This window comes from Bidens hawaiensis, unplaced genomic scaffold, assembly GCF_021521415.1.
Source record: "Bidens hawaiensis isolate Kalapana, Puna unplaced genomic scaffold, B.hawaiensis_p1.1 tig00000657_1, whole genome shotgun sequence".
Classification (NCBI taxonomy): domain Eukaryota; kingdom Viridiplantae; phylum Streptophyta; class Magnoliopsida; order Asterales; family Asteraceae; genus Bidens; species Bidens hawaiensis.
In genome coordinates this window covers 880,904-952,992 of record NW_027491039.1, presented here as the reverse complement: position 1 = coordinate 952,992, position 72,089 = coordinate 880,904, and the positions used below count along the sequence as shown (strand labels likewise).

At 38.2% G+C, this 72,089-nt stretch overlaps 1 protein-coding gene across 1 annotated transcript; it reads left to right on the top strand.

The window, feature by feature from the left end:
- The first annotated feature begins 41,569 nt into the window (after positions 1–41,569).
- LOC143530426 (alanine--tRNA ligase, chloroplastic/mitochondrial-like) lies at positions 41,570–51,321 on the top strand. Its single transcript, XM_077025973.1, has 11 exons — positions 41,570–41,875; positions 41,943–42,121; positions 42,192–42,270; positions 42,762–42,896; positions 42,967–43,116; positions 43,191–43,301; positions 43,383–44,282; positions 44,939–45,211; positions 49,883–50,092; positions 50,171–50,328; positions 50,875–51,321. The coding sequence occupies exons 1-11, from the start codon at positions 41,570–41,572 to the stop codon at positions 51,209–51,211; spliced, it is 2,838 nt and encodes a 945-aa protein (XP_076882088.1). The 3' UTR covers positions 51,212–51,321.
- Positions 51,322–72,089: the final 20,768 nt, after the last annotated feature.

Below are 72,089 nucleotides of genomic sequence, written 5' to 3'. Positions count from 1 at the left end.
ATGTCTAGTGCGGCGCCCTAGGAAAGAATATTCTGTTTGCTCTTAAATATGTGCTAAGGACGTGTGGATTGATATATCCTAGTATTCCTTAAATAGGGAGCCAGCCATTACTTCTAGAAAACCCTTCATGATTACAAAACATATTCAAAATAAACACAAGTGTCAAATCAGGTCTGGTAATCCACGAGTGTGCTCAAAGAATTCCTTGGAGCAGAATTTACTTAGAATAAGAAAATATTCTACTCCGGTGGACTTCATTCTTCTTGATTGGCCCCAATTTTGCTCCGATATATCCCACGAGCAAACAAGTTCTTCTTTGATTTCTTCAATCTTCACTAAGGATTATTATGAGCAAATGCAGTATTCTCGGGTACTAAAGCTTTACTTGAGATTGAAATATGCTCGGAGTTTTACTTAGAATAATTCACTGACTCCTCACAAGCATCCTTGAGATCTTCCTTTATTATATCCTTGCTCGACCCACCAAAACACTTGTTATCTTGGTTTAAGCTCAGATAATCAAGTGTTTGCTCATATACAAACTGTGCTTGATTGAAGAACATCCTTGCTCGACGAAGTGTAGCTTGCTCGAATCTTTAAACACTTAGAAAAATTCTAGAAGATAGCCTTACTCACATAAGGTATCATGCTCGAGTTAATAAATGTCATGCTCGGAGATCCAAATCTTGCTAGAGTTTCATACTTAGCTAATTCAGAGGAGGTTGAGAATATTCCAATCTTCCTTGTCAAACTTTTGATCCAACATCATGCGCCGCATAACCTTGAATATATACACTTACACGCTGCATAAGTTCCTTAACGTTTCTCTGTATAAGTCTTATGCGCCATATAAGTCTCTTATACGTCGTGTATCTTATACGGTACATACTTATACGCTGGTGTACTAATTTGTCATATTTTGGTAATATGTGGGAGAGCAAGTAAAGGAAGCAGGGTGTTGAACAATAAAGAAAAAGTTAAGCTTGGGGCATAACGTAATCATACCAAAGAGCTTCATGGTCATGAAAGGTGTTAGACCTATTTTAAAGCCGAAAGGAAATATTAAAATGTCAAATCATTTGAGGAAGTTCGGAAGGCATAACATTTAAATGTCTTTTGACCTTGATGATTGATTGATCTTTTGAAAGAGAAGAGTTTGAATACCAAGTCTACCCTAAGCAATATCCAAGGGGGAGTTTGTTAGTAGATGAATGTCTATTGCTTAGACACCAAGACCAAGCAACATCCAAGGGGAAGTGCATAAAATGGCTATTGCTTAGATCTTGTAGATCGTGTATTAAAATAGAAGTGATTGGAATGTATTTTGATGTTTTGAATGTATAAGTTTTCCGGAGTATAAGCTTTCCGAAGTATAAGATTTCTGGAGTATAAGTACCTATACGTCGGATAAGTTCAAGCTTCCCTATAAATAGGGGTCTTGACATATGCATTCATACCTTCTGGTCCAGTAAGTACAAGTATACTTGTCATATTATGTTGTACTTCACTACTATTGCTTGAAATAAGAGAAAGAGAAGAAGAATTAAAGAGATCTTATTGTGTTTTTCACCTTGATTATGGATTCCGTACATATCATTGAGAGTAGATATCATTCTTACATGTTCATACGCATCGATCCTAACGTTCCTTAACGTCCCTTCAACTTTGTCGTGTTTGTTTAACTAAAATCAAGTCATTTGTATAGACTAACCTCGTTTTGCATGTTTCTGAATCTGGGTATGATTTGTTTCCATTAATTTTTTACAACTTATGAAGTGATCGTTAATTTCAACCTACAATTATTGCTAGTGTAATCAGCATTAAACAGTTACTTCATAATGAACAACAAACTTCATAAATGGTTAAAATCAGTTACACTAAACACTGCCACAAACTCTTACTGGTTCGACACCTTACTTGCTATAACTAGCTTAAGCCGAATAGGAACACTGATTCAATATTATTTTGACCAGCCCTTCACTGATCAGATTTTAGCGCCGTTTCCGGGGTGTTCGTGCGCTTAGTTTTTTTGGTGTGATTTAATTTTTATGTTTTAGTTTAATTTTGTTTTTCCCTTTTACGCGGGGTGTGTTGATCGTCTAGGTGACATGTGCTAGCACCTCGTTTTTCAGGAAGAGCCACCAGGTTGGGGGTGGGGGCAAGTTAACAGAAATGGTCAAATGTCAGGACCGTGAGTCGGGTGAAACCTTAGGAAAGGTTGACAAGAACACACCAACTCTGTAACCCAAAGGCCTATTGAATATCCCAGTGGAATCAGGATATCTAACAAATGGGAACGAAGGAGTGAAAATAACAAACACGAAACGATAATAGATAGTCAATAATAGCACATTCAAAGACAAAGATTCACTGTATTAAATGAGTCATTAATGAAATAGTGAAAAGAATGTCTAGGGTTTCGTGTATGACAGCGGCGCGGCAGCTGTAAGAGGAAACAAATAGAATATTCTTTTAGAATTTTTCTCGTATTTCGTGCGTGCCAACGTTATCCCCTCTGCTAAATGGAAACCTAGGACCCTATTTATAGAACCTGACATTTCTTTTAGAAGTTCCTAATCATTACATAATGAAAGACAAAATAAATACAAGTGTTGAGTCCTCGAGCAAGGAAACAATCTTGCTTGAGCAGACTCACTATGCTAGATATGCTCGATGAATATCCTCGAGCATACTTTACTTAGAATATCTTCAGTGAAGATATTCTCCTCCAGCAGGCTTCATTCCTCTTGACCAATCCTTGCTTTGCTCGAACTGGTCCATCGAGCAAGCTCATTCTTCTTGACGTCTTCAGTCTTGTCCTTAGACTTATTCAGCAATCTTTAGCATGCTCGGATGTAAATTTTGCTCATGGAACTGAACTGTGCTCGAAGTCCTTGCTTTGATCACATGACATCTTCTTATTGCATCTATGCTTGTCCCCATGTGCTCGATCATCCTGTGCTCGTAACACTTGGTCAAAACTTGTATGATCAAGCTGTTTGCTCGATTGGCAATCCATGCTCGATAGAAGAATACTCTTGCTCGATAAAGTGCAGCTTGCTCGAAGCCTTAACACTTAGAAGAATCAACCATTTAAGGTTCTGAAGACCTTGCTCGAAGTAGTAAAACCATGCTTGATCTTCTAGGCTTATCAAAAATCCGACCCAACAATCTCCCCCTAGATTGGAACAAGCTCAGATGCACCAAAACATACCTGCATAGAGTTACACATGTATCAGACATCAAAGATATATCATTCAAGAATATGTCATTTCATTACATAAATAGGAATTCTGCCTCTTGGGCATTAAACATTAAAGTTTTTACATCAAATACAAAACACAATTACAAAGATAAACAGAAATAAAGTTAATCGTCATTGAGCTCCATTCTACTATCTCCTCCTCCTGCTCCTTGTATCAGATTTTTCTTTCATTTTCTTGACAAGAGCTGCCTTTTGATTAATCATATCAAGCTCCACAACATCAGAGGAGTCAAATGGAAATTTTGCATCGATTAAGTCTTGGAGATCTTGAGGGTGCATGAATTGAAGATCCCCATCATGTCTAATTACAGCATTAGGTATACCCGATGCATTCCTCAAAGAAATTGAATCATTGTGCTGGTTGTACGAGATGAAGGTAATTCTTCAATTAATCTGTACCACCGAATTTGGTTCGCTCATCTCCTCCCTCATAGCTAAGCACTCTTTCAAAGTCTTCCTTTTGCTGTGTGAGCTGCTTGCTTGGGATTTCCTTCTGTCGGCATCGAATAGAGAGAGTTCAAGGGTGTGAACTTCATTAATTCTTTTTCTCCTTCTCTCCTTCTCAGCTTGGCTGTGTATTTCTCTCCTCCTTTGATTCAAAAATGGGAAGCCCTTTTCTGCTTATTCTTTAATGAATTTGGAGAGATTGTTTCTTTGTTGCCCTGCCATCTGACTTCTGTTTTGATTGTCATGAAGATCCAGTGTAGCCATCTTCTTTAATTGTTCTTTGAAAATTGTCTCAGATCATCTCTAAAGATGATAACAATTTCTTCTCTGTCTTCTGTAACCACCCTCAAGATCTTTGATCTTTTATCATAGTAGAGATGTGTAAGCAGATTTAGATTTCGTGTTGGTTCTGGCCTCACAATCTTAGACCTTGGGGTTCGGCTCGAGCTTCCTTGAGTATTTGTCTTTATTTTATGTAGCCCAGCTTCCTCATACCATTGTCTGATTGTATCATCAGTCTGTACTACTAATCTTGACATTTTGGCTCCCTTTTTGTGCAAGGCACTCGTCATTTCAGCTCTAACTTCTTCCTCTGCTCTCTGCTTGGCCTCTTGCAGTCTTCTTTGGGTTTCCAGATACAGTTTCTGCTCTCTATTATATATGTCTATTAAGTCTTCATGAGGCATGTTTTGAAACTGCTCTTCTGTCATTCCTTTCTCCATTACAATCTTCTTCAATGTTTGTACCCTTTGAGGGTCTTCAAACCAATTTTTTACATCCTCTTCTTTCTTCTTAGCCTCATCTCTCTCCTTCTGCAATCTCATCCTTAAATCCTGTTCTCTCACATATTCTTCTTGACTTTTCTGATCTTTGTGAGAGTATTTTATCAGTTTAATTTTTCTTTTTAGTTCTTCAAGAGAAAGATTTATCAAGAACTCATAGCTGTAGCCATATAATTGAAGAAACTTTATGTCATTATGTTTTTCCTTTAATGATTCATATTTTGTTTCATCACTAGCTTTCTTTTCAGTTCTTCTTCTGCTGCTATTAGATACTTTCAACACCTTTTCTCCTTCTTCCTTCTTCTTAGTTGCCCTTTTCACATAATCTGAGATGTCATCCACAAGAGCATCTTTGTAAATTCTGTCGATTGTGTCAAATGATTGCAAGTTCAGGAATGCAGGCTTGTGACCAGCCTTAATCAAAGACTCTCTTTTTAACTTCATCATTCTCCACCCTTCAGCTTCTTTGGCTATGTCTTCTCTGGACAGTCTTTGAAGGTATTTCAAGTCATATTCGAGGCTTCTTAAGTATTCTCTGTCTTCATTTTCTTTCTCAACATCTTTCATTTCTCCTTCACTTTCATCATTTATATCAATTGTTTCTTCAAGGTTGTGGAGTGCCCCAATCATTGGCTCTTCCATCTTCATCGATTTAGTCCCTTTTCTTTCTACAAGCTTCTCCAATCTTTTCTTGTACACCATCACCTTTACTGATTTTTTCCTTTTAGACTTAGGTGTTTCAATCTCAGTTGTTTCTTTTCTTTTTGGTGGTTCTTTTGTTTTAGGTTCTGGTTCAGACTGTTCAAAGGATTCAGAAGATTCAGATGGTTGAGATGGGATGGGTGTGGTAGGTTGTGTTACTTGAATTTCTGGTTCTTTGTCAACCATTTCCTCAACTACAGGTTCATCAGTCTTGGGTTTTTCATTCTCTTCAACTACTTCATGAATAATAGGTTCATTTACTTCAGCAAGCTCTTCAACTCTCGGTTCTCTTTCTTTGCTCATATTAATAAAATCTTTTTGTGCCTTTCTTGCCACCATTACTATTTCAGGATGATGTCTTTCTGGCTTGTTTAGAATGTCTATCAGATCCTTCATAATGACCAGTTTTACCATTGTACTTGCAAAGACTTCAATAGTTTCATCTTCTTCATGACTAACTGGACCTAATTCGAATTCTTGTTCATTATCAGTTTCCATCTCTGGATTGGCAGGTTCAGTTTTAGATTGTTCAGGTTCAGTTACTACTGGCTTTTTAGGCTCAGTTATCATTGGCTCTTCAGTTTGTGTATGCTCTTGTTCATCATCATTCACTTTTGCATTTAGAGCATCCAGTGTGGCATTGATTGCCTCATCTGCCTCCTTTGTCAGTCTCTCATCCTCCTCATCCTTTTCTTTCATTTTGATCAATGTTTCAATGACTTCTTGAGGAATTTCCTCCTCATTTTCATGAGTCAAAGACTCCAAATCTTCATTCAACAATCTTATGGCAGTCTTTACTGATTCAACTTCTGCCACATCAGGATCAATTACATTTTCTTTGTGAAGTATATCATCACTAGATTGAGCTTTGTGTAGGGACTTGGGATGTAAATCATCATCTATAAAAGCAATCCCTTTCCTTTTTTGTTTCCTTTTCAACTTGTCTTCCTTAGTTTCATCTTCACTGTCCTTCTCCCCCTCATCATCAAAATCTCCATCTTCATATGCTTGATTTTTGTCATGTTTAGTGCATCTGATGGTCCAACATCCACAGCCTCTCGATCAGAGCTGGCATATAAGTCTCCAATCACCTTTAATCCTTCTGCACCATCATGTTTTGCTTTATCAAGTTTCTCCCCCTATTTTGCTGCATCTGAGGTCTTCTCAACCTCAGATTGCCCCTCTAGGGTTCGGATTTTCAATAATGCTTCATTTAATGTAGCCTCCAAGGCTTTGTTCCTGGATTCCAAAACAGCATTCTTCTCCTTTAGCATAATATTTTCGAATTCAAGCTTGGCATTTTCATAGACAATGTCAATAGATTCGGGCTTGAAGGTGGGGTTTCTTAAGTTGGCTTCAGGGCAGGTTCAGAAAAGGGTTCTGACTCAGCAAGTTCTAAAGACGGGACATTATAAGGCTCAGGTTTTGTGGGAAGTGTTTGTGTTGGCTGGGTAGTGGCAGTGCATGTGTTTCTTGTAATGGAGAGGATGGTGGGGTTTGAAGAGGTATTTCTTAAGCAGGTTGAGCAGATTGGGAAACAAGTATGGTAATGATAGGTACAGTAAGTGGTGATGTTGGTGGTGAAGGAATATATGTATCATGAATAGGTTCAGTGTCTGATAAGGTTGGTTCAGTTGTAGCAGGTTAGGAAGGAGCATTGTCATTGACATTGTTTTGATCAAAAATTGACAATAGTGATTTTACAACCAAATTAGTAAAATGGGACTAGGTGCTTGTAAATATTGTTTGAACTCAAAGATTTGTTGTGAGGAAGAAACCTGCTATCCTTAGGATAACAAGAAAAAAAACCCTGGGTGGTGAAAACTATCACTACCGGTTTATTAATAATAATGATGATTACAAGCATAGAGCTAAAACTTGATCGTGGTTACAGAGAATGCGAGTACTAGTAAGTTCTCGAGTGCTAGAGTGTGTGTTATGATCAATGTTTAGAGTTCTATTTATAATAAACAAAGCCTAACAACTATTGCCTATAATTTAGGAAACTAAGGAATCAGTCGAACTAGCCGTTAACCCTCTAATCAGCACGTTTCCTTTCTTGCCACGCTTTATTAACTGAAAGTGCGAGTTTTTGGGGAATTTATGCAACTATCTTTTTTTTTTTTTGGGTAAAGGGTTTTACCCGGTTAAATTCATTCCACACAACCAACAAAGAACAAGTAATATGACAAAGTGCCATATTAGTTCTCATGTATGACATGCCATACAAGAGTAAACAAAACCAAAACCACCAAACAATGGTAAACACTGCTAAAGCCTACACAAGAACCAAAGAAACAAACATAACAAAAACAAATCAACCATTATCATCAATTTGGTGTGAAACTCCTCTCGGAAAGTGCCAATCTTCGAGAACCCGATTGACCCGTTCAGAATTCTTGAACTTTAGAGTCATTAGCTTTAGGCGAGTACCCTTAATGATTTCATCAGCAACAATCTCTGGAGTCTTCAAAGAGTTCCTGAAAAGCCGGTTATTTCGTTCCTTCCAAATAACGTAAACCGAAGCCCCAAGTAACAGCCGATTAATAACATTATCAATAGAGTTGGACATTCCAAATTGAGACACATATTGAAGAATATCCGCCCAACCATTCATGCACCCCTGAAACTTACCTTTCATTTTGACAATACTCCAAACCTCAGAAGAGAACTTACACTCAAAGAAGAGATGATTACGAGAATCCGGCTCTCCATTACATAAAAGGCAGCAATACAGGTTATGATTTGGATACCCACCAATATTCCACCCCATTATACGATTATGCGTGGTCAATCTATCATGAAGCACAATCCACAACATAAAGGAGTGTTTTGGAACACATTGAGAGAACCAAACAACATGCATCCAAGAAACCTTATCAGCCGGTATTCGAAGAAGTTGCCATATTCCTGAAGCCGAGAAATTCATTGAATTCCCATTCTCATCCATTACCACGATCTTGTCCCTCTTTTCCGGATAAATACTCACCCCCTTTAAGTTCAAAAGAATTGGGAATCTCGAAATCCAATCAGGCGGCCATCCCCAGTTATTGTGATGAACAACATCACTGACACAGGTGTTTAATGTCAAACCAGCCCCATGTATTGCTCTCGGGTTAATATAATCACTTAAAGGACATAAATCATCCCATTTATCATACCAAACTGAAGTAGATCTCCCATTACCGATTTCATGCCATATAAAATGTCTAATACGGGGACGAAACTGAAGAATTTTCCTCCACCCCCAAGTACAAGAGTTAGGAATCTGCAAGCTCCAAAAATTTCGCCCCTTAATTTTATACTCATGCATCCATTTAACCCACAACGAATTACGATCATTGATTAAACTCCAAATATGATAAACCAGAAGAGAGTTATTGACATCCCGGATACGCCGGATACCCAAACCACCTTCACCTTTCGGCTGACAAACAACATCCCAAGAAACTTTATGCTTTCCCTTTTTGTGTCCAAAGTCCCAAAGGAAATTTTTAATCCGTTTTTCAAGATCAGCAATAAGTCTAGAAGGAAGTGAGAAAACAGCAGACCAGTAAATATATAAGGACGACAGAACAGACCTGACCAGCTGAAGTTTACCCGCAAAAGATAAAGTTTTATTCTTCCAATCTCCAATCCGATTATCCATACGATCCAGCAACCTCTTACAATCACGGTAATTTAGCCTCGTAGAAATAAGAGGAACTCCCAAGTATTTAACCGGGAGCCTACCTTCAACGAAGGGCATAATATTCAAAATCCCACTTTTAACGCGATCCGAAACATTACAGAAAAACGCGGTACTTTTCGGGACACTAGGAGTAAGCCCGGACATATCTTTGAAATCATTCAGAGCCCCCATAATAATTTTAGCAGAATCCACATCGCCTCGAGCAAACATGAACAAATCATCCGCAAAGCAAATATTGATAATATTTAATTTATCACAATGACGATGAAAACGAAACGAGCGTTCAATACGAACCTTCCGATGCAGAATTAAAGTGAGGACTTGCATAACCAGCGTGAAAATATAAGGAGACATCGGATCACCCTGTCTTAGACCTCTTTTACCACTAAAGAACCCGTGTAAGTTCCCATTTATGGATATCGAAAAGGAAGAAGTGGTTATGCACTCCATTATCCAACAAATCATCCTGTCATGGAAACCATACCCAAAAAGAATATCACGAATGAAGTCCCAACTGACCGTATCATAAGCTTTCTGGATATCAACTTTAAAAGCACATCTAGGCGGACCATTATTAGTGTGATAATTATGCATTAATTCTTGGGTCAAAAGAATGTTATCAGAAATCCTACGCCCAGGAACAAACGCAGATTGATTGATATCAATTAACGACTCCAAACCCTTCATCATACGAACCGAGATAATCTTGGTAATGCATTTATATAAAGTGTTGCAGCACGAGATGGGACGAAAATCATTAGGAGTCAAAATGGTGGTCACTTTGGGAATAAGGGCAATAATAGTGTGGTTAACCTGTTTAAGGAGACTTCCTTTTCTGAAAAATTCATGAACCGCCAAACAAACATCTTTCCCAACAATATCCCAAGAACTTTTGAAGAAAGCCGAGGAAAAACCATCAGGCCCCGGCGCTTTGGAATTCCCAATCGAGAAAAAAGCATCCTTGATTTCCAAATCGGATATAGGTCTAACCATAAGCTCCGCCTGAGAGGCCGAAAGCTTAGTAGTAAAAATCTGATTATCCGGTTTTCTCAATGGTTGCAAATCTGAACCAAAGATGTTCATAAAATGATTAACAAACACCGAAGGAACATCCGACCCCTCAAATAATCGGCCCTGAACATCACTTATAGTATCAATACGGCCTCTATGGTTTCGCGTTTTCAAAGAATTGTGAAAGTACGCAGTGTTAGAGTCACCAAGCTTTAACCAATCGACTTTAGCTTTTTGTTTTAGGAAATCTTCCTCATCTTTAGTTGCCTCATGATAAGCCTTAAGATAACTACTCTGCTCCCGAATCAACTCCAAATTAGTAGGGTCAATGTCAAGACGGGTTTGACAAGCATCAAGAAGGGTTCTTAGATCATTAACTTTCTTGTGGAGATTGCCTTGTCGGTGCAACAAAGAACGGATTGGATGTTTTAAGTTTTGGAGTTTCTTTACCACGCGAACATGTAATAACCATTCACCTCAATTTTCCAGCCGTTAGCAATAATATCATTATAACCCGGTTTACCAATTGAGAAATTAGGGAATTTAAACGGTTTAGGCTTACCTTTAATAAGAGAGGGGAATTTCAATAAACATGGAGAATGGTCTGAAATCCGGTATGGAAGGAACACCGCCGTTGAATCATTAAAAATATCCATGAATTTAGAGTTTCCCACCACCCTATCAAGCTTTTTGAAAAGACCCATACCCGTTCTCGGTTTATTGTTCCAAGTGAATTGGAGCCCGACCCCATTTATATCCTCAACTTCAAATTTTCTTAACACAAGCACGAAAATCAAGCATCCTAGTGGATATTTTGGAAGAACCATGTAAGCTGTCTTCCAAATTAAGAGCACAATTAAAATCTCCAAGTAAAGCCCAAGGTTTACCACGAGTGAATTGTTTATGAACTGCAAGATTATGCCATAACTCCCTTCTTTTCAAATAACAATTTTCAGCATACACGAAAGAACAATACATCGCCTTATTATCCAACTTAAACTTTAACTGAACGTGAAGAACCTGGTTCGAATAATCAATAACCATTAGATCAACCAAATCCATATTCCACCCCACAATAATCCGAGTACCTTTATCACAAACACTACCATTGCTAGTCCAATCCCAAGTGTTACAAATCTTCTTACAAACATCAAAAACCGAATTTAATTGTACGTGAGACTCAAGAATAGCACACACCTGAATATTATTATCTTGGATTACCTTACGAACCTCTTTTTGTTTAAGAGGGCGGTTCAACCCTCTTATATTCCATGTAGCAATAGTACCCATTAAACACCCAATTCACCGGGTGTGCTTGCACCCTCAGAACCAATATCCACTTTCATACTGTTAGCCACATCCGTAAAAAGCTCCTCCACATCATCCTCATCTTCATCACTTTCTGGTTCATCCACCAAACTACCAAACCGGTTACTAGTTTGGACATAATGCTTTTCCTTTGACTCAACCCCCACAGCCATAGTGGTTGTAGGTTTACCCACGGGATGATTAGTGTCTTGTCTTTGAGAAGATGGTTTATTTACAGGTTGTGTCACAGCAGGTTTAGCTACCGGTCGATAGACAAGCTTATGTTTCTTGACTTGCGTAATAACTTTTTTCTTTCCCTTCACCCTCTGGAAACCATCATCATTAGTGATTTTCATTGGTTCTTCATTTAACTTTTTATCATGAACTTGTTTCGGGCATTGAGTGTTCGAATGGCCAAACACTTCACATAAGGAACATCTGGGGGGCTCCCAGTCATATTCAATCTTAATCTCCGAGATCTTGTTTGTCTCCCCCCACGTATCCGGAACAGCAACAACCAGCTTCCTTTTAATGTCCTGATTTGCATGAAGTTCAACTTGAACTCTAGCAAAACTACTTCTTCCCCACGATTCCTTACACATATTGGCAGTGTAAGAATCAACACTTATCGGATCCCCAATTCTTGAAGCGAGCAAACTTAGACCCTCCTCAGTAAAGGCACCCAGAGGAATATTCTGTAATCTGACCCAAACCGGAACAGACCGTATATCCTCCTTTTCCAAATCTGACTCCATAGTCCAAATATTAAGAATAATGGGGATGTTCCTAATCATCCAAGGACCATCCTCAATCAGCTGCATCATCCCAACTTCCGTATGAAACTTGAAAAAAAAAAACCCTTTCGCATTCATCATAAGTCTAGTAAGCCCGTATTTGTTCCAATTTTTCTTAGCAAAATACTCAACAACCGGAAAAGAAAGTCTGTTACCCAAAAAATAACCAAACAAAGTATTAGTAAACCTATCGTTAACTTTCTTGGCAGATTCAACTGGGATAACCACATCAACTCCTTCCATTGTTGACTCCACATTTAATTTTCTTAATGTTACCTTAGTTGTGTTGTTTTCAAGTTGGACAATACTCACATACGAAGGCTTAGAATTTTCCATATGTTTCCCCATTCCTTCATCCCTTTGAATATTTAAAGACTCAGATCCAAAAACCTTGTTATCATCCGAAACAAAGGCTGAAAAACCTCCATCTTGTTGAATAGTTAACGAATCAGATCCAAGAACCTTGTTATCATTAGAAGCCACGGCTGAACAACCACCATCTTTGTTGATTACATCATTTAAAGGAACATTGAATGTTGTGTTTGCAGCAAACGAAACAGTTTTCAGAGCCCCCCTACGAGGAAGAACCCCATCAATGTTCGTGACTCGATTGGCTGAAAACCCTTGCTTGATACGATCAACAAATCCATTACCACCCTTCTGCTCCATGCAAAACCCTAGAACGAAAATAACACCCAAGAACAAGAACCAAGAACGGCTGTTTGAAAACCCTAATCTTGAACAAGAACCAAGATCGGCTGTTAGAAACCCTAATCAACAAATAACACACGGCTGCTGAATTAGATCAAGAAGAAACCAAGAAACGGCTGCTGAAACCAAGAAGAAATCTAATCAACTAAGCAATCAGCCAAGGATTAGATCAAGATCATGCAGCAAAAAACCAAGAAACGGCGCCAAGATCCTCACAAACCCTAATCGGCTTTCTCCTTTCTCTCTTGAACGGCCAAGAACTTAATAATCCTAATCTTGATTAACCACAAGATCCTCAATCAGTTAATAGGATTGTATCGATCTAACTAAACTATATCAAATAGCCGTGATCAATAACAAACCTACTAAGCAATCAGATGCAAGGATTAGATCAAGATCATGCAGCAATAATCCAAGAAAACGGCCAATGAACCCACAAACCCTAATCGGTTTCTCTCTCTAGCGCCGGGGTTTGAAACACAACCATAATCCACTTGCTTTATGCAACTATCTTTGACCTGATAAACAATGAAAGTAGCAGACAATGGGTTAGTTATATAACATAATTAGGATCCCTGTTACCTTAGAGGCTACCGCATCCTAGACTTGTTCTGAATATAACGTTTGTTGAGGATACTGAAAATCCATGCCCTAACAATTGTCCCCAAATTTAACAGTTGTAGATATGGTTTACAGCTATAAAATTTTTGAAATTTCAATTTTAAATCATGTGTGGTGGATCTTTGATGCAGGTGTTAGCCATTTTGGTGATTCGCCAAACCCTAGGTCGTCCATATAACTACCCAGATAAATAACATTTCTACCCATCCTTCTTTTTATCCAGGTAACCTCTTTCTTCTTTCTTTTCTTTATCTTCGTGAAATCATGACTCCGAAGCTCCATGATTCTGGTATTGAGGATTTCGTTTCCCAAAATCTTCTTGCCAACCCCGTGAATGAGATATGCACGTTCAACAATAACGATATTGCGAGCTTACAATCCTGAGGCTGCTTCCCTCCGGGAACTGTTTTCCGACTTGGATTTGATTTCCGTTTTTGCCATTCAAGATCGGCTTCACTTACCCCTATCCAGCTTTTACCACGGAGTTTTTTATCAGAACTGGGCTTAGTTTTGTCCAAACCATGCCAATGGTTTGGAGGACCTTGTTTGTCTTGGAGAAACTAATTGTTGATCATGCTCTGGATCTTACCCTTTCTGAGCTTGCCTCCGTTTATGACCTTCGTAGTCACGGATCCTCACGATACCTTCTCAAAACCAAATCTGGTCGAAACCCACTAGTTTTGAAAAACACCCAAAACAATGACCAATGGAAGAAGCAATTCTTCTTTGTTAGGAGAGACTCGCTTCAGAACCCTAAAAACCTCCCATATCTTTGGGTGACCAAAAGTAGGATATGTTGCCTTGAAACTGTATGTTGTTATTCTTGTGACTGATACGCTTTTATCTGGTCTTATTGTAGCCTTGAAGTTCTTCGAAATCGCTCCTCCTGGAAAAGAAACTGAGAGCAAGCTAAATTCTTTCTACCTCATAGACGAAGAAGAGAGAACTTTTTTTTTTCAGTCTGGTCTCCAAGAATCAACTTCGTCTGCGAGCTCTGTTATGTCTAGTAAGGAACATTGAAATGTTAGTGTAAATATTCTAAGGATTAGGGATACTAACATGTATACTCGTAGGTAAATTTGCTTCAGCCTTTGCTTTGGACGACATTGACAGCATGGTCTCTACTCGTAGCACCAAGAAGATAGAAGCCGCTCCTGTTCGCCAGCCTAAACCTGAAGTCAGTCGTGCTAAGGCTTCGAAAAAGAGTCCGACATGTGATCTTGAATTCAATCAAGTATGCTTTCGTGTTTTACCCTTGTATCCTGTAGATAACATATGCTGAGGCTACTTTGATTTGTGCAGGGGATAGGATTGCTATCCTCCAAATTCAACGATCTCCATCATGAGCTTCTTAAGGCCAACGCTCGTATTGCCGAGATGTCGAAGACTGCTAATGCCAAAAACAGCCTTCTTGATAAGAAGACGAAAGAGATCGAGGACTTGAAGCAGGAACTCTCGTTGGCCAAGAAGGTGCTCGTTCATCAAGAGGCGGATCATCTGGTGCAGATCCGAGAGGTTACTGAGGGGGCGAAGAGGTCTGCTGCTATTTCCATCTTCCAGTCTCGGCTCAAGATGGCTAAAGAGGCCAAAGATACTGGTGTTGATACTTCCTTTTGGAATGTAGCTGGTTGGGAGAGGGTCTTGGATGAGCTTAATGGTGAGGATGTGGAGGATGCTGGTCCTAGCGGTGTGGAGAAGGTTGTGGAGGAGGCAGTGGATGTGGCGATCAAGGATGCGGTGAAGGCGGTTGGTGACGAGGTGCAATTGGGCGATGATAACGGCAAAGAAAAGGCTTGAGCCCGATTTTTTAAGGTTTACGTGTTTTTTTGTGGTTTGATGTTGGGTTGTAATGGTTGTTTGAACAATTTACTTTTTCTTTCGTGAAAAATATTATGCTTAGGATATTAGGATACATGGGTGGAGGGATCTTGACTTTCCAAGACGAAACCCATGTCATCTTTACTTTTGAACATCTGGCAATACTTGGGTGGAGGGATCTTGGCTTTTCAAGACGAAACCCAGTGTTGCCTTTTCACTTTCCTACACTTATGATTAGTAATAATATAATCTTTCGGCTTTAAGCATTGTGTTCAGTAACTTATAAGTTTTAGTTGGAATGTTACATGTCTTTAATTTTTGAAATAAGTTGTTGTTTCTTGAGTGTTTTGAGAATTATAGTTTCAGAAAAAGTATCTTTTAAGACTTTGTATTAAGATATCCTGAGGATCATATATCCTAAACATAAAATACTTTTATGTTTTTAGAAAACATAATCAAAAAGACTTATTAGGAATTGATAAAAAAAATATCTTTAGGATAATATATCCTTTATGCCTTGTGTGAGTTATCACAATCAAACCAGAAGATTATACCTTGAAATATAAATTGAGTGATAAAACCAAGTGTTAGGAGTACCTTCATGGAGATCATTTATATATCTAGTTAGCTTACATATGATGTCCCCAATTGTTGAGTTTCTTGAAGTATCATGTTTCTGGAATTTTGCTAAGTCAAAAACAACCTTGTAACATTTCTCCATTTAGTGATTGTCTAATCTTCAATCTGTCAAAACAAAGTTAGATAATCCTGGCGATAAAGCCCATTTACTGGTGATAAAGCCTTTGCACTGGCGACTAGGCATTTACTTGAGAGACATGAAAATGTCTAAGCTTGAGATAATACTTGGGAAAGTCCCAAACGTACGGGCATGTAAATGCCAAAACTTGAGATAACATGAAAATGTTATAAACCTTAGATAACATGAAAATGTTATAAACCGTATGTGTGACACGTCTGCCACTTATCTTAAGGATTCGATATATAGCCAACAACAAACGGATTATCAGCTGGTCTGGTCCATCTGCCTCGAACTATATTCGAATCATCGTGTGCTCCAGGAATTCGTTGGAAAGGTGAAAACCTTTAAACCTTTGAAGATATCCAAGATATCTTATTCGTGCGCTCCAGGCGTTCGTTGGAAAGGTGAAGACCTTTAAACCTTAGAAGATATCAGGGATATCTTATTCGTGTGTGAGGTGATCAGCCTCTGACTGTTGTGAAGATAACGTATCCTTGGGATAACTGCAAAACACTAAACTCTTGATGAGGGGTGGGTGTTAGCCTGGCTAACACCCCTTCGATGCTTAAGTCAGTAAACTTGATAATAAAAAGTTTAATTATGTAATAATAGGTGAGGGGACATACCTTTATCCTAAATTATTGAGGACACGAACATACCAATCAAGGATACTCGCAAAAATATGCCTTAAGATGAATAGCATTCCAAGATCTTGGTATAGGAGCACCTTCCATAGTGATTAACCTGTAGGCCCCTTTTCTTGCTTCTGAATCGATCAAGTAAGGACCTTTCCACTTTGGAGCTAGCTTTCCATCTGCTGGGTTAGTGGTATTCTGAAATGCCTTTCTTAACACCATATCTCCTACTTGGAATCTTCGAATCCGAATATTCTTGTTGTAGGACTTGGCTATCCTTTGTTGGTATGCTACCATTCTGATCTTGGCGAGATCTCTGAGTTCATCAATGGTATCTAGGTCTTCAGTAAGGCTTTGGTTGTTGGACTCAGTATCTTGGATGCTAGTTCTTGCTGTGGGGATCACCATCTCTGTAGGGATAACAGCTTCGGCCCCAAACACCAAGGAGAAAGGTGTTTGTCCCGTTGCATTTTTTGAAGTGGTTCTATCAGCCCAAAGAACAAATGGTAGTTTTTCAGCCCATTTTCCCTTCTTGGATCCCAATTTCTTCTTTAAATTGTTGATGATGATCTTGTTACTTGACTCTGCTTGACCATTGGCTTGAGGATGTACTGGAGTTGAAGTCACCATCTTGATTCCCCAACTTTCACAAAAGTTATTGCACTTTTCATAGGGTTTTGTTTGATAACCTCTAGGGTTTTCTCTCTCTAGAAGGCGACTTGATGATTAACCCTATGCAATCGGCTGCATAGGGTTTTGGCTTTTCTTGGTCTTTTGTTGCTTTGATCTTGATCCAATCCTTGGTTTTGATTGCTTAGTAGGTTTGTTATTGATCACGGCTATTGTTATAGTTTAGTTAGATCGATACTATCCTATTAATTGATTAAGGATCTTGTGGTTAATCAAGGTTAAGGTTGTTTGTTCTTGATCGATCCTAAGGTTTTCTTAATCTTGATCCCTCTTGTTCCATTGGCCGAGTTTCTTGGCTGATTGGTTCCTTGGTTTGGCCGATTTGGTGCCTTGGATATTGATCTTGGTTGATTGATCTTGATCTTGATTGTTCTTGATCTTGAGTTTGATTGTTCTTGTTCTTGATCTTGGTGATTGTTCTTGATCTTGGTGATTGTTCTTGGCTGGTTTGGTTCTTTGGATCCGGATTTGGCAGATGTGGTTCGTGATTTTGGCTGATTTTGGAAGATTTGGCAGATTTGGCAGATTTGGATCCTGATTTTGGCAGATTTGGTTCTTGATTTTGGCTGATTTTGGGCAGATTTGGCAGATTTGGCAGGTCTTGATCTTGATTTTGGCAGATTTTGGCAGATTTGGTTCTTGATCCTGGTTCTTGATCTTGATTAGGGTTTCTTGGCTGAGTGGATCTTGGCTGAGATTTTCTTAATCTTGATCTTGATCTTGTTTTGGATCTTGGCCGATTTGGTTTTGATTGTTTGGCCGATCTTGATCTTTATTTTTTGGGTTTTCTTGGCTGTTTTGTGACCGACTTGGGGTGGCATGGAACAGAAGGGAGGAAACGATTTTGTTGAACGTGTTATGCAAGGGTTCTCAGCTAATCGGGTAACGAACATTGATGGGGTTCTCCCTCGTAGGGGGGCTATGAAAACTGGTTCATCGGGAAACCCTAATGCTACGGGTGCGTGTGTTTCGTTTGCTGCAAACACTACATTCATTGCTCCTCTAAATGATGTTAGCAAAAAAGATGGTGGGTGTTCAGCCATGGGGAACAAAGATAGTGGTTGTTCGAGTGATATAAAGGCTATTGGATCAGACTCGTTAAATGGGCAACATGATGAAGGTTTTTCAGCCTTTGTCTCGGACGACAACAAGGTGTTTGGATATGAATCGCATAATGTTCAGAGGGATGTAGGGAAGGAAAAACATATGGAAAAGTCAAAGCCTTCGTATGTGAGTGTTGTCCAACTTGAAAACAAGACATCGAAGGTAACATTAAGAAAAGTAAATGTGGAGTCAACAATGGAAGGAGTTGATGTGGTTATCCCGGTTGAATCTGTCAAGAAAGTTAACGAAAGGTTTAATAATACTTTGTTTGGCTATTTTTTGGGTAACAGGCTTCCTTTTCCGGTTGTTGAGGATTTTGCTAAGAAAAATTGGAACAAATATGGGCTTACGAGACTTATGATGAATGCGAAAGGGTTTTTCTTTTTCAAGTTTCATACGGAAGCTGGGATGATGAAGCTGATTGAAGATGGTCCTTGGATGATTAGGAATGTCCCAATTATTCTTCATATTTGGACTATGGAGGCAGATTTGGAGAAGGAGGATGTACGGTCTATTCCGGTTTGGGTCAAATTACAAAACATTCCCCTGGGTGCTTTTACTGAGGAGGGTCTAAGTCTGCTCGCTTCAAGAATTGGGGATCCGATAAGTATGGATTCTTATACTGCCAATATGTGTAAGGAATCGTGGGGAAGAAGTAGCTTTGCTAGAGTCCAGGTTGAGCTTCAGGCAAATCAGGATATTAAAAGGAAGCTTGTTGTTGCTGTTCCGGATACGTGGGGGGAGACAAATAAGATCTCGGAGATTAAGATTGAATATGATTGGGAGCCCCCCAGATGTTCTCTATGTGAGGTGTTTGGTCATTCGAACACTCAATGCCCGAAACAAGTTCATGATAAAAAGTTAAATGAAGAACCAACGAAAGTCACTAATGATGATGGTTTCCAGAGGGTGAAGGGAAAGAAAAAAGTTATTACGCAAGTCAAAAAACATAATCTTGTCTATCGACCGGTCGTTAAACCTGCTGTGTCACAACCTATAAATAAACCACCCGCTCAAGGACAAGTTAAGAATCATCCTGTGTGTAAACCTGCAACTCCTATGGCGGTGGGGGTCCAGTTAAAGGAAAAGCATGCTGTCCAAACAAGTAACCGGTTTGGTAATTTGGCGGATGAAGCGGAAAGTGATGCAGATGATGATGATGTGGAGGAGCTGTTTACGGATGTGGCTAAAGCTATGACAGCGGATATTGGTTCTGAGGGTGCAAGCACACCCGGTGAATTGGGTGTTTAATGGGTACCATCGCCACTTGGAATATAAGAGGGTTGAACCGCCCTCTTAAACAAAAAGAGGTTCGTAAGGTAATCCAAGAGAATAATATTCAGGTGTGTGCTATTCTTGAGTCTCACGTCAAATTAAATGCGGTTTTTGATGTTTGTAAGAAGATTTGTAAAAATTGGGATTGGACCAGCAATGGTAGTGTTTGTGATAAAGGTACTCGGATTATTGTGGGGTGGAATACGGATTTGGTTGATCTTATGGTTATTGATTATTCGAACCAGGTTCTTCACGTTCAGTTAAAGTTTAAGCTTGATAGCAAGGTGATGTATGGTTCTTTCGTGTATGCTGAGAATTGTTATTTGAAAAGAAGGGAGTTATGGCACAATCTTGCTGTTCATAAACAATTCACTCGTGGTAAACCTTGGGCTTTACTTGGAGATTTTAATTGTGCTCTTAATTTGGAAGACAGCTTGCATGGTTCTTCCAAAATTTCCACTGGGATGCTTGATTTTCGTGATTGTGTTAAGAACATTGAAGTTGAGGATATTAATGGGGTCGGACTCCAATTCACTTGGAGCAATAAACCGAAAACGGGTATGGGTCTTTTCAAAAAGCTTGATAGGGTGATGGGAAACTCTAAGTTCATAGAGATTTTTAATGATTCTTCGGCGGTGTTCCTTCCATATCGGATCTCAGACCACTCTCCATGTCTATTGAAATTCCCTTCTCTTATTAAAGGTAAGCCTAAACCGTTTAAATTCCCTAATTTATTGATTGGAAAACCGGGTTATAATGATATTATTGCTAACGGCTGGAATATTGAGGTGAATGGTTATCACATGTTTCGCGTGGTAAAGAAACTCCAAAACTTAAAACATCCTATCCGTTCTTTGCTGCACCGGCAAGGCAATCTCCACAAGAAAGTTAATGATCTGAGAACCTTTCTGGATGCTTGTCAAACCCGTCTAGACATTGACCCTACTAATTTGGAGATGATTCGGGAGCAGAGTAGTTATCTCAAGGCTTATCATGAGGCGGCTAAAGATGAGGAAGAATTCCTTAAACAGAAGGCTAAAGTTGATTGGTTAAAGCTTGGTGACTCTAACACTGCGTACTTTCACAATTCCTTGAAAATGCGAAACCATAAGGGTCGTATTGATATTATAAGTGATGCTCAGGGTCGTTTATTTGAGGGGTTGGATGTTCCTTCGGTGTTTGTTAATCATTTTAGGAACATTTTTGGTTCAGATTTGCAACCTTTGAGAAAACCGGATAATCAGATTTTTACTACTAAGCTCACGGCCTCTCAGGCGGAGCTTATGGTTAGACCTATATCCGATTTGGAAATCAAGGATGCGTTTTTCTCTATTGGGAATTCCAAAGCGCCGGGTCCTGATGGGTTTTCCTCGGCCTTCTTCAAAAGTTCGTGGGATATTATTGGGAAAGATGTTTGTTTGGCGGTTCATGAATTTTTCAGAAAAGGAAGTCTCCTTAAACAGGTAAACCACACTATTATTGCCCTTATTCCCAAAGTGACCAACATTGTGACTCCTAACGATTTTCGCCCCATCTCGTGCTGCAACACTTTATATAAATGCATTACCAAGATTATATCGGTTCGTATGATGAAGGGTTTGGAGTCGTTAATTGATATAAATCAGTCTGCGTTTGTGCCTGGGCTTAGGATTTCTGATAACATCCTTTTGACCCAAGAATTAATGCATAATTATCACACTAATAATGGTCCGCCTAGATGTGCTTTTAAAGTTGATATCCAGAAAGCTTACGATACGGTCAGTTGGGACTTCATTCGTGATATTCTTTTTGGGTATGGTTTCCACGATAAGATGATTCATTGGATAATGGAGTGCATAACCACTTCTTCCTTTTCGATATCCGTTAATGGGAACTTACACGGGTTCTTTAGTGGTAAAAGAGGTCTGAGACAGGGAGATCCGATGTCCCCTTATATTTTCACACTGGTTATGCAAGCTCTCACGTTAATTTTGCATCGAAAGGTTCGTATTGAACGCTCGTTCCGTTTTCATCGCTATTGTGAAAAATTAAATATTATCAATATTTGCTTTGCGGATGATTTGTTCCTGTTTGCTCGAGGTGATGTGAATTCTGCTAAAACTATTATGGGGGCTCTGAATGATTTCAAAGATATGTCCGGGCTTACTCCGAGTGTTCCGAAAAGTACCGCGTTTTTTTGTAATGTCCCGGACCGCGTTAAAAGTGGTATTTTGAGTATTATGCCCTTCGTTGAGGGAAGGCTCCTGGTTAAATACTTGGGAGTACCACTTATTTCCACGAGGTTAAATTACCGTGATTGTAAGAGGTTGCTGGATTGTATGGATAGTCGGATTGGAGATTGGAAGAATAAAACTTTGTCCTTTGCGGGTAAACTGCAGCTGGTCAGGTCTGTTCTGTCGTCCTTATATATTTATTGGTCTGCTGTGTTTTCACTCCCTTCTAGACTTATTGCTGATCTTGAGAAACGAATTAAAAATTTCCTTTGGGACTATGGTCACAATAAGGGAAAGCATAAAGTCTCTTGGGATATTGTGTGTCGGCCGAATTGTGAAGGTGGTTTGGGTATCCGGCGTATCCGGGATGTCAATAACTCTCTTCTGGTTTATCATATTTGGAGTTTAATCAATGTTCGTAATTCGTTGTGGGTTAAATGGGTTCATGAGTATAAAATGAAGGGGCGAAATTTTTGGAGCTTGCAGAGTCCTAACTCGTGTACTTGGGGGTGGAGGAAAATTCTTCAGTTTCGTCCCCGTATTAGACAGTTTATATGACATGAAATTGGTAATGGGAGAGCTACTTCAGTTTGGTACGATAAATGGGATGTTCTTTGTCCTTTAATTGATTATATCAACCCTAGAGCAATTCATCGGGCTGGATTGTCTTTAGTGACATGTGTCAGTGATGTTGTTCATCATAATAACTGGGGTTGGCCGCCTGATTGGACGTTGAGATACCCAATTCTTTCGAACTTAAAAGATGTAAGTCTTTGTCCGGATATGAGGGACAAGATAGTGGTTTTGGATGAGAATGGGACTTCAATAAATTTCTCGACTTCAGGTATATGGCATCTTCTTCGGAGACCGGCGGATAAGGTGTCTTGGGTGCATGTTGTTTGGTTCTCTCAATGTGTTCCAAAACACTCCTTTATGTTGTGGACTGTGATTCATGACAGGTTGAGCACGCAGAATCGTATTATGGGGTGGAAGATTGGTGGGTATCCAAATCATAACTTGTATTGCTGCCTTCTTTGTAATGGAGAGCCGGATTCTCGTAATCATCTCTTCTTTGACTGTAAGTTCTCTTCTGAGGTTTGGAGTATTGTAAAAATGAAGGGGAAGTTTCAGGGGTGCAGAAATGGTTGGGCGAATATTCTCCAATATGTGTCTCAATTTGGAATGTCCAACTCTATTGAGAATGTTGTTAATCGGCTGTTATTTGGGGCGTCGGTGTACGTTATTTGGAAGGAGCGAAATAACCGGCTTTTCAGGAACTCCTTGAAGACTCCTACGACTGTTGCTGAAGAAATTATTAGGGGTACTCGCCTAAAGCTTATGACTCTTAAGTTCAAGAATCCGGAACGGATTAATCGGGTTCTCGAGGATTGGCATTTTCCGCGGGGAGTTTCCCATCAAATTGATGATAATGGTTGATTTGTTTTTGTTTTGTTTTTTCCTTGGTTCTTGTGTAAGCTTTAGCTGTGTTTACCAGTTTTGGTGGTTTTGGTTTGTCTACTCTTGTATGGCATGTCATACTTGAGAACTAATATGGCACTCTGCCATATTACTTGTATTTTTTGGATGTGTGAATGCTTTTAACCGGGTGAACCCCTTTACCCAAAAAAAACTTTCACAAAAGTTGGTTGTTCTACTACCGATGAACTATGATCCATTGTCACAGACAATCTCTGTTGGGATACCAAATCTTGTCAGGATATTGCGTTTGATGAATGAGATCACATCCTTTTCTTTAACTTGGACAAATGCCTCTACTTCGATCCACTTGGAGAAGTAATCTGTCATAGCCAGCATAAAGACCTTTCCACCAAGAGCCTTGGGCAGCTTTCCCACAATATCCATTCCCCATTTCATAAATGGCCACGGGGATATGATAGGATATAATGGTTCAGCTGGTTGATGCAATATGTTGCTATGTCTTTGGCAAGCATCACACTTCTTGGAGAAATCCATTGCATCCTTCTTCATTGTTGGCCAGAAGTAACCTGTCCTCAGTATCTTAGATACTAAGGCTCTGCCCCCAGTGTGGTTTCCACAATCACCTTTATGTATATCCTTGAGAACATCTTGTGCTTCTTGATATTCCAAGCATCTCAAGTATGGTCCTTCATATCCTTAGCTAACTACAAACCAGCTATTAAGGCTTCATATTCAGCCTCATTATTAGTAGTCTGAAATTCGCAAGATATAGTTAGAGGTATTATGTCCCCTGTGGCGATTTTAGCAGGATACCTAGACCTGTTCCTCTTATGTTGGAGGCACCATCGGTATGCAAAGTCCAACTCTCCTTGATCTCCAGTTGTTGAACTTCCTTTTCTACTTCCTCAAGTATATCCTGGCTAAAATCAGCCATAAAGTCGGCAAGTGCTTGAGATTTTATGGCTATCCTTGGTTCATACAAGATATCGTATGCCCTAAGCTTCACAGCCCACTTTGCCATCCTACCTGACATTTCTGGTTTTCTCAAAATAGCTTTAATAGGATAGTTGGTTTTTACATGAATAATATGAGTTTCAAAATAATGTCTTAAGTTTGTAGAAGCCATTATAAGTGCTAAAATCAACTTTTCAAGATAAGAATACCTAGATTCAACATCTAGCAGACTTTTACTAACATAATATATTGGACGCTGTTGACCTTCGTGATCTTTGACTAAGACAGCACTTATTGCACTTCTAGAAACAGCTAAGTACAAGGATAATGGTTCACCATCAACCGGCTTCATCAGGAGTGGTGCTGAGGATAAGTATTCCTTCAAGGATACCAATGCCCTTTCTTGCTTCTCTCCCCATTCGAATTTTTTATTCTTCCTCAGTATATCAAAGAAGTCTTTACACTTCTCTGAAGATCTTGAGATGAATCTATTGAGAGCTGCTAGTCTACCTGTTAACCTTTGGACATCTTTGACATTTCTTGGTGATTTAATATCCATGATAGCTTTGATCTGCTCAGGGCTTGCTTCTATTCCTCTCTTGGCAAACTTTCCTGCTTTGACACCAAAATGACACTTGGCTGGGTTCAGCTTCATGTTATACTCATCCAGGATGTCAAATGTTGTTGCCAAGTCTTTGAGATGATCCTCAGCCTTTCTTGACTTTACCACCATGTCGTCTATGTAGACTTCCATCGTGTCCCCCAGTTGGTCTTTGAACATCATGTTGACGAGGCTTTGGTATGTTGCACCTGCATCTTTAAGTCCAAAAGGCATTGCAGTATAACAGTATATACCTATGGGAGTCATGAAGGCTGTATCTTCTTGATTTGAAGGCTCCATTTGAATTTGTTGGAATCCTGAGGATGCATCCATGAAGGTTAGCAGCTCGTGGCCAACAGTTGCATCCACCATTGAGTCAATGTGTGGGAGTGGGAATGGGTCTTTTGGACAGGCCTTATTCAGGTCTGTGAAGTCCACACACACTCTCCACTTTCCATTTTTCTTCTGGACAACAACTAGATTGGCCAACCATCTAGGATATTGGACCTCTCTTATCATCTTGGTCTTGAGCAGCTTCTGCACTTCCTCTTGTATGATAACGTTTCTCTCAAGAGCAAACTTCCTTCGCTTTTGATGTACCGGCCTGAAAGATTTATCTATACCAAGTTTATGAGTAATTATAGATTTAGAGATACCTGTCATATCTTTATGTTTCCAGAAGAAGGTAGAAGCTCTTTTCTTTAGGAAGGATATTAACTCCATCTCAATATCCTCAGGAATACTTGATCCTAATAATACTTTGATTTCAGTATCTTGTGGATCCAAAGATACTTCCTTTACATCCTACTCTCTTGCTTACGGGACCTTCCTTGGTTGTTTCTGTAATTGCTATGCTTGAGTAGGCTTTGTAGTCCACTTCATTGATGAAGCATAACATTCCTTGGCATCTTGCTGATCGCTTTCAATCTTGATGACCCCCCAAGGACTTGGTAGTTTTACACATTGATGATAAGTTGAGGGTACTGCCTTCATGCTGTGGATCCAGGGCCTACCTAATATCACATTACAACAAGATAATGAGTCAATAACACAAAATTTTTGTAGAGAGTTAGTTCCTTCAATATATGTTGGAAGTTTGATTTCTCCCAAAGTGTTCTTGGTCTTGCCACTGAATCCTACAAGAACTGAGGATTTTGGGATAATCTCTGTTTCCGGGATATACATCTTCTTTAAGGCATCCATTTGGATAATGTTCACAGAGCTTCCTCCATCAACGAGTATCATGCGTACAAAATAGTTAGCTATACATAAAGTGATTACCAAACCATCATGGTTAGGATCCACAAGATCACAGGTCATACTCGTCGAAGGATATGATCCTTTGAGTTGTCAGAGTGGAAGTGCGGAGAGGTCTTTCTCTGTTGTCCATTTTTGTTTCTCTGGAATGCTTCTTAGCTGCTAAATATGAGGTTCCACATATGTTGGATCCTCCCGAGATAAAGGATACAACCTTAGCTCCGGGTGGAGGAGAAGGTGCCCTTTCAGGTATCTTGACAGGATCCTGACTGTTGTTCTTGTTTTTTCCAAATAGTTCCTTCTGGTATCCTTTGCTGAGAAGATATCCTATTTCTTTCCGATGTGCTATGCAATCTTCAGTGCGATGGCCAAAATCTTCATAGAATGCACACCATTTGGACTTGTCTTTGATGGATCCCGGTTTTTCGTTTTTCTTAGGCCATCTGGCCTTGTCACCTAGATCCTACATTGCACAAATCACACCACTAATATCAATATTAAAACAATATTCAGAGATTTTAGGATACTCTTCGTCATCCTCATCTTCTTCCACAGCATTTATCCTGGGATTATCCTTCTTAGTATAAGGCTTGGGCCTAGTGTACTTCTGCGGAGTGTCTGACTTTCTATTGGTAGATTCATACTTCGGGATAACCGAGCTTCCATGAGCTTTCTTATCGTCGTCTAGCCGAATATATCTTAATGCCCTGTTTCGGACTTCATCAAGATTCCTTCATGGAGTCATGACAAGGTCATCATAGAAAGGAAAATCCTTCCTTAGTCCCATCTTGAAGGCTTCGACAGTAGCTGCCATGTCAAGGTTGGGGATTTCCAAAGCTTCCCTGCTAAATCTGGTTATGTAATCCCTTAAGGATTCATTATTACGCTGAACAATTCTGTATAAGTCACCGTCATTTTCTCAAAAGATCTACTACAAGAAAATTGATTATTGAACAAATTAATCAAATGAGAAAATGATGTAATAGTGTTGGAAGGAATACTCAATAACCATTTGAGGGCTGGCCCCGTTAATGTTGAGCCGAATCCCTTGCATAGGCAAGCTTCTTTGATGTCAATGGGGATGGGGTTGATCTCCATCCTTTCTCTATACTGAGCTACGTGTTCCTCAGGATCCGTAGTGCCGTCGTAGAGCTTCATGCTGGGAGTTTGGAACTTCTTGGAGATTTCTACGTCGCATATAGGCCAAGTAAACCTAGATAACTTGTGGCTACCTTCTGGTACTTCAGCTATGGGACGTATTATCCCTGGGATACTAGAAATCATATCCTTCATTTTTTGCAGTTCCCTTGCTATCTCGGAGGATATCCCCTTATCCTGCACATGTCCACGATTAGTGTATAAATTAGCATCAAATAAACTGCTACCGAGGTCATGGTTAGGTCTCTGGTATCCTGAGCCTTGACGGCTAGTTCCTCCATTAAGGGTATCCTCAAGATAAGGTGACGCCTTCATTGGGATGTCATCTCCAACATGTACTTCAGAGGACACCATGGGAGATTCTGTCGAGAATATGCCGGCTGGCATGGTTGAACGAGGCTGCATGTTGATGAAATCTAGCCTTGTTGGTCTAGGTAATTCTGAGAATACCGGAAGATAAGTTCCTCCGTATCCTGATTGCTGCTGAGACGGAGTCCTTGTTGATTGTGTCCCTAAGGATCCGGGATTCTGAAGGATGGTTGATCCTAGAGAACCAAAATCAAGAACCTTGGGCATGATTGGAGTAGCCTCTTGCCCTGGCTTCTTTTTGATTCCTTCAATCTCTTTAAATAGCCTTGAGTTGGTCTTTTCTTGCTGCTCCATGTGTGTTTTGACCTGTTTCATCAAAGCAAAAATATCATTGTTATAAATAACCAGATCTACCCGTGTAGAGGATCTCGCGAATGGTGGAAGTTCTTCTCTGGGCTGAGTATTCTTCTTCGGCAGTGGTGGAGGTCTGGGATGACATTTGAAGCAGAAGTGACCACCGGAGCAAAGACTGAACTGGTTTTTGGTTGTGAGGCCACAAAGAAGGGATGAAAGTAATTGAGAGTGGAACAAACGGTTTTGATTTAGCACCAATTGCCCCACGGTGTGTGCCAAATTGTTTTGGTCAAAAATTGACAATAGTGATTTTACAACCAAATTAGTAAAATGGGACTAGGTGCTTGTAAATATTGTTTGAACTCAGAGATTTGTTGCAAGGAAAAAACCTGCTATCCTTAGGATAACAAGAAAATAACCCCGGGTGGTGAAAACTACCACCACTGGTTTATTAATAATAAAGATGATTACAAGTGTGGAGCTCATACTTGATCGTGGTTACAGAGAATGCGAGTACTAGTAAGTTCTCGAGTGCTAGAGCGTGTGTTATGATCAATGTGTAGAGCTCTATTTATAAAAACAAAGCCTAACAACTATTGCCTATAATTTAGGAAACTAAGGAATCAGTCCAATTAGCCGTTAACCCTCTAATCAGCACGTTTTTTTTTTGGGTAAAGGGTTTTACCCGGTTAAATTCATTCCACACAACCAACAAAGAACAAGTAATATGACAAAGTGCCATATTAGTTCTCATGTATGACATGCCATACAAGAGTAAACAAAACCAAAACCACCAAACAAAGGTAAACACTGCTAAAGCCTACACAAGAACCAAAGAAACAAACATAACAAAAACAAATCAACCATTATCATCAATTTGGTGTGAAACTCCTCTCGGAAAGTGCCAATCTTCGAGAACCCGATTGACCCGTTCAGAATTCTTGAACTTTAGAGTCATTAGCTTTAGGCGAGTACCCTTAATGATTTCATCAGCAACAATCTTTGGAGTCTTCAAAGAGTTCCTGAAAAGCCGGTTATTTCGTTCCTTCCAAATTACGTAAACCGAAGCCCCAAGTAACAGCCGATTAATAACATTATCAATAGAGTTGGACATTCCAAATTGAGACACATATTGAAGAATATTCGCCCAACCATTCATGCACCCCTGAAACTTACCTTTCAATTTGACAATACTCCAAACCTCAGAAGAGAACTTACACTCAAAGAAGAGATGATTACGAGAATCCGGCTCTCCATTACATAAAAGGCAGCAATACAGGTTATGATTTGGATACCCACCAATATTCCACCCCATTATACGATTCTGCGTGGTCAATCTATCATGAAGCACAATCCACAACATAAAGGAGTGTTTTGGAACACATTGAGAGAACCAAACAACATGCATCCAAGAAACCTTATCAGCCGGGATTCGAAGAAGTTGCCATATTCCTGAAGCTGAGAAATTCATTGAAGTCCCATTCTCATCCCTTACCACGATCTTGTCCCTCTTTTCCGGATAAATACTCACCCCCTTTAAGTTCGAAAGAATTGGGAATCTCGAAATCCAATCAGGCGGCCAGCCCCAGTTATTATGATGAACAACATCACTAACACATGTTTTTAAAGTCAAACCAGCCCCATGTATAGCTCTCGGGTTAATATAATCACTTAAAGGACATAAATCATCCCATTTATCATACCAAACTGAAGTAGATCTCCCATTACCGATTTCATGCCATATAAAATATCTAATACGGGGACGAAACTGAAGAATTTTCCTCCACCCCCAAGTACAAGAGTTAGGAATCTACAAGCTCCAAAAATTTCGCCCCTTCATTTTATACACATGCATCCATTTAACCCACAACGAATTACGATCATTGATTAAACTCCAAATATGATAAACCAGAAGAGAGTTATTGACATCCCGGATACGCCGGATACCCAAACCACCTTCACTTTTCGGCTGACAAACAACATCCCAAGAAACTTTATGCTTTCCCTTTTTGTGTCCAAAGTCCCAAAAAAAAATTTTAATCCGTTTTTCGAGATCAGCAATAAGTCTAGAAGGAAGTGAGAAAACAGCAGACCAGTAAATATATAAGGACGACAGAACTGACCTGACCAGCTGAAGTTTACCCGCAAAAGATAAAGTTTTATTCTTTCAATCTCCAATCCGATTATCCATACGATCCAGCAACCTCTTACAATCACGGTAATTTAGCCTCGTAGAAATAAGAGGAACTCCCAAGTATTTAACTGGGAGCCTACCTTCAACGAAGGGCATAATATTCAAAATCCCACTTTATTAACTGAAAGTGCGAGTCTTTGGGGAATTTATGCAACTATCTTTGACCTGGTAAACAAGGAAAGTAGCAGACAATGCATTAGTTACATAACATAATTAGGATACCTGTTACCTTAGAGGATACCGCATGCTAGACTTGTTCTGAATATAACGTTTGTTGAGGATATTGAAAATCCGTGCCCTAACAGACATCATTAAGTTCATTGAAGTCTGTGTCATCATTGTAAACTCAGGTAGTGGTGAGTCTGGTGGAGTTATCTTATTGATGGTATCAGCAACATTTGATACGACATTTGCTACAAATACATCGTCATCCATAGCCTCTGTAGCTCTACCCTCAGCTGGTTTATTAGTTTCTTCATTTACCTCCAATTCTGCAGCATCTCCTTCCTGAGTAGATTGTTCAATCATAGGCACATTACCAACAACCTCTTGAGTGCCATCATTATTACCCACAACTACAGCATTATCGCCATCTGGACCATTGTCCCCTCCAAAATTCTAATCATTATCTCCATCATCATCATTCCCATCATCATCCGTTTCATCTTCACTGTTACCGGGAGTTCTAGGCACATCAATAGCACCTAGAGCTGGAACAAGCAGCCATGGGAGAACATCCCAATCTTCATTTTCTTCAAAGTTACTCTTAGCATCTTTCATGCGTTTGCAGATATTGGGATCTTGCAATCTCAAAATTTCACCTATTCTTTGAAGTTCCGGTAATGATCTGTAAATCAAAATCTGCAGAAAAATCGAGGATACATTAGAAACCTCTTATTTACATCCTTTTCAGCATTTGACACTAATCCTTGAAAGATGAATCTTGAACTATTGAAAGGCTACTGGTATAGAATCGCCACAGTGAGAGTCCCAAGCTCTTTGCTAAGTAGTGTCCAAGTCCCTCTCCTTGGAGATAAGGATTGGATGACATGATGGATCAGAAAACGATATATCAGTGGAAAACTTCCCTTTTGGAACTGTCCTTCCTTCACACCCCCTTGATAACCGATAGTCTCTTGAAAGACTCTCAATAATCTGGGAACTGAGTAGGATGACTGAGCATCAAAGTTGTCATTTAGTTCCAACACAGCTCTTATCGAAGCTTCTGTAATCTCTATGTCATGGTTTAGGACAGAGGCCTCAATCCTCTTCCCATTCACATCTTTTACATACGTAGCCAACCCCCAAAAATCTGCAATATGGTTCCTGTAAATTGTAGGGCTCGCAGTGAGAGCTACTCTTAAGTTGGAGTTGCCTAGAAAATTTATCATGTGTTCCAACTCTCTGTTATCATCATCAATCTCTAACTGAGCGCACATATTGTGCCTCTTCTTGAATTTTAAGGCCATCAGTTCTGCAAAACAAGAAAAATATTTCAGTACATAAAGTTGCAAAGCTAATATTCGAGGATAGGTAGACGATAATAACTTCTTCAATAACCTATTCCTTAGAAATATGCGGTCCTGCAAAAACAAGTAAACAATTAGTCCGTAAATCAATTAGAAACCCTAATTTCGAAATCGGTGTGACGATTATCGAACTATGATTTCTTACCGAAGTCGAAACAGAGCTAATGGCTTTAGTCGAAGTATAATCGAGCAAGTAAAAGAGTATTCGAGCAAGCAGGGAAAAGCACAAGCAAGAGGGGTTTGCGTCTAGGTTTAAGAGAAAGAAGAAGAAATGTGTAAAAAAGTTTCTAAGTCCCCCTTTTATTCCTAACGTTTGGGTGGTACAGTACCTCCTTTTGTCGTCTAGTGCACGACAGTTGTCATTTAATTCAAATTTAATGTACCTCTCTTGCTCGAGCATACAGCCAAAACAACAGCTGGCTCCCCCTGTACTCGAGTACGTAGTACAACCCTTGCTCGACGTACTTGGAATATAATGCTCTTGAGCACTAGTATACTCGAGACAATGTGCTCGAATAAACTTGTGCTTGATGCCTTAGCCAAATGTTTAATGATCATAAGATTACTTGCTCGAGTATCGAGTCATACACAAGGGGTAGTGTGCTCAAAAGTACTTGTCAAACTTTACTCAAAATATATATGCCTGAGACACACCTGCAATCTAACCCTACTCTACTATGCATCATGCTCGAGACACTTAGAGATCTATCATGACCATAAAGTATGCTCGAGATACATTCTTAGCAGTGTTGTAACCTTTGCTCGACTCACTTAGATTACTACAGCTCAATGTGCTCGATGTACCCTTATGCTCGAAAGCCTTAGCAGATTGAGTCCTTCCTATGCCTGTACTCGAACACACATCCTAACGGTCTAGCAGACAAGTTTGCTCGAACTAAACAAATTGATCCATTAAGTTCTTAAGATCGAATCCTCATACCTAAGTGTCTAGCACACTTCTGTGCTTGAAACACTTATATGTTTCATCAGTCATATCTTTGTGCTCAAAGACCTAGGTCTGACAACTTATTATGCAATCATGCTCGAAATACATAACATCAATTTTCATATCATAGCATGTGCTCGAAAGTAAGATGCAGGCTCGAGTTTCTTAGCAATATTTCAGATCATCAGTATACTCAAAAGTAACATTCATGCTCGAACCACATAGATGAATCATACAAGTCACGTAGTATACTCAAAACAATGTAACACAAGCAAGCACAGTTTCTTTGCTCGAAACACTTAATTGATTTTTCAGTTCAGTTTGGCAATCACAACTGTTATGCCCCAAATTTCGGACATGATCACTCACGTTCTGTGCTCAAATTTCAACTTTTCATAAAGGATAATCATTTCAGAACAATGAGCTGAATTAAGCAATTTGTTTAAGGTGAGATAAGAGATCAAATTCCAGTGGAATATGCTATTGAAAACAATTTCATAGAAAGATCTCAACATGGGATCAGACTATTTAAGGCAAGATCACACCACTTCATGGTCAGTGTTATTATGACTTGAGTCAGGTTGACAGCAGGTACACTTAGCATAATGGTCATTGTTTTCTGTGATACATTTAGGGTTCAATTAGAGCATAAGTTAGGAATGGTTATCACTATATTTTCAGGTTGCTTCTAATCTCTTCTCAAAGCTTATTTAGCTTTCTCCAAATCACCCCGAATTGACTCCGACCCCCTGATGCCCTGGTCAAAATTGCTTTTTGTATAGTGAGCAGTTACTTATTTATATATATATACTTGTTTTAGATAACAGACTATAAGGTTGAACGTTGGACTTACATGCCATCCGGACTTGCATGCCTTACATTCAGGGTGTTTAGGACTTATTTGGATACCCACCCCTGTAGTTCCCTTAGTGCCCCTTAAGTCATAATAACAGATAACTTATCTCTTTATACTATTTTTGATCCTTTTATATTTTTCAATAACTTTATTTTTCTTTTCTTTCGATAAAGTTTGCCATATAACAATAATTTATATTTGCTCAAATACTGAGTAAATATTTTGTTAGACCAGAAACACAAACAGGCTCGTGTATGATTGGATAATAACCTTTCTGCCTATCATTCGGAGATATATGCTAGAGAGCATACCTTATCTTCCAATGTTTCCCCACATCAGACTTAGCATATTTAAATTTATATTACATATGACAACTACAGACTATGGAAAGCTATCATACATTGCCAATGACTGTACTCAAAGCCTTTTTAACTTATAATCCATGGGTTAGTTATCTTAAACAGTTTACTATCACTTCCCAAAGGTTGGATACTATTTCTATCCAAAAACTTTTATCCTTCCTTAAAGATTATAACTAGATAATCTTATCATATCTATTATGAGATCACCAAAAACAGTGTTGCTAAGTTAAAATTATTTCACAATTTCAAAAATCATTTCTTCTGAAAATTCATTTGAGGGGATTGATTTTGAAAATAGTGATGTCACTTAAGCATATTTAACAAACACCCACTTAACTAATGTCAAGCACATTCATTCAGATAGCATAGAACAAACAAATCAACACATAAGTCTATCGAGCATGCTCAGAAATTCATCGAGCATACTCGAAAGTCTTCCGAGCAACCTTAAAATATTTCAGTGCTTGTGCTAGAAAGACTTAGCTCCGTGCTCGAGTAGTTCACTTGTGCTTGGAATACTTAGAAAGTTTTCCAGAGCACATGTCCATGCTCGACCAGTAGCAATACAACATTTGTGCTCGAATTACTTGAGAAACCTCAAGTATGGTTTGTTTGTGTTCGAAGAACATCAAACACACCATAAAATACAGAGTTATGCTCGAAATACTTGGAAAAGTTTTCAAGACAAAATTCTATGCTCGAACAACTGAGCTATGACATCTGTACTCGAAAGACTTAGAATTGTCTTACAAGTACCTTTGCTTGTGCTCGAGAAGCAACAAGCACAATATCAAGCACAGATTCATGCTAGAAGTACTTAGAATCATAGGGATACATCATTCAAGCACAGATCAAAGTACCAAAAGCTGTAATTAGCAGTTTTAACAAAATTTCCACACAAAGACAGTTACATACATGATTCATGCAAGTAGAATAATCAGTCATGCATAGCAAATTATCATGCAAACATTCAAAGTGAGTAATTAAGATAATCAGTAAGAACTTCACTTAAGCACACATCCTAAATCAAACTTCATCAGCATTTATCATTCCTAGGCATTTTAACAGAGAATGAAACCAGGTTTTATCTAAAGGTTTGGTGAATAAATCAGCCAAATTATCATATGTATCTACCCTTTTCATTTCTATTAAACCTTTTTCCTGACAGTCCCTAATGAAATGATGTCTAATTTCAATGTGCTTAGTTTAGAATGTTGGACTGGATTCTTAACAATGAACATAGCAGCAGTATTATCAATTAAAATAGGTGTATGTAAGAAATTCAGACCATAATCCAGCAGTTGATTCTGAATCCACAGAACCTGTGCACAGCAGGCAGAAGCAACAATGTACTCAGCTTCAGCAGTAAAGATTGACACTGTAGCTTGCTTCTTGCATTGCCAAGACACCAACCTGTTCCCTAGAAACTGGCATCCTCCAGAGGTTGAATTTCTACTCATGTTGCAACCATCATAGTCACTATCCGTGTAGGCCATCAAGTCAAAGGAAGGGTTCTTTGAATACCAAATCCCTAAATCTGGTTTTCCCTTTAGATATCTGAAGATCCTCTTAACTACTAGCATATGTGAGACCTTGGGGTTAGCTTGGAATCTAGCACAGACACACACAGCAAACATAATATCTGGCCTAGATGCTGTAAGATACATCAGTGATCCTATCTTGGCCCTATATTCATGCTGGTCCACCAGCTCCCCTTTCTCATCAGGTACCATTTTCTCATGTGTCTCCATTGGTGTAGACACTATCTTGAAGTCTTGGCACTTGAACTTGTTAAGAATCTCTTGTACATACTTTGATTGATTAATAAAAATTCCATCAGCTTTCTATTGCACCTGAAGTCCAAGGAAGAAATTCATTTCCCCCATTGAACTCATTGTACTTGGATTTCATCACTTGCTCAAAATCCTTGCACATTTGTTCATTTGTAGGGCCAAAGATAATGTCATCCACATACACTTGCAACAACAGCAAATCCTTGTTCCATCTTTTGTAGAGCAGGGTCTTGTCAATAGCTCCTCTGCAGAAGCCATTTTCCAACATATGGTTTGATAACTTATCATACCAGGCCCTTGGTGCTTGATGCAGTCCATACAGTGCTTTGCTGAGTTTGTAAACCATGTTGGGATGAACTGGGTCTTCAAATCCTGGAGGTTGAGTGACATACACTTCTTCATCAATCTTTCCATTTAAGAATGCAGACTTTACATCAAGTTGATAGACTTTAATGTTCATTGATGCTGCATATGCCAGAAAGATCCTGATAGCCTCTAGTCTTGCAACTGGAGCAAAAACTTCATCAAAGTCCACTCCTTCTTCTTGTAAGCATCCTAGAGCCACCAATCTTTCTTTGTTCTTGATTACTATGCCCCTTTCATCTTTCTTTTCCTGAACACCCATTTTGTTCTAATAGCATACTTGCCTCTGGGCTTGTCAACCAAGTCCTATACATGTAAGTCTCTGAATTGGGCTAACTCTTCCTGCATAGCTTCTACCCAGCTGTTGTCCTTTAAAGCTTGTTTAATATTCTTCGGTTCAACTTGGGATAGAAAGCAGGCATACAGGCAGATGTTTGATTTTTCAGAAGAACTTCTTGTCACTCTTTCATGCAAGTCTCCTATTATATTCTCTGTAGGGTGATTTCTTTCAACAGAGGTAGTCTGCACAACTTGTTGTGCATACACGTCTATCTCCAGATCGGTCAAATTAGCCTCAGAAATTCCACTTTCATTTTTCTCTTGAGCTTCATCAGCTGCTTGAATTTGATAAATCTCTGATGATGATGCTTCAGTTGACCCAATTTGTAGAGAGTCAAACAAAGACCGAAACCTATCTTCAAATTGATTTATCCCTTCAGGCTGAGCAGGTTATTGACTTTGAATGGGTTCACTCTCCACATCACTTGGTCCTTCATTAGAAACTTCAACTGCAGTTTCTTGTTCATTCATCTTAACTTCAGCAGTTTGTTGGTTGCTTCGTTCAAAGTCAAATCCATTTGGATTAGGAGCAACTGATGACCATAGTTTGTCTAGATCAACTTGTTTTTGTTTTCCCTTCTCTTCAAAGCTGGTTCTGTACATACTATCATCCAAATCTTCATTATAGATTTTGAAAGACTTGATCATCTTTTACAAGTCAAAAAGCCATTTGGGACCTTCAACATTGTTAAAGTGGTTTTCATTGAATATTATGTCTAATGACTCAATGGCCACCATGTGCTCCTTCACATAGACTCTGTAAGCCTTTGAATGAGATGAGTAGCCCATAAAGAAACATTCCAGAGATTTTGACTGGAATTTGTTTAGATATTCCTTTGTATTTAACAATGAGCATCTGCGTCCAAAAGGCTTTAAGAACTTCACATAAGGCTTTCTTTTGAAGATAACCTCATATGGAGTTTTATTTTGAGCCTTGTTTAGTAGAACCCTGTTCAGCACATAACATGCATTGTTGTTTGCTTCTGCCCAGAAAGTAACTGGCAGATTTGCATCAGCAATCATGGTCCTTGCAGCTTCAATCAGTGTTCTGTTTCTTCTTTCTTCAACACCACTGCTCAGGAGTTATAGGTGCACTATATTGTTGAAAGATCCCCTTAGAAGTGCAGAATTCATCCATTATTCCATTCTTGAATTCTGTCCCATTGTCACTTCTAATGACTTTTACCTTTCTTTCAAGTTGATTTTCCATTTTTAGCACATAGGTTCTGATCAATTCTGGGGTTTCATCTTTGCTGCCCATAAAGTATACGCAAGTAAATCTTTAGTAATCATCTGTGATCACTAGGCAGTATCTCTTCTTTCCAATACTTGGAACACTCACTAGACCAAACAGATCCATGTGAAGCAGTTCCAAGACCTCATCAATGGTGTTTATCATTTTTCTCTTATGAGAGGATTTATGTTGTTTCCTTTTGAGGCAAGATGTGCATATTTCTTCAAGCTTGAATTCTCTTGTGGGAAGGCCAACAACATGTTCCACCTTTCACTAGCTTGTTCATGTTCTTCAAGTTGACATGACACATCTTCCTATGCCACAGTTTGGTCTCATTTTCAGTGGCCTTGGAAACAAAACATGAACCACCTCTAGATGTAGCAGTATTCATTCTTAGTTCATAGAGGTTGCCATTTCTTGGAGCCATCATCATGATCATCTCAGTTGGAATCACAAACTCAGGATTCAAAATCAGGAAGTGTTCATCATTGAAGGACACCTTGTACCCTTTGTCACAAACTTGAGAAATGCTGAGTAGATTGTATTGTAGTCCTTCAACATGCAGCACATTCTCAAAGGATACCTTGCCATTGGTGAGTGTTCCTCTTCCAACAATCTTCCCTCCATTTTCATCACTCCCAAAAGCAACTGGCCCTTCATATTTTCTTTCATAGTTGATGAGAGCACTCTTGTCACAGGTCATGTGCTTGGAACATCCATTGTCCATGTACCATAAGTCTAGTTCAAGGACTGTTCCTGCACATAAACACAAAAATGAAATTAGTTGGATTCTGAGTTACAAACTGCATCAGTTTGTAATTCAGTATCAGGTGAAGATTCATCAGGAGTTGGAACTGGAACTGGAAGTGGGTCTTCATACACATCTTCACATTCTTCTTTTGAGTCTGATTCTGACCCAGCTTTCACAACTTGTGGCATGATTAATTTTTCAGTTTGCACAATCACATAGTCTTTCTTTTGAGACAACTCCTGCTTAGTCTTCCATTGAAATCCTCTTGGTTCAAATCTCTGCTTCATCAGGAATTTTTCATCCCCATTCATAACACCAGGTCTAATATTTTCTTTTCCTTTGTCATTTGACCTTCTGTTCTTTGCATGTTTGCTTGATACCTTTGTATCATCCTTGATCTTCAAGACTTGTTTCAGTCTCTTTTCTAGCACTGATCTCTTCTCTTCATCATCTGAACTGCCTTTTTCTTCATTTAAGTATCTTTGATACATTTTCTTGTATCATTTCATGTCAAAGCCACAGACCACATCAGGAACCACAAACTCTTCCACTTCAAACCAGCAAGAGTCAGTGTGATGACCATAGGCATCACACTTCTTGCACCAGACTTTGGCATAGCTCCCCATGTCTTCACGTAATTGCTTCTCTTTAATTTTGTCACTGGGTTTAGGGAAGTCAAAGCCTAGGGAAGTTTTAGGACACAAAGAATTTCTGAAGTCCATTTTGATGGGTCTGTTTACATAAGGCACCAAATGGTATTTCTCTTTGACAAACTTGATTGGTTTTAACTTGGATGACATCTTTGAACAACTTCCTTCATCTTCATCAGTGAATCTTCTCATAGGTACATAGTCAACATCTCCAATGTCAAATAATTCATGGTTTGAGAATACTGGATAGATTGGAGGATGTGACTGATCATAAGAAGATTTCATTGCCTCTTCATTTCTTCTTTTGATTTCTGGCTGTGGTCTTGCACAAATGTCAAACACTACATGTTCTTTTCTAATCTTTTCATAGTGCTTCTTCAACTTTGGAGTCATCTTTGGCAGAAGAGGAATCTTTTCAGTTTTCTTCTTGTTTGATTCCTTTTTTTTTCTTGCCCTTAGATGATTTTGTGCTGCCACAACTGCAATTACTATCCTCACTGGAGTATTCACTCCATTTTTTTTTTCTGGTCATCCTTCTTTGCATTCTTCTTCATTTCTGGTTCTTCATTCTGTTTCACTGCAAATTCTCCATTCTTATCCACAAACACATCATCATACTATCTGACAAAATCAACTTTATCATCAAACATGTTCTTGAATTGTTTTAGATATTCACTCCTGCTTTCCTTGTCTACTTTCAGTGGGTAGCTGTCACAGAAAGGTGGTGGCACCTTTTTGTACTTCTCTTCCTCTGTCATTTTATCCACAAAACCCACTATATTTCCTGTAGAAACAAGGTTATTCAAGAATTCCATTTGAATTAATAAATTAGCATTCTTCAATTTCTCTTCAGCATACATCTTTTTCAAACCCTCAATTTCAACTGTCATTTTTGATTGGGTTCGGTATGCCAGCATACAGTCTTCTTCAAGCCCCTTGATTTGATTTTCATAAGTTGCTTCACTGGCTTCATACACATTCAAGAATGCTTCCTTTCTTCCACACTCAGTTTTCCATTTTCCAACCTCCTGATTGAGTTCATCAATAGTAATAAGAAGATCAGAAATTGAAATATCAGATTGTACCTGCACATTTGAAGATCCAGGCTTGTCATGCACTTTGGCCATGTAGCTGGAGAATGGATAACATTCGTTTAGAATCAAATTCATATGCTGGAGATGTCATGTATGAGGTGGTTTATAAGGCGAGTGAAGCCTCGTTCATAGGAGATGTCAGCGAATGAGGTTTATTCCTATATATATATGTAACTCTAATGAGCTAATAAAAAGTTATCAGTTTATTTACGCGTTTAAGCCTTGTTACTATGTCAATTTCTCTCCATGCACACACTTCACACAATTAAACCTAATTGATTAATGCATTGATATACCTAATAACTAGACTAGATCCCGATATAGATTCTCATGTGGTATTAAAGCCTTCGGTTACATATGTCTATAGGGTTTTTGGATCAAGACACTATAAGGGCATCTGTATTGGTGCATAGAAAAAAATCCCCTTTTTGCTCGTCAGAGTGATGCTACCCTATAAGAACTTTCGACGTGTCAGAAAAAAATGAAAATAATATTAATATGTATGATTTAGAAATGAGATGCCAAATTGGGTTTAGGGTAGTAGAATTTGTAATTGTCTTAAAAAGAAATTATTATTTTTATTTAATACCCAACGACCATCTTTGGCTAAACATACCCCTCAAACAACGTTCACAGCCATATGTTCCACGCTAAAAAGCCCATGAAAAAAATGGCTGAATCGTAACGGTGTTAGGTCGTTTGGTTGGACAATCAAGACACCTCATTCCACACTCCGAGCCCAAAAGCCATTGAAGAAATGGTTGACTCGTAATTGTTAAAACTTTTGAAAAAGTATTGAATTCTATATTTATTTTTAGGGCAATTATATATTTCCCACCGTCCCTAACTTTTAAATGCATATTTACCCAACCCAAAATTTCAATCGCGTATTTCCCCCTTCTTTAATTATAAAAATAAGAAATTACCCATTTTAATTTATTTTATTAAAAATAATTTATGTAATTACTATTTTACCCTTAATTTAATGTGGTTTCAACCAAAAGGCAACAAATCCTAACGAAGGGGGGGGGGGGGTGGTGAAAAAACCCATACCCTAAATAATCTAACTATAAAAGCTAACGTAAACCCAAAAACAAACCCGAAGGCTGAACCGAGAAGGTTTTGGTTTTGTTTATTTATTTATTTTGGGTGTATGATTATTTATTTGATTTTCTTTTTTATGGGTTTTTGGATAGAGTTTTTAATTAAGTTATAAAAGGATAATTTACAAAAAGAAATATGTAATTGAATTTTTTGGGTTGCTTTGCATTTAAAAGATTATGTGATCGATCCTTATTTTTATTTTAGTCTGGGGGAAAAGAAAATAATAATAATAATCCAGTTGGTTGAAAGAAATCTTGTGGGTTGGTTCCTCTGCGTTATCTGTCTGTCTATCTATCTATCTGTTTATTTTTTATTATTGTTTCTGGCTACTGCCATGGAAGTAGTCTCGACCACGAAGCTTCCATGCTCATTTGGCCCCTTTCATTCCTCCACTCGAATTCCTGTTTGTCCTTCCCCAGGTAATTAATTAATTCAGATCAAGTGGAACCTTGGAATGAATATTAATTGGTTTTATAAAGCCACAGCCACAGGCACAGGAGGAGGTTTCAGGAATTACAGACACTCAGTCCTACCAAGTTTAATATCCAAACAACACAGGAGGAGGAGGTGGAGGATCAACAATGCTGCTGCTGCTGAAGATGATCCTACAAGCGGGAATTCTATTCGAAGGCGGTTTCTTGAGTTTTATGCGGCAAGAGGCCACAAGATTCTTCCCGGTTCTTCTCTTGTGCCTGATGATCCTACTGTTTTGCTCACCATTGCGGGCATGCTTCAGTTCAAGCCTATTTTTCTTGGAAAGGTACCTGCCTATTCATTTTCTTTCTCGTAACACCTTGCTTTATTTATTTATTCCAGCGTCTGTGCAGGTGGCCAGCCAAGTACCCTGTGCTACTACTTCGCAAAGGTGTATTCGCACCAATGATATTGAGAACGTGGGTACAACATCTCGACACCATACGTTTTTTGAGATGCTCGGGAATTTTAGCTTTGGTGATTACTTCAAGAAAGATGCGATTAAGTGGGCTTGGGAACTCTCAACCCTAGAGTATGACTGACACTTTCTCATTACATCAAAAATTCTAAATTCAGTTACAAGTATTTTGCTTTTGTTTCAGATTTGGATTGCCTGCAGACAACTTATGGATTAGTGTCTATGAAAAGGATGAAGAAACATATGCAATATGGCATAATGAGGTGAAACATCGCTTTTTATTCAATATAATGTTTGACCACCCAGTTTTGTATAAATGTTTTCAATAGAATGCATATTTTGAACCACACCCATTGCCCAATTTGAGTTGTTTGATCTTTTAGAAAGTCAAACTGGTCAAACAAGGTTAGCTTTAAAGAACTTCTGTCTTACAATTCAGATGCTATTTAATCTATAAAATATCTCATTTTTTTTAAATATTATAGTATTGGTAAAATTACTTATTTTATATCAAATAATGATCCCTTTTGACCTATGTTACAACTAGAATAAGGGTCAACTAGTAAAATAAATGGGCTGAACTGTAATAAGTGTAAACGACTGCTTTTTTAAACACAGTTTATTATTATTATTATTATTATTATTATTATTATCTTTTTTAAGTACAGTTTAGCTAACAGAACTAAGTTGGCTTGAAGAAGACTATAGAGTAAGAAAACGTTAATTATTTGTTACCGTTGTGTGTTTGTTACAGATAGGTGTTCCTGCAGACCGTATAAAGAAGATGGGTGAAGAAGACAACTTTTGGACAAGTGGTGTGGCAGGCCCTTGTGGGCCCTGCTCAGAAATCTACTATGATTTCCATCCGGACAGGGGACACTCAGATGTTGTAAGTTCTAGTCTTGGTTGCAGGTGGTGTTGACCTTTTCATGATGTTGACTTTTAATGTTCATACCTAGGATTTGAATGATGATACGAGGTTTATAGAGTTCTACAATCTTGTCTTCATGCAATTCAACAAAAGAGATGACGGTTCTTTAGAACCTCTCAAACAGAAGAATATAGATACAGGTATGGGCTTAGAACGCATGGCCCGCATCTTGCAAAAGGTATTCGAAAAACTCCTCATGCTGTTAAATTAGCACGCTGGAAGTTGGAACATTAACGGTTTGTTTTTTAACAGGTTCCCAACAACTATGAAACCGATTTGATCTTCCCGATCATCGAGAAAGTGTCGGAATTGGCAAATGTCTCATATGCCCTTGCAGACGATTCTACAAAAACCAAACTTAAAGTACGTACGTTTGTTATTCTAGTGCGTTGTTTCTCCTCCTTTGATGAAACATTTGATGAGTTTGGTAACTTAATTAATTAGATTATCGGTGATCACATGAGGGCGATTGTTTACCTTATATCAGACGGTGTTTTCCCATCAAACATTGGTAGGGGTTATGTGGTTAGACGCCTCATTAGGCGGGCGGTACGCATGGGAAGATTACTCGATGTACGTGGAGATGAAGTTGGCAACCTCGAAGGGGCGTTTTTGCCAATTGTTGCTGAAAAAGTTGTGGATTTGAGTAAAGAAATCGACCCCGAGTTAAAATCAAGAAAATCTCGTATTCTCAAAGAGTTAAAACGAGAAGAGTTACGTTTTGTGGTAACATTAGAAAGAGGCGAGAAGCTTCTAGAAGAAATGTTGGATGATGCTTTAGAAAAAGCAAAAATAAACAACACCGGTCCGTGTTTGTCGGGAAAAGATGCATTTCTTTTGTACGACACGTATGGTTTTCCAGTTGAAATAACTATGGAAGTGGCCGATGAACGTGGGGTTACTATAGACATGAGCGGTTTTAACATCGAAATGGAAAATCAAAGGCGCCAATCACAAGCCGCACATAACATGGTCAAACTCACAGTTGAAAATGGGTCAGAGTTGACCGAGAAAATTCCTGACACTGAGTTTATCGGTTACGATACCCTTTATTCTAAAGCAGTGATTAAGGGTCTTCTGTTGAGTGGGAAACCGGTTGTGGAGGTTTCGCAAGGAAATGAAGTTGAAGTTTTATTGGATCGTACGCCTTTTTATGCTGAATCAGGTGGTCAAATTGGAGACCGTGGAGTACTAAAGGTCAACGGTAGCGTTATAGAGATAGGTGATGTGCAAAAGTCGTTAGGAAACATATTTGTACATAAAGGCGTGATTAAAGAAGGAAGTGCTGCAGTTGGTAAAGAAGTTGAAGCTGCAGTCGATGCAAAACTAAGGCAGCGGGCAAAGGTAACTATTATAATTAGAGTAACTTACACGGAATACAGATGCCCATGTGGTTTAGGTAAAATTTTAAATTTTGTCCCTAATGTGTAAAAATTGCATGGCTTTTGTCTTTCATAAATTGCCCCAACCCCTGATGCTTATTATTATTGCTATTACTATTCTAATGCTTATTATTATTGCTATTACTACTACTACTCATGCTGCTGTGAGTTAAAAACATAGCATAATAGTGGTAGTAGTAGTAGTAGTAGTAATAATAATAATATTAATAATATAATGTGCGAGAAAATAAATTAATCAACGAAAATGAATGAACACATTACTGATGTGTATAAATAATAATACTAATAACAGTAATAGTACTAATAATAACAAAAATAATAATAGCAATAATAAGAAATATAAGGGGTTAAACTGTATATTTAAAAGATTGAAATATTAGCGGCTTAAAAATGTAACTTTTGAAAAGGGCATAATAGTCATTTTACCTAACCCAAGGACCGTTTATGAAAGAGTAAAGGGAAGGTAACTTTTAAACATTAGGGACGTAATCCAAAATGTGGCCTAAAAACCACAGGACCATCCATGTAAAACTCTCATAGTTATTTATCTTGAGTAATTATAATTATTTAAATTGTTTGAAAACAAATATGTTTAAGGTTCATCATACGGCTACTCATTTGTTACAAGCGGCACTGAAGAAAGTTATAGGACAAGAGACATCACAAGCTGGTTCATTGGTGGCATTTGAACGACTAAGATTTGATTTCAACTTCCATCGACAGCTTCTTGATCATGAGTTGACAAGAATTGAAGATTTAATCAATGAATGGATTGGAGATGCAACTCCTCTCCAAACTGAAGTAATGCCTATTGCTGATGCTAAAAGTGCCGGGGCAATAGCAATGTTTGGAGAAAAATATGGCGAAGAGGTATGTTTTAGAAAAATATCTTAAATTATTTAGAGTTTATTACAAATTACATCATCTATGTGATTCCGTCCTTTAACTTCAATAAGTGCACTAAACGTCTTGAAGTTCATATATTGTTGCACTTTTCGTCCTTTTCACTAACTAGCGTTAACTTTAATGAAAAGTGTGATAACACATTATAAGCTGTAGGGGCATTCATTGTACTTGTTGAGGTTTTGACCCTAAACATAAAAGATGTAACTTCTAATGTGCTCATTTTTTAATAATGGAATAATTCTTTTCTCCCTCAAAACTTGGTATAATAATATCATACATACCACATATAGAATCCTAATATCGAATATGCCCTTTTTTCAAAATTTATACCCCTTAAAACTGTTGGACCAAATGGAACAAACAATCGAATCAAACAATCGAGCACAAGATATTGGGGTGACAACGAGACTCTTTTCATATAATCGAACAAACTTAACGAATGAACTTAACAAACTTACGTGGAGAAGAGACTCATTGGCACACAAAAAACAATAACCTAGACCCCAATTTATAGATCTACTTAACCTGCTCTCCAAGACGATTATTAAACTTTCTCTCCAAGAGAAAAACTTTCCTAAACCTATTACAATTCAATTAATTAAAATAAACATAACAAAATAATCCATTAACTTTAAATATTAATAATTCAATATTAACCTTCATTAACCTTATTGAATACCCAATAGCACTCTCAACATTGGTTCATTTTTAACCTTTCTTTTAAGTTGTTTGTAACAAACCTGTTTTACAGGTTCTTAACATTTATAGTTTAAACCATCCACATTGATCTCAGATACAACTTCATTCTTCTCGTTTCTCTTTCTAACTTTTCTTTTGTTTCTTTGCTCATAACATGTAGATGGGTTATTTCATTCTTTCTTTATCAGACCCTTCTGTTGGGCCTTTCATTATGAAAATTCAATTCTTCTAAACCTTTCATTTGATTCTGACTTTTCATCACTCATTTAGTACCATATCCTTTATCTCATCATCATCATCATCATCATCAGTAGAAGATTTCTTGCTTTGCTTCTGCTCACTCATTGGTGGAGCCAGGAATTTTTCTTATGAGTTCGGGATTTTTCGGTACTCGATTTTTTTCCGGGGTCAGTTTTTGAGCCCGGATGGGTCGTATCGGTCCGGTCATTCAGTTAAATAAATAAAATGCAATATCACCATCATAACAAAAGTATATCTTCAACATTCAATAAAAATACAAAGTTATATTAAACAAAAAAAATATTACATATTATAATTGTTCCCTACGCATTTTCATGTTTAAAAAACGATTCATAACATCTTTAATCGTTACTTTAAAAAAGAATTCATTTTCAATATAACAAATGCAGGCATCCTTTATATAATTGTCACCCATCCGATTACACAAACTTATCTTCACATGCTTCATTGATACTCTTAACACTTGCCGTTGTGCAAATCCTTCTTTTGGTTTTTTATTTAATTTTTATTTAGGAATTATATTTAAGAAATTGGGTTGGGCTTATTAACCCATTTGATTAATAATTTTGGGCTTTTGTTATAATATATACATGGGTTATTATTGGTCCATTTGTAATGATTGTTAGTAATTTTATAGTTTTTTTAAAATCCTTTTATAATTTATAAAAATATATTCATGACTAAAAAAATTTAACTGAATTTTTCATAATCAGGGGTTCAAATATCTTTCTAAAATGATACTGGTTCGCTCGCTGGAAAAGAACAGGTTTGCTCATTAATACGTAGCTATAAGTTATATATAAAATGGAAAAAGACCGGGTTCGGCCGAACCCGGTGCTAAGTATGTCGCTCCGCCACAGTGCTCACTTATCTTAACATTTTTCTCATCTTCAAGGTTGTTTGAGTTGGAAGATTCACCATCTTCTCTTTTTTTTCTGAAGAATCTCTTTTCTTTTTCTTCACTTTCTAAAAGAGTTTGCAAAGCTTCTTCTTTCTCTGCAGCTTCATGAGCTTCCTTGTTCCATGCTTGTTCTTCTTGAACAATCATATCCAATCTTTCTTTCTCAACGATCTCATCCAATCTTTCTTTCTCAGCGGCTTCTTGAGCTGCTTTTTCATCTTCTTTCTTTCGTACATAATCAATTTCAAGAAATCGAATCTTCAAAGCACACCATACTTCCTTAGCATTCATGAATATGCCAATTTGTACCACGATGTCTTCCGGTAGGGTTTGACATATGTACCCCAATGTTGGGTACATCTTTCTTTCATCTACAGCTAACGACTACTGTAGGTTCAATAGCATCCTAAAGGCCATAATCTTTCAGAAATCCCTCCATCTTGGTCGACCATGCTTTGTAGTCGATTTCGTCAATACTGAAAGTTCCCTAATCACCATCATGTCTTTCCTATCTTTACTTTCTTTTCTGGTTTGCTCTTTCAGTTGGAATTGATTCTCGATCCCGAAACCAATCTCCAACAAATAACTAAACACCACAAACTCTTCTCTTTCTTCACGAACGAACCCAAACGAGATCTGATTTTCTTATTTAAAAGTTTGCCAAAAATTAAAACCTACTTATTTGGGTTTTTTTTTCTTGATTGTTGCAAACTCCAAAGTCCTAATGTGATTGCAATATAAAATCCAACAATAAAGTGTTTTGATGTTGGCAGCTTGTGATTCGTTGGAGACCCACAAATAATTTGATTGCAAAATCCAAAATCGAAAAACAAATTCCTCAGATCAAAACTTTGTACCGAAAATCACAAAAGAGGAAAATATTACTATCGATCTCTATGCCGCCAATCACCGCACACCGCCAATTACGAACAGAACTAGAACCAGTTTGAACGAGAGATGGAATGAGCTTAACCGCTCTGATAACAATTAAAACTTGCATTAGGATGTGAGAGTCTACACAACATTAGGATGTGAGAGTTTAGAGTGTAAGAGCATTTGCATCCTATCCTTCATTTTTTGTGTGTGGAGTTTTTATAATATAGGGAGTGGTTTCGGGTGTTGTGAGTGGAGAAGTGAGAAAATATAATGATTTTTCTGTACACCCTATAAATTTTTTAATGTATTTTTTTCTGTACACCCGATAAAGGTATAAAAAATATTATTTAATTGAAACAGAGAGAAAAGTTGTGATTTTTAGTGTAATTAAAGGTTTGGAGATGGAAGAGATGCGAATGCTCTAAGAAAGAAAATGGTACCGAGGAAACCGGGCCCTTGGGGTCGACACGAAGAACCTAAATACTATAATTCAGTCGGTGCGGCAGAGAATCTGATCCTCACTTGAAGAAATAAAAGAAAAGAAACATAAAACAAAGAACAATAATAATAAAAAAAAACTAGTCTACATTTCGGTTCTTGACTTATAGGTCCAGAATTCTGCTAAAAATCCACTATCTTTTTGCCAGAAAAATAATCCATATTCTTCAATTTAGTGATCTCATAGTTTTTCAAAAGGGTGTGGTGGAGGACCATAGCGTGACAATGGTGCGGCGACGACGACGCACTGTTGGACCCCTGACACTAAGGTTAGGTTAACTTGTCATTAGCTCGGTCCATGGCTTCCCGATTCAGTTCATTATCCCCGGAAGGATAGACACAATCGGTGTCAATGAAAAAAGAAAAAAAAAAGAAACAATGGACACCCCACAACCGTGGCCGTGCGGCGGTTTGTCAAACCAAAGGCCGGTGATTCTAATCAAGCGACATTCTTCGGTGCCAGCGGACTGTGGTATGGCAAAAACAAGCGGACAACTGGCGACCGTGGTCGTGTGGCAGTGTGTCAAACCGAAGGCGTATGACCATGGTCAGGTAGCGTTCTTCGGTGGATGCTGGCTGTGGTCCAGCAAGAACAAAAAAAAGAACTAAGATAAGGAAGATGGGATACCATATCTAGAATGAGAGGGACATAAAACCGACGAGAAAAGTAACGAAAATCCAAGCAAACGGGTTTTGTGGGGATTGAGATTCCGAGCCCACCAGAAAAATAATCAGACCGAAACCCGCCGAACATGCCCTCATGCTCCAGTCAAAGGCGGTATCTTAAATTCGTAGATTAAGAGATGAGATCCTTAGATTTCAAAAGAAAACGATTGAAACGCCGATTTGCTTAACAGAGCCGGTGACAATGAGAAACCAAGAATCCGATTTGCTGAACGTGAATGATGATGTAAAGTCTGCTCTGCTGCAAATAATTCGTTCAATTTTCTATGGCGGCAAGAATGAATAGAATAGCAAATAATTTGTTCCAATTGATTTCTCCAATGGGGCGAGAACAGGTAATAGGAATAGTGGCCGAAATCTTGAACCGAGACCAGGTCTTTATTAGAACTGGAAATAAAGAAAAAAACGGGAAAAAGGAAAACTAAAGAAAATGAGCAAGAATGGACAGGGCGGTGGGGTTTGAATGCAGTGGTGAGGTGGTGACGGCTAGGGTTTATTTGTGAGTGGGGCGGTGTAAGTGGTAGAGAGCTTCGGGTGGCTCTGATACCATTTAAGATGGTAAACACTAGATTGAATTCATTCCATTCAATACAGTTACAATATATAGAGTTAAACCGAGCCAGTGGGCTCGACACTAAAACCGGAAATACTATATTCCAATAGTATTTATTTAGTTCTCGTATATAATTATTTCTTTTACAATTTATGTTTTTTAGGTACGTGTTGTCAATGTTCCGGGTGTATCAATGGAACTTTGTGGTGGCACACATGTTAGCAATACTTCAGAGATTCGCGGATTTAAGATAATTTCAGAACAAGGAATTTCCTCGGGCGTAAGACGTATAGAAGCCGTTGCTGGTGACCCTTTTATCGAATACGTTAGTGATCGCGATAACTACATGAAGCAGCTTTGCTCCACGCTTAAAGTAATTATATAATACATGATATGTAATTATACAAATGTATTTTAATTCAAAATTTGTAATCAATCTTCTGTTGTACAGGTAAAAGCAGAAGAAGTACCCGCAAGGGTAGGAGCAATTATGGAAGAATTAAGATTGGTAAAAACTGAAGTTTCAGCCGCACGCGCAAAAACAGCTGTTTATAGAGCGTCAGTGCTTGCAAACAACTCATTTCTTGTTGGGACTTCAACGCAAATCAGGTTTCTCGATTTTGACTTCTTGAACTAGACCTGTAAACAAACCGAACAAACACGAACGGGGACATGTTCCTTCATTATTAACCTACACACAAACAATTATTTTGTTCATGTTCATTCGCTAATAAAACATACATTTTTGTGTTCGTTCTGTTCATTCCTTAAAAATCTAAACCAACAGTTCATGATAGCGAACGCATGTGAACAAAGATGAATCAGCACAACGAAATATATATATATATATATATATATATATATATATATGAAGTTTTCTGTTATTAGTTAAACGAACGTAAATGAACGAACGAAACATGTATTCATGTTCGTTTGTTCAATAAAATGAACAATTTTCTTTTTGTTCATGTTCGTTCGTTTTATTAATAAACGAACTTCCCTCCAAACGGTTCACTGGATGTTCGGTTCACTTACATAGTTCAAACCCATAAAGTTAGATTATTATAAATCAAATCTTGATTAACTTAGATTATTATAGATTCCAATATCTTTATTAATTATTTGCTAACTGAAAAAGAACCGTGTTTTCATTAGGGTGCTCGTTGAATTTATGGACGATACTGATGCCGATTCACTTAAAAGCGCTGCTGAATATCTTGTTGATGTTTTAAAAGATCCAGCTGCAATAATGTTGGGGTCGTGTCCGGGTGAAGATAAAGTGAGTTTAGTTGCTGCATTTAGTCCTTTGGTAGTTGGTATGGGGATCCAGGCGGGGAAATTCATAGGGCCGATAGCAAAAATGTGTGGAGGAGGTGGCGGCGGCCGCCCAAACTTTGCTCAGGCGGGTGGACGGAAACCGGAGAAATTGTCAAGTGCGCTGGAGAAAGCGAAAACTGATCTTGTTTCGCTTTTATCTGAGAAAGCAAGCTAGTTATACCAAGTGTCTTTCTCATTGCCCTTCAAATTTTGAAAAGGGGATACGAACTTTACAGTTGTGAAAGCATGCATATTGTACTGTCTGCTACTCATAAAATGCAAGAAAATTAGCGTTTATAAAAGGCTTCATTCATGTTTGGCATTTTATGTATTCAGTTCAGGTAAATAGTTTTATGTATTGTAAAAGTAAATAGGAAAGTACGGGAAACTCTTGATATATACTAGTGAAGAAACAAGAAACCTAGAGAAATTAAATGGGCTTAAGATAACTAAACCTAAAATCACTATATTAAATAACTATATTTCCCCCCTTCTCAACTAGGGACACAAACGTTTACACACACACAAGAAATATAACCAATCACCGCATCCTCACACTTATTATTTGTTAGTCAAGCAACCTTTCATATCAAACAACCTCTCATGTAACACATTTACCTTATGGAAATAGCTTGTGCTCCCAAATTCATATTAACAAATAGTCTACAGGCAATCAACAAGTTATCTTTTACAACCTATAATAGTATCAGCGTAAAATTGCTCTCAAACACCTGTAGAAATAACTTATGCTCACAAATTCATATTAGTGACTAAAAATCCTAGCCATCTATCGTCCATCGCTGCTATCTAAGCCCTTGCAACAAAAACATGGTATTTATAACCAAATGTATCATCCTTGCCTCTCATAACAGGCATTGGAAATCCCAATTTTGGCCACATGCCACTTCTCACCAAATTTGCCGGCCGTCCTAAGACAATATCCAATTTTACATCGCCATATGTACACAACATTTATTTATTTAACAGTAATTATTAGGCACGTAAAAGAACCAAACGTTCATGAAATGTTCCGTTGGAAGTTGGTTTACTAAATAAACGAACAAACATGAACAATTTTTTCCAGATAATTAAACGAATGAATATAAACACAAGTTTTATTAGTTCATCTATGTTGGTGAACGTCCATTTATTTTTGTTCGATTAAATTTCAATAAACACAAAAGTAGTAATTATTATATATATTATTTTACAACTTTCTCCTCACACTCATAATCACTATTCATTTTATTTCGCTTCATTTTATTGAACAATTAGCTTGGTTTGTTGTACAGTTTTGATTACCTTGATTATGATACACGTGTGTTGGATCTACTACACGTGCTTCCCTGTCAGTTCAACTATTCTCTCCTTTCACTTCATTCATACATATTCCTCTCTAATTTCATCTTTCAGGTCTACTACCATCACCGGTGCCACAATTGGCCGTTTCTCTCTCTTTTATCCTTCAAATCTATCGCCACCGGTTCCATGATCAGCCGTCAAATCCACCACCACCGGTTACTGATTTTAGGTATTATGTTATTTCCTTGAGTAACGTAGGCGGTGGAGATTTTAGCCTAAGTGGTGGTTTCATGGAACCAAAAAATTACATAGGCCACGACGTTGGCAATGTGCCATGCCTCTGGCTCTGATTTAAACTGTTGTCGGGTTTCATTTTGCAACCCTTGGCGACGGCATCGTCGGAGACTGGCGCCTGTCGACCACCGGCCGTTTCCATGGTTGCAGTAGATCTGTTGAACGATGCGTTCTTTGTTCAATATGTTTCACTTTGATTGTGATATGGGTTATGATGATGAGGTTGGATTCATATGAACCTCCAATTGAGCAACGAGCCGTTACCGGAGACGGTGGGGTCCGGTGGCCGGTAATGTGTTCACAGCGTCGGTGTTGAGCCAAAATGGGTGTCTTATAATTTCTGAAATTATTAATCTTTAGGTAATACTCATCTGGAATTTATGAAAACTTGAGAACATCACCCTTACATGTGTTCAGAAGTGCATTTGCAGAAATATTAAACATTTAGAGACAATGAAGAAATGTTTGAGGCACCGTCTCTTATTTTCAGGACTTTTAACTTTAATACCTTTGTTGAAATATTTTTTCACTGTGTTCAAAGCTGGCGATATGATAATGGTAAAGGTGACACATTTGCACTGTATTCCTTGCTTTGTAAACATACTAGAGTGGGTTCATTGCCTATATGTTAATTAGCTGATGAAGAAATGTCAAGCTATTAAAATGATGCACCTAACTTACCCTTGAATTCTTTTAGGTCAAGACTAAAACCTATTGTTCACAGTTTGATTTCCAATCGCTTGTGACAGTAGTGGTGGCTTTCCATCTAGGCTATGATGATACTCCCACATTTGGCGTGGCAATCTATGTCGCAGCCATAGTAGAGATCTGAGCCACGATAGGTTCAGTGTGGTTATAGTTTTGTTATGTGTTTTTCTTTTGCGTTTGTGTTTCGAGCGGTTCGGGTTAGCTTTTCTTACACGTTCGTCGGATCTTCCTAGAAACATTTACGTTTTTTTTTCTTTCGCTTACCCGCGCAACTCGCGGGTTCTAATTACTAGTAATTATATAAATATTAACATAACAAGGGGGCGTTTAAATCATGTATACACCTCGTTATTTTGTATTGAAAAACAACAATAATTGTGATTGTCCACTAGAGTTTATATTAGTGAATGCTAACTTATGTACATCTGTTCAAATATGTTCGTTTAAGTTTATTTGGTTATGTTGTTTATGTCGTGAACTGTTCGTTTATGTCTCAAAGGAAATAACTCGAAGATGCTCACTTCCTTTATAAAGAAAAAATACAAAAAAATTTATTCGATTATATGTTCGTGCTCACTAAAAGTTAGAAGAAAGAACACAAACATGAACATGACCGATTCTTGTTAATTTGGTTCTATTTCTAAACAATTATAAATATAAAAAATGAAACAGATCTGATTCTATTCTTGTTTTAACGAGACATAGTTTTTTAAAAAAGAATTGAAAATTGAACAAAGAACCACAATGTAGGGGGTGTTTGGGATTCCTAATTTTACCTTCTTAAAAGTCTTTTTAAGGTTGCAAAAGTCGTTAGGTAAATCCTAGGTGGTCATATGGGGAGTTGGTTGTACTCGAGGAGTACTCAGACATGGCAAATATAAAGGCAATTAATTTTTAGATATTATATATATGTCAAATATCATAAGTTTACTATTTATTTAGGGATTTTTACATATATTTTTTTAAACCTTTGAAATTAAATATTTCCCCAAAATACAAGTTTTTAATGCACAATGTACAATGCTCTTTATGCATGGTTTGGGGAAATATGTAATTTCAAAGTTTAGGAAGGGGAAATATGTAAATGCCCCTATTATTTAAGTTAGTGCATGATTTGTGTCCGTAGCTGATCGAATAGGCTAGGGGTAGTTTATTCTTTATGTTTAATGTAAAATGGTTCATTCACTAAGCATGTTTAGCGAATGAGGTCCATTTGTTAGACTAGCTACTCATTCGTTATTTAAGGATGCCCATTCTAGCGAATGAGAGCTCATTCGTTAACGGGATCACTCATTTGTTAGTGATGTTTAATGAATGAGCCTAGGTCTATAAATAGGCAGATCCTGTTCATTTAGCATAGAGATCCGTGTTTTATTTATTCCTAATGTAATGTTACCAGGCCAGATTCTCTCCATACTTAATGTATTCATCCTTAATGTATCAATAAAGTATCAATCAAGCTTTAACATATATCGTCTTATTTATGAATTGACGTATCCTATTGCGACTAGATCTTGGCTCGAATAACGTATTCTCAACTGGTATCAGAGTAAACAGTTGCTCGTGATACATCAGTTCATGTTCTTCGTGTTTTGGTTACCATTTGATCGATTTGGGATCAAATAAGTGGATGATTGATGAAGTTAATGTATTATTCATGGTCCTGGATCAAATCTGAAGCTTTGTTATCAATCTGGTGGCTGATTATGATGATTTAAACCGGATTTTGATAATGTCCGACATTGATGACTTTGAAAAGAGCTTGACATATGGTGGATAATTTATGAAATTGATGCGTGATTTGAGTTTGTTGATGAAATCCGAAGCTTCCTGTAGATTTTGGTGGATTAATATGGTGATTTTAGTTAAAATTGACGATTTTCGCCATTGACAGCCATGGATGAGATTGATTATGAGTTTTCCGGCGAGAGAACCGTTTTTCCGGCAGTCGTAACTGATTTTTCAGGCAAAACGCGCTTTCCCGGTGCTACCGTAACCGCATCAACAACTCATTCATTAATTTAATGTTGCTCATTCGTTAAGGTTCTTAACGTATGAGTTCTTTCGTTAACGGGTTTAACGAATGTGAATTTTTTAACGAATGAGGTCTCATTCGTTTACTTGTTACATTGCCGGGGTCATTCGTTATGGAGTCATGCTCATTTGTTAATTTTTTTTTCTGACATTCGTCAGTTTGATAACGAATGAGGACTTTTCAAGCAAATGAATGAGGACTTGTTTAACGTATGAGGTTAAAAAATAGTATTTTTGGAAAATTTTATTAATCAAAATTTGTCTGGGATATTCTAAATATGCGGGACATTCTTCTTGAAAATATTGGCGATATATTTTTCGGCCGACATTTCACGCGTATCTACTGGCCAAGGGGGAGAACCCGATTAAATTAAAGAGAATTTTATTGAAGATTTTTTCAAAACATTGTCGAATTTGTCAAGAAAAGGGGGAGATAAAAATTTCAAGTATTTATTTGATTGGCATCTTCCTACGATTTATTTGATATGTATCTTCCTACGTTTTTGCAAGGGTTTCTTGAAAATTACTGCAATTCAGGTGGTAATACATGATTACAAAGCTACGTTTGACTGAGTTCAAGACGGCAATTGTTCTTCGATTTTTTATTGATTTGCTCGAGATTGAAATCTGACTATGTGGGATACGAGTGTATTATGCATATTAATATATCACTATATGTTTACTTCTTTCTGAAGGACTTTGATCCTGACAATGTTGGCTACGAGTATTCGGCGGAGTACTTCTGTTGAAGGGTACATTTCTTGAATGGGTTGATCTAGTTGGGGAATATACGAGTCTTGCCATTGGATTGAAGAATCTGATCGTTCAGGATTGATTAATAGAGGTTGGAACTCTGTATCATATGCCCAAAACAGTAGAGCATCCAAGCAAATGGGATATAGAAGAGATTCAAAGAGTGATATTTTGTGATAGACGTTATCAAGAAAGGGAAAACCGAAGTTAAAGATGTTGAATGATCGGGTTGTTTATGAAGATGAGTGACGAGATCAAATATAAAGATATGTTTGTTTTACCAGTGTTGTAAGACCTCGAAACCTGGGAGTCCTACAGTTGGTTATCATACCCAAAATTTTCAAAAATAAAAGTCAAACGAGTTCAATTTATAAAAAAAAACCCAGTCAAGTGTGACATGCAGCGGAAAAATAAACAAGTACCAAATCCCAAAACCGAGAAATTATGCCCAATTTCAAATCCGAATCAAATACTAAGGAAAACATTTGTTTTATTAATGTTTTCAACTAGATATGCCTTCAACCATTCGGGTAGTCTCGAGCACGTCTAACCGGTAACTCCGAGCTTCTCAACCTGAAAATTAATCTAACATACACACAAAGTCAGCTTAAGCTGAGTAAGTTTATGTTTTTATAAAAAACATTTATAGATCAGTTTAAAATTTATAAATATAAAAATAGTGGAGGAATTCATAAGTAAATAAGATAAAATTTTAGAGAAAATAATAAATAAATAAATAATTTTCCTCGGTCAAACACACAACACGGGCCTCCCCACCACGAGTCAAGACTCGAGTAATATATTTGACCCGGTCACAGTAAGAGATAAGCGCGTAACACGAGCCTCCCCACCACGAGTTAAACTCGAGTAATATATTTGACTCGGTCACGGTTTAACGAAACCTAAACGCGTAATACGGGCCTCCCCACCACGAGTCAAGACTCGAGTAATATATTTGACCTGATCACGGTAAAACATAAATGCGTAACACGAGCCTCCCCACCACGAGTCAAACTCGAGTAATATATTTGACTCGGTCACGGTTTAACAAAAGCTAAACACATAATACGGGCCTCCCCACCACGAGTATTTGACCCGATTACGGTTTAGCAAAACGGCGGGCCTCGTCACCACGAGTCACGAGACACGAAGTCAAGGACTCGAGTAATATATTTGACCTGCCCTAACATAAACATGCGAAACGGGCCTCCTCACCACGAGTCAAACTCGAGTAATATATTTGAACCGGTCACAGTTTATCAAAAACACGCACATCAATAGACACGCCTATATACATCTTAGGCAATCAATCAGCTAAATAACATCATTAAGCATAGCCTTTAGTATATAATTTCGGAAACATATAATTATAGGCGAGTCTATTATTATCGTCAAACATAGGCTATCAATAATATATGGTTTCTAAGAATATGTAATTATAAACGAGTCTGATAATGTCCTCCAGTATAGACTATCAATTATAGTTAGTTTTCAGAAATAGATACTTATAAACGAGTCCACTAATGTCCTCAAGTGTAGACTATCAATAATAAATAGTTCTTAGAAATATATAATTATAAACGAGTCTAATAATGTCCTCGAACATGGACTATCAATAATATAAATCTTAGCCAATCGATCAAACAAACAATATCATCACGTGTAATCCATAAATACTGGATAGTCTAGGAATCAATACCAGGCCTAATAATATCCTCGAGCCTAGACCATAAGCATATATATATATATATATATATATATATATATATATATATATATATATATATATATATATATATAACCCTAAGGAATTTATAACCACAGACGAGTCTAAAATATCCTAAGGCATAGAATATAATTCACACATGGTTTCATAACTATACAAATACATCTAAGACTATGCAATACCATCCAAACAGTTTAAACGAGTAAAATTGGGTAAAATTGTAATAGGGTGTGTATGCTAGCCCAAAACGTAAAAAGGTAAAAATGGGCATCATGAAACTCACCTGACACAAGTCACACAAGTACCAACGAGCTAGAGAATCTCTGAGCAGTCCCACAAATTAAAAGCCTGTTGAGTTACACACAACAATTGCTAACTAACCCGAACCGACTCGCTTATTCTACGGGACGTCCTAACATAATTTAATTGGCACGAAACCTCACTGATGATAATATCATTTACATCAGCCCCCGATGCCTTTAAATTACAACAATACCCTCAAATAAAACCGGGGGTAAAAGGGTTTACAAACTACACCTGGTTTACGTTAATTGTGTTGAATTCGCGCGTTATCACGCTGTTTAAGCAATTACCAACCAAATCAGGTCTGTTTAGATAAAATATGGTATTATTACATCCAATAAGTCCCCATGACACTACACGAGCTGAACGGGTCGGCAATCCCCTTGTACAACGCACGAATTACCGTTTAAGCGAGAATTCGCGTTCTACCGAACCGTTTGAGCAATTACCAACCAACTCAGCCCTGTATAGATAAAATATCACATTATTACAGAAAATAAGTCCACACAACATTACACGAGTTGAACGGGTCGGCAATCCCCTTGTACAACGAACGAATTATCGTTTAAGCAAGAATTCGCGTTCTACCGAACCGTTTGAGCAATCACCAACCAATGCAGCCCTGTTTAATTAAAATGTAATGTTTCAACAACCCGTTAATCATACAATACACAAACTGATTTGGTTTTTAATCCCCTCAAACAACACGCGGAACACAACAAAACAATTTACACGACCGAAATCCTAATTTCTGATCTATTAACGATTGACCCGTCAAATCAATTCCATTGGCGAAGATATTTTAGTATGAAGTATGTGACATACCTAGGAAGCTATTAGAACAAAACCCTTGGCAAAAAAATCCCCGGAAATAACTTAATTGGGCAGCCACCGATTTTAAGATAAACCGAAAGAATCGATTGATAACGAGTCTAATATGCAAATTTTAGCATACAAAGATGTATTTTATTACATTAGAAAATCATAGATATAAATTATGAAATTTGTATCAGAGTTGCATAAATGTCTTAGATTTCTAAAAGTATTTTTGTTATATTTTTCAGTGCATACAAAAATCATAAAAATTCACCCAACACAAAAAGGTACGTGCAGCTATTTCAGTGCGCAACAAAAGGGTTTTATTTGTTTAAAAATTAATACCAAACCAAATTAAACGATTCCAATTAGGTTGGAACTCTAACTCAAAATGTGAAGTTTCAGAACCAACCAATTTGGACATGTCAGAAAAGAGCTATGATGTCGGGAAGACAGACCAGAATTTGACTCCCCGCATCAGCTTTGACACATGTTTTTATAAAATCGTAAAAACCATTCAAATCTCATCCAAAAATGAAAAATTATACCTTTCTGGAAAGTAGACTCAAATTAGAACATCATGGAAACAAGAGTCGATGAAAAACAATCAATTATCATCGTGTTACAGACCAAACAATAAATGAGTACGAATCTGTCAGCAAACTGTTATCATCAAAACTCAATCCCTAACATATTTATGATATCTTTAGGGTCTAATAAACGGTTTAATGATGAAAAAGAAGTTCCTAGGGATAGAACAAACCTGGAAGTAGATGGATAGCACAAGGAATTGACTGGAATGATGACAAAATCGATGGGGGCTGCTCTAAAAACTTTCGATCACTAGCAATGGAAGTGGCGGCCAAGGTTAAATCAATTTAGGAAAAATTACAATTCAAGTCCTCTAATTTGCAAAAGTGCTAACTTTTTCCCAAATCTAATTAAATGAACTTTTAAGAAATATCACCAGGCCCCTCAACAAGAAAGATTAAAACCCGCCTAATATACAAACTTCTTCTTTAGACACTTATGCCAATTAACGAAAATTTCCGGGTGTTACAAGTGCTGACGGATAGCTAATGACTTGTTGCTGATTGTTAAAAGATTGACCCATATCATATGTCAGTTGGATGATCGGGATGATCACCTGGAGCTGCTTACTTGAGCGGGAGATCTAATATGAGAAGCTACCAGTTATTGGTAGACAGACCAGAATTTGACTCCCCGCATCAGCTTTGACACATGTTTTTATAAAATCGTAAAAACCATTCAAATCTCATCCAAAAATTAAAAATTATACATTTCTGGAAAGTAGACTCAAATTAGAACATCATGGAAACAAGAGTCGATGAAAAACAATCAATTATCATCGTGTTACAGACCAAACAATAAATGAGTACGAATCTGTCAGCAAACTGTTATCATCAAAACTCAATCCCTAACATATTTATGATATCTTTAGGGTCTAATAAACGGTTTAATTATGAAAAAGAAGTTCCTAGGGATAGAACAAACCTGGAAGTAGATGGATAGCACAAGGAATTGGCTGGAATGATGACAAAATTGATGGGGGCTGCTCTAAAAACTTTCGATCACTAGCAATGGAAGTGGCGGCCAAGGTTAAATCAATTTAGGAAAAATTACAATTCAAGTCCTCTAATTTGCAAAAGTGCTAACTTTTTCCCAAATCTAATTAAATGAACTTTTAAGAAATATCACCAGGCCCCTCAACAAGAAAGATTAAAACCCGCCTAATATACAAACTTCTTCTTTAGACACTTATGCCAATTAACGAAAATTTCCGGGTGTTACAAGTGCTGACGGATAGCTAATGACTTGTTGCTGATTGTTAAAAGATTGACCCATATCATATGTCAGTTGGATGATCGGGATGATCACCTGGAGCTGCTTACTTGAGCGGGAGATCTAATATGAGAAGCTACCAGTTATTGGTTTACGTACAAGACTTAGAGATTTGTCTGTCTACACAAGCCCGAGAATCATCAGTCAAGGGGGAATTTGTTAATGTAATCGTGATTGATGATGTCACACCCCAACCTAAGGCGGAAATGCCGGGGCGTGAGCTGATTGTTCACAGCTCTAAGATACTGTCATAAATAAAATATAACAATATCTATTAAGTTAATTATTTCCAAATACAGTGCATAAATATTCAAAATACAAAAAAGTAATTTAATAAAGGTAATCCAATCGAGATTTAAATAATAATTGTCTTCATTAAAGCCCTAAGGTCTTTCTAAGTGTCTATACTTCAAGCTTCAATTAAATGGCAACCTGTATATGCGTAGAAAATAGAGTTTGTCAGCAACACATGTTGAGTGAGCTTATCACCAGTTTTTGCAATGATGTAATATTAATATAATAAATAAAAGAAGTAAGCAAAACGTAATAAATCGCGGTAAATAAATCAAACCATGAGCAAGTAAGGTGTCAATGAACCATTGCCAAGTTAATCGGGCATTGGTAAATCAACCATGAGCAAGTAACAAGACCGTTTCCAAGCGAATCGACGGTTTAATAGTAATGACCATGCTATAAATGAGAATATGTTAGACCTCTCCAAAATAGAATGCGCACATAAACAAGTAAGCACGTCACAAGTATATTTGATCAATCACAAACAATTACACGTTTGCTATTTTTGAGATATATAGATAATACGAAATACGAATATGTACGCATATGTCCCCAAAACTTTTGATAATCGAGGATAAGGAGATAAGATAGAGGTACAAGATTCTAATAAATTAACCTTGATGAAAGAAACTTTATTCATGGGAGGAAACGCTCAAAATAGTCCAAATTGAAATCATCCAATACCACAATAACTAAAGAGTCGATACAATGCATAATGGAAAAGACAAGATAACACAAGATAGAAATCACGAAGGCAACAAAAGTCTTCAGGGTCTTCAAGAAGCTTCAGTTATGGTTGACTTGATTCATTTGACTTGGAGCACTTGAGGTAGTCGGATCCATAATAACTTGAGCATTCGGTGCAGGTGGATTTGGAATAGCTTGAGTAGGTTGAGCTCGAAGGACGACACTAGTGAGGTTTGAGTGGTGTAAGCTTGGTATACTTGAGCTTGCGGGTACGGGCTTTGATAAATTTGAGCTAAGTAAGAAGGATCTTGATTGATGGGAAGAGCTTGGAGAATGAAAGACTTATGGGTTTGGACTTGATAAGCATTGGTAGTGTAGCAGGGTGTAGTCCTAGTTTGAGCTTGGTGAACATGGATTAATTGAGGGCACATTTTGCGAAGATGACTAGGATCTCCACAATGATAGCAGGTACGGGTATTAGGAACACCGGTTTAAGCATATGGGGTAGTAGTGGTTCTAGGGGTAGGTTGAACAAATCATTGTGGAGTAGCTTGAGTATCGGGTGGTACAGGGCAAGTGTTAGCAAGGTGACCATAACGGTTGCAGTTGGTGCATATGCGACATGGAGATTGAGTCGGGTGATGGTAGTTACAAATAGAGCATAATGGGAAAGGTCCGGTATAGAGTTTCTTGTTAAGAACAATTTGGTTGGAGGGTTGAGGGTTGGTTTGGTTAGAAGCATAGTTTTGGTGGTTGGATTTACGTTTGTGGTGAGAAGGGTTACTATTGTGCGGAGTGGGTTTGGGTTCAGCCTTAGCATCGGTTGAAGATTTGGGTTTGGGTTAGAGTCCTAGCGAGGTAGGGTTCCATCTCTAACAGGGTCATCCGGAAGTGAGGCAGCAAGAGCAATAGCTTCCTTGAGTTCCTCCAAAGGCATACTCGTAGCAATCCCAAGCATAGTAGCATTAATTTCCTTAGTTATTCTAGCAGCCAAACAACGATCATGAGCAGCAATAGAATTTAGGAGTTGCTTGATCAAAGGAAGAGGAAGAAAAGGCGATTTTGGGCGATCAAAGGAGATCTTGGCCGATCCCTTGGATCTTGGTGTTGCTTGGCCGATCTTGATCTTGATCTTGGCTGATTGTTCTTGGCCGATCTTAATCTTGGCTGATCTTGGCTGTTTCTTGGTCGATTAGGGTTGTCTTGATCGATCTTGGCTGATTAAGGTTTGTCTTGATCGATCCTAGGGGGATCTTGGATAATCTTGGCCGATTCCTTGGGTCTTGGTCAATCTTGTTCTTTGTTCTTGTTATTGATCTATTTGCTTGGCCGATCTTGATCTTGATTAGGGTTTTCTTGATCTTGATCCATCTTGATCTTGATTAGGAGTTGCTTGATCTTGATCCATCTTGGCCGATCTTGATTAGGGTTTTCTTGGTTGATCTTGTGCGTTTCTTGGGGAGATCATTGTTGATCTTGGCTGATCTTGATCTTTATTGGCAGATCTTGATTGATTCTTGGGGAGATCTTGGCTGATCTTGGTCAATCTTGATCTTTTTCTTGGTCGATCTTGATCTTTGGTTCTTGCTCTTGATCGTTTCCTTGGATCTTGGTGTTGCTTGGCCGATATTGATCTTGATCTTGGCTGATTGTGCTTGGCTGATCTTGATCTTGATCTTGATTGTTCTTGGCCGATCTTGATCTTGATCTTGGCTGATTGTTCTTGGCTGATTGTTCTTGGCCGATCTTGATTGGGGTTTTCTTGGCTGGTTTTTGGTGTTGCTTGAATCTTGATCTAATCCGTGGTTCTGATTGCTTAGTAGGTTTGTGTTGATCACGGCTATCTGTGATAGTTTAGTTAGATTGATACAATCCTATTAACTGATTAAGGACCTCGTGGTTAATCAAGGTTAGGGTTCTTTCAGCTGTTCGTTGAGTGAGTGACCGATTAGGGTTTGTGAAGTGTTTTCGTTCTTGGGTTTACATGGAGCAGAAGGGTGGTAATGGTTTTGTTGATCGTGTTAAGCAAGGGTTTTCAGCCAATCGGGTAACGAACATTGATGGGGTTCTCCCACGTAGGGGGGCTCTGAAATTTGGTTCGTCGGGAAACCCTAACGCTACGAGTTCGTTTGTTTCGTTTGCTGCAAACACTACATTCAATGCTCCTTTAAATGATGTAATAAACAAAGATGGTGGTTGTTCAGCCGTGGGGAAAAAAGATAGTGGTTGTTCGAATGATAACAAGGTTATTGGTTCAGATTCGTTAAATATTCAACAAGATGGAGGTTTTTCTGCCTTTGTCTCGGACAACAACAAGGCGTTTGGATCTGAATCATTTAATATTCAAAGGGATGTAGGGAAGGAGCAACATATGGAAAATTCGAAGCCTTCGTATATGAGTGTTGTCCAACTTGAAAACAAGACAACTAAGGTAACATTAAGAAAACTAAATGTGGAGTCTACAATGGAAGGAGTTGATGTGGTTATCCCGGTTGAATCTGTCAAGAAAGTTAACGATAGGTTTAATAATACCTTGTTTGGTTATTTTCTGGGTAACAGACTTCCTTTTCCGGTTGTTGAGTATTTTGCTAAGAAAAATTGGAACAAATATGGGCTTACGAGACTTATGATGAATGCGAAAGGGTTTTTCTTTTTCAAGTTTCATACGGAAGCTGGGATGATGCAGCTGATTGAAGATGGTCCTTGGATGATTAGGAATGTCCCCATTATTCTTAATATTTGGACTTTGGAGTCAGATTTGGAAAAGGAGGATATACGGTCTGTTCCGGTTTGGGCCAGATTACAGAATATTCCTCTGGGTGCATTTACTGAGGAGGGTGGTATGCTCGCTTCAAGAATTGGGGATCCGATAAGTATGGATTCTTACACTGCCAATATGTGTAAGGAATCGTGGGGAAGAAGTAGTTTTGCTAGAGTTCAAGTTGAACTTCATGCAAACCAGGACATTAAGAGGAAGCTGGTTGTAGCCGTTCCAGATACGTTGGGGGAGACAAACAAGATATCGGAGATTAAGATTGAATATGATTGGGAGCCCCCCCAGATGTTCCTTATGTGAAGTGTTTGGCCATTCAAACACTCAATGCCCGAAACAAGTTCAGGAGAAAATGTTAAATGAAGAACCAATGAAAGTCAATAATGATGATGGTTTCCAGAGGGTGAAGGGAAAGAAAAAAGTTAATACGCAAGTCAAGAAACATAATCTTGTCTATCGACCGGTTACTAAACCTGTTGTGACACAGCCTGCAAATAAACCACCCTCTCAAAGACAAGACACTAATCATCCAGTGGGTAAACCTGCAGCTTCTAAGGCGGTGGGGGTTGAGTCAAAGGAAATGCATTCTGTCCAAACCCATAACCGGTTTGATAATTTGGTGGACGAACCAGAAAGTGATGAAGATGAGGATGATGTGGAGGAGCTGTTTACGGATGTGGCTAACAGTATGAAAGCGGATATTGGTTCTGAGGGTGCAAGCACACCCGGTGAATTGGGTGCTTAATGGGTACTGTTGCTTCATGGAATATAAGAGGGTTGAACCGCCCTCTTAAACAAAAAGAGGTTCGTAAGGTAATCCAAGTAAATAATATTCAGGTGTGTGCTATTCTTGAGTCTCACGTACAATTAAACGCGGTTTTTGATGTTTGTAAGAAGATTTGTAAAAATTGGGATTGGACCAGCAATGGTAGTGTTTGTGATAAAGGTACTCGGATTATTGTGGGGTGGAATACGGATTTGGTTGATCTTATGGTTATTGATTATTCGAACCAGGTTCTTCACGTTCAGTTAAAGTTTAAGCTGGATATCAAGGTGATGTATGGTTCTTTCGTGTATGCTGAGAATTGTTATTTGAAAAGAAGGGAGTTATGGCATAATCTTGCTGTTCATAAACAATTCACTCGTGGTAAACCGTGGGCTTTACTAGGAGATTTTAATTGTGCTCTTAATTTGGAAGACAGCTTACATGGTTCTTCCAAAATTTCCACTGGGATGCTTGATTTTCGTGATTGTGTTAAGAACATTGAAGTTGAGGATATAAATGGGGTCGGGCTCCAATTCACTTGGAGCAATAAACCGAAAACGGGTATGGGTCTTTTCAAAAAGCTTGATAGGGTGATGGGAAACTCTAAATTCATGGAGATTTTTAATGATTCTTCGGCGGTGTTCCTTCCGTACCGGATTTCAGACCACTCTCCATGTTTATTGAAATTCCCCTCTCTTATTAAAGGTAAGCCTAAACCGTTTAAATTCCCTAATTTTTTGATCGGAAAACCGGGTTATAATGATATTATTGCTAACGGCTGGAAAATTGAGGTGAATGGTTATCACATGTTTCGCGTGGTAAAGAAACTCCAAAACTTAAAACATCAAATCCGTTCTTTGCTGCACCGGCAAGGCAATCTCCACAAGAAAGTTAATGATCTGAGAACCCTTCTGGATGCTTGTCAAACCCGTCTTGACATTGACCCTACTAATTTGGAGTTGATTCGGGAGCAGAGTAGTTATCTTAAGGCTTACATGTCATCCTCCTAATCGATCGATCACCCATAGCCTGCACCAGATTATCCCACCAACATAATGCGTCGAAACGAAACGAGGCGGTAGTATAAGTGACCATGTCATCTCCCTTGCACTTACTAACCCTCAGAACGGCCTCCATCTCTCTCACCCACTGATGAGCTGCCAAAGCATCTTTAGTACCATCGAAAAAATGAGAGTCACACTTTTTGAAGTCCCCATACGAACAATCCCGAGTAGATACACTGTTAGTCCGAACCTCGTCCTCATCCCCACTCGGTACATACACCTCTTCCTCTTCCTTGACCTGCGTCTCCTTACCCTTCTTCCCTTTATCCGAACCTTTACCAACCAATGACTCTTCCATGGCCCTAACAGCCTCAGCAACGATCTCGGGAATGGCGCTATGGAGCACCTGGTAAACCTCGTCGGCGATAGCCGCGCGCATAGCAGGATCTAAGGCGGGGTTATCCCCCTCTTCATGAATCGGGGTCTCCTCCCGCTGGGGAGTAGGAATCTCTCTCTCGGCTTCGGCACGTGGCTTACGACCACGGCCGCGAAGACTAGGACCACCTTTCTTAGTACAAGTGGTAATTAGAACATGTAAGGTAAGGGTAAACTGCCAGTGACGTTGATCAAGTGTAATTAGTCGTTTACTTTACCCGCCCGTCCTAACCACCCCCTGCCCCTAACCACGTTAGCCTTCTATCTAACACTTAAATAGTTAATCATATACCGGAAAGTTTAAAATTTAAAGGAATGACTAAATAATTAAAAGTTACCTCTTGCGTGCAGCTACTCGCGGTGGGCATACGTGTCTCTTTGCTTACAGTTCGAGTCCTAGCATTCGGGATGCTCGGATCCCTCGAACCAAGGCTCTGATACCAACTTGTAAGGCCCCGAACCCCGGGAACCCCACAGTTGGTAATCATACAAAACACTTATAAAATATTTAAACTAAAAAAAAATCAATCGTTTCATTAAGCAACCAATCTCAGAGTAAAATTCAGCGGAAAACGTAAATAATAAAATAAGTTCCCAAAATCCAGGAATTTTGCCCTAAACCAACCTAATTATCTTTAATAAAAATTTTTAAAAGGAAATGTTTAATAATAAAGTCTTCAAATCCCGTATGCCCTTCACCGTCCAAGTAGCTTCGTGCACGTCCAAGCGATAAGGCATCCTCTTCCTAACCTGAAACTCACACTAACATGCACACAAAGTCAGCTTAAGCTGAGTGAGTTCAAGTTTTAAATAAGTAACAAAAGTCTTAATAATCATTCCAACGGTTTTAAAACTGTAACGGAAATACATCAGTTACGTCATCACATATAATAAATAATCATCCTTACATATGAACATCTCTAAACGTGCATTCCCATATATATATATATATATATATATATATATATATATATATATATATATATATATATATATATATATATATATATATATATATATATTAACATTCAATAATAACATTCAGGGCCGTAAAAACATACAACCCCAACACGTAACATTCCATTCAACGCATGCAAACACGAAGTAGGCATACGTAACATTCCATAGCCGATAACGACTACAACATTCGCCAAATATTGGCCATACAATAATATATATACATACACACATTCTATAACATTCCAAGGCCTACCAATACTAGCAAACCTATGCAAAATAGTTTAAAACATTTCATCAAGCAAAATCGCTTAGGTGTTCATGCTAGCCCAAAACTTAAAAAGAGTTAAACGGGGCATCGAGAACTCACCTGAAATCAACCAAACACCTGCAAAGAGCTAGGAAATCCCTAAGTGCCCACTCACAAGTAAGGGCCTGTAAATTGTACACAACGCATCACTAAACTAGACCGTAAGAACACACTTGCCTAATGGGTCCTTCAAGCCCAACACTTTGGCCCGAGGCCCAACAACTTGGCCCGAGGCCCAACCCATACCCAATTACTTTACCTCAGCCCCTAAAACCTTTCAATTAACCGAACCCACCCTACTATCATGATCGGGGTTAACCATGATGTACAATTTACCCGCTTGCAAGCCAATCGAGTCGAATACGCGCGAAATAAGTTCTTAAATCAATTGTCAAGCAAATCAGCCCCAAATGGACCAATTTCCCATCATAACCTGCTCATTTATCATAAACATACCACACGAGTCGATATGGGTGGCGGTTCCTTTTAACAACACTCACTTTAACGTTTAAACGACAATTTGCGCACAACCGACTCGATTAACTAATCACCAACCTAAACAGCCCCGAGTTCCAAAAAAATAATTTTCCCACAGCCCTTAAACCCCCCTAGTGCTGTACAAACTGATTCGGTTGGTCATTAAATCGATTAACACATCAAACTCAACTATTGACGATTCTACACCCGATAAACCCTAGTTTGTGAACTAAAATCGATTGACCGACCTAAATACCTCCAATGGCCACGAAATTTTATATGGTGTAAATGCCATACCTGGGAATCTTTCTACACCAGAAACTCTAATTTTTATCCATGGGAAGCGGGTCAATTGCACCTTGGCCGAAATCTGTCCAACGAAAAGAATCGACCAAATTGAGCATCAAAACGATTAGGGGTGAACGAAAAGAGTGTTGGGGATTGCAGTACATACCTTGAACTACTTCTAAGTGCCTTGGAATCGCTCAAAAAGTCAAAGCAAAGAAGGGGGGGTTGTTCTTCGGCTGATTGCAGCTGGTTAGGGTTAGGGTTAGGATAATTTGTTTTATGATATAATAAAAATAGTTACATCCAAGTCCCTCCAAATTGAATTATATGGCTAAATGGAAGGTAAAGATAAGTTCTTTAACGTACCGGGGTGACGTAAAGGCTTCCGATAACGTCGGTTAAGTCCCGAGAGTTATACATACTTTACACGCGCTAAATCATTAAACCGGAAGTTGACAGGTGTTACATCTTTATGAGGTGGTGAATCTGGAGGAGTAATTTTCTGTATGGTATCAGCAACATTTGATATTACATTTGCTATAAACACATCATCATCCATAGGCTCAGTAGCTCTCTTGCTAGGACCCTCAACTGGCTCATCAGTCTGAACATTAGCTTCCAATTCTGGTCCTTTATTACACTCTTGATTCTCCAGGTTAACATTAGATTATGCACCAGCAAATACATACATCTCAATTCCAACCGGGTCAAACATAAGTTCATTCACTTCAAAATCTCCACCCACTATCTCTGCATCAGCTCCTCCATGAGCAATTTGTCCAATCACAGGCTCATTACCAATGCCATCATCATTGTCACCATTTCCTTCATTAACAGCATCATCACCATTTGGACCATTGTCCCCTCCATCATTTTGATCATCATTTCCATCTTCACTATCATCATCTTCATCATCACTGTTTCCTAGAGTTCTAGGCACATCAATGGCACATAAGGCTGGCACAAGCAGCCATGGGAGAACATCACAATCATTATTTTTTGTAAATTTGCTCTTTGCATCTTTCATTCTCTGGCATATGTTCGGATCTTGTAGTCTTAAAACTTCACCTGTTCGTTGAAGATCAGGTAGTGATATGTTTATTGATATCTGCAGGAACCTTGGATACATAAGGAACCGTTGATTCACTTCCTTCTCAGCGTTTGATACCAAACCATTGAAAATGAGTCTTGACACATTAAACGACTGCTGGTAGAGGATAGCAACTGTCAGGGTAGGCAGTTCTCTGCTCAAAAGAGTCCAAGTCCCTCTCCTTGGAGATATGGACTGGATGACATGATGGATTAGGAAATGGTATATTAGTGGGAAGTTGCCCTTTTGAAACTGCCCCTCTTTCACTCCCCCTTGGTAGCCCATAGTTTCTTGAAAAACTCTTAATAGTCGTGGAACAGAGTATAATGGTTGCACTGCATGATTATCATTTAAGTTTAGTGCAGCTCTTATTGAAGCTTCGGTAACTTCAATATCATTATTCAGCACAGAGGCCTCAATCCTTTCTCCATTTACATCGTTCACATATGTAGCCGATTCACATATGTAGCCGATTATCATTTAAGTTTAGTGCAGCTCTTATTGAAGCTTCAGTAACTTCAATATCATTATTCAGCACAGAGGCCTCAATCCTTTCTCCATTTACATCGTTCACATATGTAGCCGATTCCCAAAAGTCTGAAATATGGTTTATGTAAATTGTTGGATTCTCAGTCAAGGTCACCCTCAGATTGGAGTTGTTCAGGAAGTTTAACATGAGTTCCACCTCCTTATTATCATCATTAACTTCCAACTCAGCACACATGTTATGCCTCTTTTCAAATCTTATCGTCATTAGTTCTGCAAAACAAGAAGATAATCAGTAACAGTAGATGCATAAACCAAAGTCAAGTTTAGTTAAATAGAAATGAGGTCTTCAGTAACCTGTTCCGTAGTAATATGCATACTTGCAAAAACAAAGAAACCATTAGTAAGAAATTCTATTAGAAACCCCAGTTTCTAGATCGGCGAGATGTTGTCGAATAACAATATCTTACCGAAGTCGAAACAGAGCTAATGGCTAAATTCGAAGTGTATTCGAGCAGGAATTGAGTATTCGAGTAAGAAAGGGGATGCACGAGCAATAGGTTTCCAGGTAGGTTTAAGAGAGGGAGAAGAAATATGTGAAAAAGTTTCTAAGTCCCCCTTTTATACCTAACGTTTGGGTAGTACAGTGCCTCCTTTTGTTGTCTAGTGCACGACAGATATCATTTAATTTCAAATTTAATGTACCTCCCTTGCTCGAGCATACAGCCAAAATAGCAGCTAGCTCCCAATGTACTCGAGTACATAGTACAATTCTTGCTCGACGTACTTGGATGATTATAATGCTCGAGCAGTAGTATACTTGAGATAGTTTGCTCGAATACACTTGTGCTCAATGTCAAATTAAATTAAAGTTTCTTCACTTGGTCGAGTATAGGATCATGCTCGACAAGAAGTGTATTCGACAATGCTTAGTAAAATTTACTTAGTCATGTAAACGTGAGACACACTCACTGCTGAACCATACTCGATTATGCATCATGCTCGACATTACTTAGAGATCAATCATGATCAAACATATGCTCGAGATGCAACTCCTTTTAGCAGTGTTATAACCTTTGCTCAACTTACTTAGATTACTACAACTCAATGTGCTCGTGGTACCTTCATGCTCAAAAGCCTTAGCAGATTAATCCTTCCTATGCTTGTACTCGAACATTCAACTTAAGAGTCTAGCATACACGTTTGCTCGAACTACTTAAAAAATTCATCCACCAGGTTTCTTAGCTCGAATTCTCATACATAAGTGTCTAGCACACAGTTATGCTCGAATCACTTAGTAATTTTGTCACAACCTTGCTAAGCTCAAAACTCATAGACCAAAGTGCCTAGCACACAACTATGCTCGAAACACATAAATGTCTCCTATCATTCAGTTCTTTGTGCTTGAAGACTTAGGTCGAAAGCAAGATGCATGCTCGAAACACATTAACTACTTACCATGCAATCATGCTCGAAACATAAAACATCAATTTTCATAACATAGAAGGTGCTCGAAAGCAAGATGCATGCTTGAAATACATTTAACTACTTACCATGCAATAATGCTCGAAACACAAAACATCAATTTTCATAACATAGAAGGTTCTTGAAAGCAAGATGCATGATCGAAATACATAGATGAATCTTAAAAATCATATAGCATACTCGAAGCAATGTAATCACACAA

Coding starts and splice junctions, on each gene's coding strand:
- LOC143530426 (XM_077025973.1), top strand. CDS start 41,570: ATGAATATTAATTGGTTTTATAAAGCCACAGCCACAGGCACAGGAGGA. Junction 43,117..43,190: donor TGGCCCGCATCTTGCAAAAG/GTATTCGAAAAA, acceptor GTTTTTTAACAG/GTTCCCAACAACTATGAAAC. Junction 44,283..44,938: donor AACTAAGGCAGCGGGCAAAG/GTAACTATTATA, acceptor AATATGTTTAAG/GTTCATCATACGGCTACTCA.